At 34.6% G+C, this 72,089-nt stretch overlaps 1 long non-coding RNA gene across 1 annotated transcript; it reads left to right on the top strand.

Moving 5' to 3' along the window:
* The first annotated feature begins 14,888 nt into the window (after positions 1–14,888).
* Positions 14,889–45,178, top strand: LOC139084589 (uncharacterized). The gene is made up of 4 exons (XR_011542089.1): positions 14,889–15,066; positions 21,118–21,281; positions 44,093–44,183; positions 44,671–45,178. It is a non-coding gene; the product is annotated as an uncharacterized lncRNA (long non-coding RNA).
* The last annotated feature ends 26,911 nt before the right edge of the window (positions 45,179–72,089 follow it).

The raw sequence follows: 72,089 nt of genomic DNA, 5'->3' as shown, positions 1-72,089 counted from the left end.
AAAAGACAAGCCACCAACTGGGAGAAAATGTTCACAAATCATATATCTGACAAGGTGTTAGTTCTTCAAAATATATAAAGAACTCACACAAGTTAACAACAAAAAACCAAACAACCTGATCAAAAAATTGGCAGAGGATATGAACAGACATTTTTCCAAAGAAGATATACAGATGACCAATAGGCACATGAAAAGATGTTCAACATCACTATTCATCAGGGAAATGTGAATCAAAGGTACACTAAGATAACATAACACATTGCACTAGTTTGAATAGCCATAATCACTGAATAGAAAAATAACAAATCTTGGAGAGGTTGTGGAGAAAAGAGAACCCTCTTGCACTGCTGGTGGGAAGGCAAACTGGTGTAGCCACTATGGAAAACAGTACGGAGATTTCTCAAAAGATTACAAATGGAAATACAATACAACCCAGCTATCCCACTACTGGGTATTTATCCAAAGAACTTGAAATCAACAATTTAAAGAGACTTATGTTCATTGCACTCCTATGTTCATTGCAGCATTATTCACAAGAACCAAGATGTTGAAGCAACCCAAGTGTCCATTGACTGATGAACGGATAAAGTAGATGTGGTATATTTATACAACGGAATACTACACAGCCATAAAAATGACAAAATCATCCCATTTGCAACAACATGGATGGAACTTGAGGGTATTGTGTTAAGCCAAATAAGCCAGACACAAGAGACAAACACCGTGTGATTTCACTCATATCTAGAAGATATACAAATGCATGGACAAAGAGAACAGTTCAGTGGTTACCAGAGGGGAAGGGAGTTGGGGATGGGCATAAGGGGCACATATATATGGTTACTGACCAATAATAATGTACAACTGAAATTTCACAATGTTATAAACTATTATGACCTCACTAAATTAAAAAAAGATCAATTTAGAACAATCACAGATGTTGGAATTAGTAGTCAAGAAAATTTTAAAAATTATTATCACTTTGTTCCAGATGTCCAAGTATGTAAAGACACAGTAAATATAAAAGTGATACAAAACAAATATCTAGAGATGAAAAATAAAATGTTTGAATGAAAATTTCACCAGATATGATGGATAGAAAGTTTAACATTTTAATGAAGAAATCAAAATAAACATTAGAAATTATTTTAAACTGAAGGAGAATAGAAATATATACCAAATTTTGACATTAGAAAAGAAGAAATATCTTAATTATTTGACCCCATTTTCCCCTTAACAAACTAGAAAAAGAAGAGGAAATTAGACCCAAAATAAAGAAGAGAAAGAAAACAATAAAGCCCAGATCCAAAATCAAGGAATAGAAAATAGAAAAATGCTAGAGAAAAATTGATGAAATCAGAGGTTGGTTCTTTGCTATCAATAAAACTGATTAACTTCTAGCCAGACAAATTAGGAAAAAAGTAAAGATTTTACAAACTACCACTATTAAGAATGAGAGAGATTAAAATCAGTACGGATTCTACAGATATTAAAACGAAAATAAAAAATATTATAAACAACTTTATGCTTATAAATGTAATAACTTAGATGAAATTGAAAAATTTCTTGAAAAACAAAACTACAAGTACTCACTCAACAGCAGATAACCTGAATAGTCCTCTATCTATTGGCAGGGTTTGCATATCTAATTTTTTTCTGTATTTTTGCCCTGTGCCTGACTTTTCAAACCATTAATTTTGACACATATTTAATTTTTCTAACGATATTTTTAGTACAATATCGTCTTTTAAGTTCAAAAAAAGTTATTTGATTTCTTTTGAAATCAATGGGATCTTCTTTTCTTGTTTCTTTTATGTTCCAGTGTTGATATGGTTCCTCTAGTGGTTATTACACTGGCTGTGTTGTCTTCTTATTTATCACACACCCCTTGTCTCTGACCTGGCACCCAAAAGATGAAAGGATAGCTTTCTCTGTTCAGTCACTTGGTCTCATGGCTTGGATAGTGTTTCTGGTTGTAGGATAATTTTTAATATCAAGTATCCTGTAGTGATAAAAAGCGAAGAGGCTAATTTTCCAGTGGTATGTATTTTAAGGCAGGCTGTCATGTTCTATTGTGGCCCTTGTGCCATAAACTCTTTCTTCAGTTCAGTGTCTCAAGGATAGAGATGATTCTATATTTTTGTTTGATTCACTACAGAAATTTTGGAGCTCACATACACATGGCACATCTACAGTTTGGGGTAGCTCTCAAACTGCCTCCTTTCATCAAAAGAATCCTCAAGTCCTGGGCTCCATAATCCCGTGCCCTTGAGTCTGTGCTCCGCTGCTGCTGTGTAGGTGACTGCTCCCTCATGGAGGATGGATTCCAGCCTTCTTCATCTGCGATTTCCTCAACAGAGAGACAAGCTACAGACGCTGCAAATAGAGCTGTTGCCTACACGTTCCCGCAGCCATCTGGCCCAGGAGTGCATACAGTTTGGAGTCTGCAGTGGTGGGAAGGCAGCTGCATTTAGATAAATTACCTCTAATCAATAGTTGTGTCTTTTTGACAAAAGAAATGCGAAACCTGCTTCCTCTCTCATACCTAACAAGATCTAGCATCTTACCACTTACTTGTGAAATCACCATCACTGTTGTTTTTACAGGAATTTTTCTAGATATCCTAGAAATCTGCTATATTAGGTTTTTACTTTATTTCACCCATAAATCAGTTTGTTGTCTTTTCTGAAGCTGATTCAACTTCTTTTCTTTGATTATTTTTGGTTATATCATAGGATAAGTAAATGTATGTGTACCTGTATATGTGTTTCCTATAGATTGCACAGGACTTAAATTTCAAAAGAATTTTTATAATGTATTTTTGTCAATCCTTTATACTTGACTGCTAGCTTGAAAAGTAGTCCTTAGTTAAATTTTTAGGACATTAGAAGCATTATTATCTGTATTTTAACATGTACTTTTATACTTGATAATTCTTATATCCAATCTGATTTATGGTGAGAAGGTAACTTTTTCTACTTATCTATCTATCATCTATCTACCTATATATAATCTATCTATATCTTTGGAATTTAACCATACTTTGATTAATTTCATATTTTTCTATTTTCAGGGAAAATTTTTCTTGCTGGGTTCTTTTTCCACTCATATTTATCTAAAGTCAGTAGTCACACACATTTTTTGGCTTCAGGAAGTCATTCTCTCTTTTGGCTTTGGAAATTTCTTTATATGCTTTTTTCTGTTTTCTTTGTCTTTCCTGGAATTATTAAATGAATGATAGAATACTGATTGATCTTCCACATTTTCATTTATACAACATTTTAAAATGTGTTATATTTTTGTTCTCTGTTTCGAAAATATCCTCAAATTTCTCTTCCAGGATTTCATCTTTTTAAAATTTTTATTTTAGCAATGATATTATGATTATCATGAACTTTGTCTTATTTTCTGATTTTTCCTTTTCATGTCAACTGTTTTTCTTTTTCTAAACTAACATGTTCTTGAATGTCTCAGAAACTATACATTACTAAACTTTAAGTCTCACAAAGCAGGGTGGAAATACCATTCTTCAATCATAGATTAGAGAAAAACTCATCAGGGTCAAACTGACTTGGCCATCTTGTCAAAGGCAGAAAAGCTGCCATATGTTTAGACAATAGAATCAGGTTTTGGCTAGAAAAAGGGAAAAATCTCATGTTCCTGATCAAAGATATAAAAGCAAGCAGTACATAGGAGCTTGGGCCACATATAGTCACCCTTGACCTACTGTTCGACCTGAATGTGTAACAATACCCTGAATGTTAAACTCAACTATTCTCATTGGTCAGGTTGACTAATGACCCTCCCTCTTATCTCCTCTTGCAGGTCTGTAATGAAAACATTACATAGATAAGTGAATGTTAACAAATAATTAAATAATGCAGTTACATTCATTATTTTCTACAATTTGAAATGCTATATTTTGCATCTTAGAAAATAGTATGCTTTGATTGTACTACTGATGTAGGAAGCCACAAGAGAACGCCAATACAGCTATTGATTGTTTCTGCATTGTTAACATTGTTTGTGACACATTTTTGTGCAGAGATATGTATCAGGAAGTTTTTGTATGTTGCAAAAGATTAAGACTTTGCTATTATGAATGAAACATTCCTGAGAGAAAGGACTATGAGAAAATACATTATAGCAGTCTGATAGTTTATATGTGTAACTGCTCAGAATATTTCATGAACATATTTCAAATCTCTGTAGATGTATCATGATAGACAGGTGAATTTCAATTTTGAAGAATGGTCACAAAGGAAAATCTCTATCAAGAAGTGCAGTTCAATCTGTTAAAATAGGGCCAGGGAAATATCTGATTTCTATAGCTAATGCTTGGTGGATTGAAAGTGAAGACAATTTTCAGTCACTATATGATGCTAACATCAGTCGACAGAAGGCATATTTGCAACTGGAGCAGCAACCTGGAAGTCAAATTGGCTTGTGGGAAACAGCACACATGTACTTAGAAGCAAGCATATACCTATGAATGTCTTCATTATTTATTTAATTTTTTTTTTCTCTTCTCCCCAAAGCCCCAGTACATAGCTGTATATCCTGGTTGTAGGTCATTCTGGTTCTTCTATGTGGGATGCTGCCACAGCTTGGCTTGATGAGTGGTGTGCTAGGTCCACACCCAGGATCCAAACTGGTGAACCCCAGGCCACCAAAGCAGAGCATGTGAACTGAACCACCCAGCCATGGGGCCAACCCCTGAATGTCTACATTATTAAAGGAGAAAATTATGCATTGCATAACTGCATAACTGGCTGTTTAAAATTTTCTGATAGCTTGTGTGGTAAGACATGCAGTGATACTTCCTTTAGTATCAAATAGTATTACAAGAATGATAATGAAAGAGCTCTATCTTCTTAGGAGCTACCTAAAGTCAACGGCAATGCAGAATTCAAACATAGGACTTTAGTTTCCCAATACAACATGGGATTGGGGTAATAAAGTATAAATAATCTTTTGAATTACACTTTATGTAACTCTGGTGCATTAACTTGTATGCCATTTGACCCAAGATTTTCCATCTATAAATATGCAACCCTCCTTGAAAGTCAATGAAATGGACTTTTTTTCCAGTTACTCTTCACATAGGCAGGTTCTTGTTCTAACTCTAAACTGGACATGTGTATTTTATTTCTTCATTGGTGATGGTGTAATATTTTATTAGGTTGTTAAGTCTAAACTCACAGATAATAATTTACAATCTACTTTTAACTACACAAATATTATGGGTTTTTTAATCAAATTTATTTTTATCACATTACTAATAAAGACCTGCTTTCTCTTCCAAAAGTTTTCATTACTTTTATACTAAACAAAAGCTATAAAATATTTAAAATATACAGAAAAATCAAGAAATGAATGTACTAGACTCTTGTGCTGCTATTAGCCAAATTAGTGTTAATATTTTATCATGTCTATTTCAACTATTTTTTAAAAATATATATAACATGTGTGAGTGTAGCTATAGCAATCCCAAAATCCTCTTTCTTTCATTCTATCCAACAAAACTAGAAATAATATATATCTTTTGTTATGTGGAATGATTAGGTTCTGGCACTGATAGCTTTTGGAATTTGATTGCATTTTTCTTTGAGACCCTACATTGATTCCTTAATTTATGATACTTCCTTAATTAATAATATGTATAAAGATAGCTCTTTATTTCTCCTTTGTTGAATTAGATTACTTTTTCAATTAAATAGACTCTTAAATCCTACATTTGTGAGAAATATCTGAACAATTTTACAAAAAGTTGCCTTTCCGATACAAATGTTCAAAGCGTCTTCTTGAATTAGCACCACTGTCCTATGTCAAATGTAATAGATTTTTCTCGTTGCCCCTGGTGACTGTTTGGATGAGACAACCCTTCCTTCCAGCTGTTAATCCAACACTGATGAAAACTCGAACCACATTGACAACCTAATAGAAACAGAGATAGATGGTGAAACTCTAGTGATTTCTTCCTCTGAAAAAGTGACTGATAAAAAAATGTAGGCTTCCTTTGGAGTTAGAGGAGAAATGACTTGGTGCTTTATTTCCCAGGGGTCAGTATGTTATGGGCTAGTTTTTTTTTCCCCCTTTGAGGAACTATATCCTATTTATGAATAATACCTTTCGGATCCCAAGCATTCATTTGATATAGGAAATAAAGGCAGCACATTTACAGAAAGGTTAGGAGTGTGTCACAGAAATCTGTTGGCCTATATTCTATCCATTTAAAATCAGCTCTAGTTGAATGAACATCACTCATCCAACTGAGAACTTTATCCCCCGCTACAAATGTGCTTAAGAGCTTATTCTCAATCATAATTCCCAATTCCCAGCTACATTCTGAGCAGTGGAAAAGGCGAAGTCTAGCCAGTGTTAGTAGCTTCATTTCCTCCAAACTTGTGGAATATTAAACCTTGATGATTGTTCTCTTTTCTCCCCAGCAATACATGATACATCATCACCTACTTGATTTCTGCTGTATTTCTATTAAGCCTAGAAAAATGACTTTCTTCAAATTATCAACATCAGAATATTCTGAAACTACAATAACATATTTTAACAAGTGCTTCTTTATCATTTAACATTTCTTTCAAAGATCCTTTAGCAATTGGAGTTACATAAGAAATTATTTCCAAAAGTTAATGTACATTTCTTCCAGTATAAGAAGATTTAACGTGATTATTGGAGCCTCTATGTTTTTCTCAGTCTACACTAAAGTGTATTTTGTCAGTTATAAGAAAGTTCTTTGCTTCTTGAAAAATAAAAGATTGTGACTTTAATATATCATCAGCTCAGGAAAGGGTTAAAAATAAAGTTAATCACATTTAAATTAGGAAGTGATACTCAGTACCCAACTTAGGTTCAGAAGCAAACAACAATGATATATTTAAGCAAAGCTTTACAGGTTTTTATTGTCTGAATTGAACTGACCAAACCTCAGCTCTTATAGGAAAGATCAAGGTAAGGAGCTACTTGTATATAACAAAGATACAAAGTTAATTCAACAGCAGGGAAGAAAAACCTGGCAGAACAAAGGAGGCGGCGGGAGGTGGTGGGACTGGTGGCGAGATGGTAACAAGCCCATCGTTGATTAAAAGGAAGATTTTCACAGAGCTATACATTCTAACAGTCTATTCCAAACAAACATTTTTCTCTACATGTGCCTTCAAACTTTGAATATTTATTTTAACACTCTTCACATTGTATCATGGCTGTTTATGGCTTAATAACATTAATATTTTACTTATTTTCTATTCACAACCAAAGCTTGTGTAAGGAATAGCCAGCTGAGCACCTACCTAAAGCCTCACTTACTCAGGTGTACCAAACGATTTTTGGAATATATTAGAATGACTGTCCAGCTAACTCACCAAACCCATGTGTCACCCCTTCTATGATAGAGAAATGTATATTGGTTCTCTTCTTGTATGATCTTTGTGTGGCCAACACCAACACTAGCTGTTTGGTATTTTGCAACAAAGAAATGCTAATCGAAGGATGTGGTCATAGGCAGGGCCACAAAAATTTAAATCTGTCAGCTCCTTGTACATAATAGGTGAATTCTAAAAGGAATCAGTTCTTTTTGCAAGAATGAAAACAACTATCTGTAGTCAAACAGAATGTGATCAGAGGTGCTACACTGGGCTTCCTTAAAAAGATGCGTTCTGCAGATGCTCACTTCCCCATCAATGTCATTATTCAGAAGAACGGGTCCTTTGTTCAAATCTGAAATTTCTTGAGTGAAAAACATCCACAGGGTTTGGATGAGACCATGTGTTGTCCTTCAGTATCTCAAGCCCCAAAATATGAGTTAATTCTTGAAGGAAACGACATTGAACTTGCATCACATTCAGATGTTTTGATTCAGCAGGCCACAATGGTTAAAAACAAGGATATCAGAACATTTTGGGGTGGTATGTATGTCTCTGAAAAAGTAACAGTTCAGCAGGCTGATGAATAGTATCTAAGAGTGGTCTAGCTATGGAAAAAACAAGATGCCAGATGATTCTTTTTTTTTCCTGAGGATGATTTGCCCTAAGCTAACATCTGTTGCCAATCTTCCTCTTTTTGCCTGAGGAGGACTCACCCTGAGCTACATTCATGCAAATCTTCCTCTGTTTTGCATGTGGGTCACTGCCTGTTTGATGAGTTGTTGATGAGTGGTCTAGGTCCATGTCCAGGAAATGAACCAGGGCTGCTGCACTGGAGTGCGCCAAACTTAGACATTAGGCCACAGGACCAGCACCCAAGATGCCAGATGATTCATAAGACCTATCCATGAAATTTTAAAGATTCAATAAAAGCTCCCTATGGAAAAAACAGGAATTGATGTTTGTTACAATACTACTTATCAAGAATAAATTATTATTTAACTTAAACATGTATATGCTTGTTCCTTCACTTACTCATCAAATATTATTGAACACATATAATATTCTGGATGCTGTTCAACAATCTGGAGATATCAGAAAACAAGATACAGAACATGAAACTAATAGAAAGAAAACATAAGAGGAGCCTATTAAAAATTTGAGAACTTATTAAGTATTTGTATTGTCTTGCAGACATGCTCCATCAGCAATTAAAGAAGTTTCTCTGAGGCCAAGTCTCCTGGTAAATGTGGGAGGGGGAGCCTGCTGAGATGGTGAACTCCAGCCTAGACTCTTGAATACCTCCCTTCAACACACCAGGGTGGGGCTGGGGCCTAGGTTTGGAACATCTCCCACCAAGGATGTACTTTACCAAAATGATAATTGATACCCATTGAAGAGTATAAGCTAAATAGAAGAAAGAAGTTTGACTGAATAATCTACATCACGATAGAATTTCATGACCAAAAATGGGTCAAATATGTCAAGTTAAATAAGTAAATAGTCTTAATGAGATCAGCTAGATTGATCTCAGTTAGATTGAGATCAGGTAGATCTCGATAGATCAGATAGAGATTATATAGATTGATACCAAAGATTTAAGAGATGATAAGTATTCCTCTTATCATACAAAAGTAATAAAATAATAAAGAGCTGTCAAATTAGGCCCAAGTAATAGAAAATAGAAAAGTAATATAAAACACTAGAGATAATTTTGAAGTTATGGGAAAAATTAAAAATTAAAACATCATCTGTATAACAAGAGTTAAAAATATAAACAAGTATTTAAATAAATATACTGAGAGTGTATAAAAATTAAAAGACAAAAGTTTTCCAGGGAATAGGTGTTTTATATAACATAAAATTGAAGAAAGGCAAAGCATTGTAGGAGTCATGACTTTTCAGACTGTTGGATAATTAATGTGCATTGAAATATAAATAAAACATTTTATTCCTTCAGCAAAGTTATATTTCAGAGTGCAAGAAATAAAATTACAGTGGCAGTACACATAGCACTTGCCTGTTCTGATTATCATTTGTATATTATTTTTGAAATATCACGAACATATTCAGCTGCATTTACACTCATTTTATCTAAAATAAATTGATCAGATGTAAGAGGAGAAAACTCATCTTCATTTGAGAAACCATTAGTTTTCTTTCAAACAGGTGCCAACTTGCTTTGAATGAGGAGATTGCACTGACAGACACAGGCAGGAGTTTTCTCTTAGGCCATACTCAGACAGAAGAAAAATGATAGAAGGATTTTTGAAGCCTTCGGAGGATGGAGTCCAACGCTGGTATTGATGGAACCCTCTAAATGGTGGTAAATTACGTTTCATTTTGATACTTACCAGAATTTCCTGGTGATAAATTCCAAGGCAATTTTCGGTGTGTGGTATGAAGTAGGAGTAAAGGTTTTAGTTTTGCTTTGTTTGTTTTTGTTGTAAAGAATGATGCCCAATTGATTTAGTATAGATTTCTTTTATGTCTTTCAAAACCATTTCCTAGTTTTTACCATATGATCCTACACATATATATTTTTTAAGATTTTTGTCTATATTTTTGATGTTATTTTAAATGGTCTTTTTTTTAACTTTCAGTTTGCAGTTGTGTTTTGCTGGTTTATAGAAACACAATAGGTTTTGTATATTGATGTTGTATTCTGTGAGAATGCTCAATTTATTTATTAGATTTAGTAACAATAAATTATTGAGATGTTCTGTGTAGACAATCGTATGGTCTGAGAATAGAGGTAATTTTATTTTTTCCTTTTAAGTCTTCATAAGGCTTTTCTTCCTTATTGCTACGATGAGTTTTCTGAGGAATGGTGTGTCTATGTCTGGGGTCGGGGTAATATTGGCCTCATAAAATTAGCTGGGAAGTGTTCTCTTCTATTTTTGTAAATTTTGTTAACAATGGGTATTATTTCTTGCTTAAATATTTGAGAGTATTCACCAGAGTAACTATCTGGACCTGGGATCTGCTTTGCAGATATGTGGACTTTTTTCTCTTATAATATTCCTTATTAGAGTCCATCTTTCCTCATTTAATGTAGCCACTAAAGCTTACTTTTGATTAATGTTGCATGATGTATATTTTTTCAATAATTTAATTTTCAATCGATATATGTATTTTTATTTAAAATGTGATTCTTGTAGACAGAATATAATCAAGACCTATTTTCTTATGTAATTTAGTGTGAATGTATCACTCACTTTTAATGCAATTTTTAAAATGATTAGATTAAAATTTATCTTGAGAGCTGTATACTATTTTCTCCATATTTTTCTTTTTTCCCTCTTTTCATGGACTTTGGGATTCTCTTTCTGTTCCTTTTCTCTACAGTATTAATATATTTCTGTATTTATCAAAGTACAGATTGAAGTGAGTATTATACTTCTTCACATGTAATATATAAACTACAACAGCATATTCCCAATCTCTCCTTCCCATCTTTTGTGCTATTGCTGTTATACACTTTACTTTTCATACATTTCACACAACGCATGCATACTATTTTTTCTTTAAAGATTCAATTTTCATTTGGAGAGATTAGAAATAAGAAAATGTGTTTTATATCTACCTTTATTTTAACCCTTTCTGTTGCTCATCATTTCCTTTTGGAGATTCACATTTCTGTTTAGCATTTTATAAGTTCTGCCTAATGACTTTCTTCTAATATTTTTGCCATGCAGATCTCTTGGTAATGAATTCCCTCTGCTTTAGTTTGTCTGAAAAAAAAGTCTATTTCTACATTTTTGGTGAAATATACTTTCATTATACATAGAATTCGATGTTGGGAGTGACTTTATTGTTGTTTCAGAATTTTGGAGATATCAATCCATTATCTTACGACTTAAACATTATTCTTTTTTATATATCTTTTCTTCTCAAACCGCTTTCATGATTTTCTCTTTATCTTTAATATGCAGTAGTATGAATATGGTATGTGTGTGCATGTGTGTTGATATTTATCCACTTGAATTCACTTAGCTTTCTAGACCCATGGTTTGATTTCATTCATTATTTTTGGATATATCTCAACCCTATGTCCTCTAATTTTTTTTCCAATACATTTTCTCTTCTGCTTCAAGGACTCCATTTATAGCTATGTTAAATTGTTTGAAATTTTTCCATGTGTCTTAGAGATTCTGATTTTGTTTGCATTTTTCTTTGTTCTTTTTCTCTTGGTGTTTTAGTGTGGGTGATTTCTATTGACCCATCTTCACTGATTCTTTCTTCAGCTGTGTCAAGTCTACCCATCAGCTCATCAAAGGCACTTGTCATCTCTGCTACTATTCTTCTTGCTTTTCCATTTGATTCTTGCTTATAGTTTCTATTTTTCTGTGAAATTCCCCATCTGCTCTTGCATGCTGGACACCTTTTCTACTACAGCTTTAACACATTCATCCTCGTTATTTTATATTTCCTGTCTGTTTCAACATCTAGATCATATCTGACTGTGGAATTTCTTCTTTGTATTTGTAACTGGAAATGTGTATGCATATTCTACTAGTATGTTACTGAGGAGGAGTTGAATTCATCTATTCAAGAATGGAATTGAATGTGGGTTTTGCTGTTGTTTCAGTGTACCATCAGTTTCAAATTCCTCCACTGTTGTCTCATCCTTAGGGTGGTGGCTGGTTTGCTGAAGAATTTTTCTTAATGACCTTTCCCTGCTTTGACCTTCTCTGCACCTGTACCTCAAAATGGGTCTCTATCTAGGCAGATATTTCTCTCTGAGCAGCAGACTGTTGGTGCTTGTTACTACTTTCTTGCTAGCCTGGTCATGGCGAAGGACTTTTCTCTGTTATTCTCTCTCCTAGGCAGCTACTGTGTTTCTGGGCCTCTGGACTGGTCTCAACGATCCACTCCTTCTTTCAGTGAAAGGAAAACTCTAGGGGCCAGCCCAGTGGTGCAGTGGTTAAGTTCGCACGTTCCGCTTCTTGGAGGCCCAGGGTTCACCAGTTCGGATCCTGTGTGCAGACATGGCATCGTTTGGCACGCCACACTGTGCTAGGCGTCCCACATATAAAGTAGAGGAAGATGGGCACAGATGTTAGCTCAGGGCCAGTCTTCCTCAGCAAAAAGAGGAGGATTGGCAATAGTTAGCTCAGGGCTAATCTTCCTTAGGGAAAAAAAAAAAAAGGAAAACTTTATCTATAGAAGACCTTTAGTGTGTTTTTGCCCCTGTGTCAGGGGTAAAGGGCTTTCTCTCCTTTCCACATTTCCAAGCTAACAAATGGCCTTCATGTGTGCCCTGTGGGCAATACAGTTTGCTGTCCATCCCTCAATGGCTTATTGCTTTTTTCTCTCCTACCTAAACTGTATGAAGTAGAGTGCTTTCTCCTGTCTTCAGCACTGTCACTAATATTTCTCATGATCACTGTAGAAAAGTGCCTACGAAAAGGCACGACTCTGCTTGTGTATGCAGCTCCCAGGGCTTCTCTGCTTTCCCTCTGACCCACAATCAGTATTTGCCAATTTGTGAACAAATTTCACCGTCATGTTACTCACTTTATTCACACTGCATGTTTATTGACCACTTACTCCACACCAAACAGGATGTTAGGATCAGGGGATTCAATGTAAGTAAAACAGAGGCCTCTGATTATAATACTGGTTATTCTCAATCCTGTCTGCATATTAGAGCTTTCATGATTCTAGCTGTCTTCAATCAGCACCCCAAGATAAACTAAAGCAGATTCTCTGGGGATGGGACCAATATAACTGTTTTTTGTAAAGCTCCCCAGGTGATTATGTTCTACACCCTGGGCTGAACACTAAGCACTGTGCAGTCCTACCTCCTGCAGCCTCTGTTACTCTCCCTTTAGCACTGAAGGCCTACCAAAATGTGCCTTACTGTGTAATATCACAGCTGCCTCCTAGGGAAAGAGGCTGTGGGGACCTGAGGATGGCCGCCCCAAGATATGTCTCTTTGGCATCAGGATTATTTGAGGCTGATTACTTTTGATAAACTGGGACAGGGAAGGAGGCTCTGAGGAATGGAACTTGCTCTTCCTTAGGACACATTTACGTTTGTAGGGTAAACCTCTATCTGTAAAAACTGCCTCCCTCTCTGTACCAGCAAGAAGAAAGGAGATGACCTTCTCTCTAAAAACTCTTAATCAATACTAAAGGCAAGGACTTAAAATCTGCATTTTATTGTGCTTGTCTGGTAACCTCCTGTAACTGACTTCCCTCCCCCTCCCAACGTTGGCATCTCCTTAAAGATTAAGCATCTTTCTTTAGGCTGGGAACCAATTGAGGCGCTCATCTGTGACCACCCCCCCCCCCCCCAGCCCGAGGCAACACACCTGCCACCCTGTGGCGCTCACTGAGACAGCAGACCTATCTGCCATTTCCATCAAGCGCTGTGCTGACAGAGCAGCCTCGTGACTACTGTAAAAGGGACTTTTCAATCACATGTGAAACACCCCATTTGGGGGCTATATAACCACTCTGTGCACCCCACTTCTTCGGTGCCTTTTCTTCCTTCGGGAAGAAAGGCCCCGGGCCATGGTTCCTCATAAAGCTTTGTTTAATTTTCTCTTGCTAGTCTGTCTCATGTGAATTTAATTCGTTCTCCGGCCAGACGAACCCCCATTTGGGGAGAGGAAATGTCTTTCTCCCCTACAAGGCGTTTACCGAATTAAAAATGAAAGACAAACTTTCACAGATAATTCTTTCTTTCTCTAACTGTGGTTCTATTGTGTTTACTTGATGGATCAATTTTTATTATCTGTTTTCTATTCATTTCAAGTGAGAGAAAACTCGGCTTCATGTGTTGAATCAATGGGGCGATATTTATGGGATGGAGCGTGACAAACAAATTATCATACACTATCCCTGATTTCCCAAGGTGAGCTCTAGACATTTCCAGTGAAACGGCTTTTAAAATGTATTGCATCTAGTTATCTAGAGACAGAAAAGTAGAAGATGGATTCACAGCATTCTCGATACTATAAATCCCGTTCTTGAGCAGCCAAACTATTTCCCTGGAGGTGTTTGGGATAACACAGGTTTAGAAGACAAAAGTAAACAAAGGACTGTTGTTTCTTACACAGAAATTGGCCTAAAAGTTCAAGGTAGAATTCTAGCGAGATACAAGACAACTCTTTTTCACTCTGTCTAGTTGGACCAAATTGATGAGAAATCACAGCGTTCTGAGCCCATTGCTTCATCCACATTAATGTCTCTGGTTTTACTACTCGAAGTGGCAGCAGCTCAGGTCTGAGAAGCAATAGCAGAGGAAGTGGGAGCAAGAGAACTCATTGGCCCCATCCAGGTTCATCATGTATGATCTTTCATCTTCTTATCTTGGCTTTACTGCTTTTTATAATTCAAATGCAGAGGCATTAGCACATTCTATATTCAGTACATTTCAGGAAATTAAAGTTAACTGAGGTTTTATACCTGCTAATATATATGTCTATAGACAGGGTCACAAGGGGTCAGAAAATTCTAATTATTGAGCAAGAATAAAGGGAATTTTGATAGCAAAATTCTAAACGGAAGCCAAAGTATGAACCCAAGTATAGCTGGATGACCAAGGAGCCCTCTTCCATCTGACTGAATCTCATCCAATTTTGAGGGGAGGAGCCTGCATGGAGAGCAAACTCTGGGGTAAAATTACATGATCTCACTGCCTGAAGGATACCAGGCTTAGGTGCAGAGTCACAAAAGTGTAAGACTGGTTTTTAACTCCTACCCCATCCCAATCCCCACATCCCATATTAAGGAAGCTTTACACAGGGAAGGTTATGAAGGTTCCTGAGTGAGACTCATTTATTGAGTTAGAAAGCTGAACGATTAACCCTTATAAATTATATTATCAACATTATGTAAGCAAAATAATCTGATCAATCTTCCCAATTAAAAAAATTAATAAAAGTGCCAAGTAAAATCTTTTTAAAGATAAACATTTTGATTCATTGTTGAACTGGCCCAAAAGAAATCCTCAGAGATCAAAACAAAGAAGAAATCATGTCAAAGTAGGGTTATAAAAAATCACAACTATATTTTGAGATACAACCAAATAGACCTTCTAGAAATAAATACATAATTGTTGAAAATTAAAATTAACTGAATTATTTAATACCTTAAACAAGAATACAACTAAACAAAGAATTAGTAAACTGAAAGTAAATCTAAAGTTTTTTTCTAAAGGCAGAGAAAAAGAGCCACTGAAGCTGTGGATAAGCAATGAAAAGAAATAGTAATTAGAATAATAACTTTTTATCTTATTTGAATCCCAAATAATGAAAAGAGAAAGAAGAGTCAATATTTTAAGGGATAATGAATGAGAATACTCAAGAATTAATTAAAAAAAAAGACATTGACACTCACGTTAACAAAGTTCAAAAAATCACCAGTAGGACATGTTAAAAACAAACAACCACCACCACCAAAAACACCTAGGAAGATCAGAGTGTCACCTCGGAATTCAAAACCCAAAGCGAAGATGTTAATGGCAGCTAGAAATTTAAGAGATATTATCTATTAAAAAAAAATAATATGTATACTAGCAGCAGACTTTTCCACAGGAATAATAAAAGCCAGAAAAAGGGAGAGAAAATATCTCAATGTGCTAACGAAAAAAATATGTCAGACTGACATAAATATAACTTCTCTTGCTCTCTTTTGGTTTCCACTTGCGTGGAATATCTTTTCCCATCCTTTCACTTTGAGTGTATGCATGTCCTTAAAGCTGAAATGCATCTCTTGTACGCAGCATATAGTTGGGTCTTGTTTTTTATCCACTTAACTACTCTATGCCTTTTGATATGAGAGTTTAATCCATTTTCATTTAAAGTAATTATTGGTAGGTAAGGACTTTCAAATGCCATGTTATTAGTTGTTTTCTTGCTGTTTTGCACTTCCTTTGTTACTTTCCTCCTCTCATGCTGTCTTCCTTTGTGAATTGATAATTTTCCATGGTGGCATGCTTTCATTCCCTTCCTCTCTCTTTTGCATATACAGTAAGTTTGTGTACCTGAGATTTGCTAAGAGAGTAAACTGTAAGCATTCTCACTACACACACAGAAAAAATGGTAACCGTGTGAGATGTGCATGGGCTAGCTAACCTGATTGTTGCAATTATTTCACAAAGTAATTGTATGTCAAAACATCACGTTGTATACATTAAATGTATACAATTTTATTTGTCAATTATACTTCAATAAAGCTGAAAAAATTTTTTAAAAACTACACCAAAAATCTTTTAAAAATATGTCAGCCTGGCATGTTTGGAACGTCAAATTATCTTTCAAGGAAAAAAGCAAAATACAAATATTTTTAGGTTAACAAATGCTGAGCTAGCATTTACTACCAATAAGTGACTACCAAGATAGAAGAGGCTCCCTGGGTAGGCCTGAACCCCCCACGATCCTCGTGGCTTCTGAGATTCTGGAAAGATTTGTAGCTTCACTGTGGCTGTGAATGGGGAATAGGAGATTAGCTGAAGTGGGGACGAAGTTGGTATGCTGCCCTGCAAGTCCCTTGGTTAAAAAAGGGGACAGACATTAAGAAGGGTGTACACCGTCTACTGGTAAGGAGTTGAGGAAACAAACAAACAAACAAAAACTACTTTTACTCTGAGAAGCAACTGGGTCAACACTAATTATGAGAGTTGGAAAATGCTGGTGAGCGTAGTGGCTGTGCATGCATTAAGAACGGCATATAAACGCTCTCCACTTTTATCAGACTTATCCAGATAAAGAGCTTAGATACTAATCCTCCCAAATTCCCCAAACCCAGTTGTGGCTACTCCAGTGTTTGAGGCAGCTATAATAGAAAGAAAGGGATTTTCAAATCAGATTGTGATTGAAATAATAATCTTAAATTGCCAGTTAACCAATGCATTACACTGACCACATCAGAAACCACCTTGATTAATTTGTACACCATAAAGCAGTCATTTTTTTAAAGTAATTTTAGCTATAAAGTTTAACTAATGCATTCACAATTCCATGCCTTTAAATTTTACAACTGTTATAACTGTATAAAGATAAAAATTCTATCAGAAAAATGAAGCTATGAGCTTTAGTGATATGATCAAATGGACAGTTTAAGGTATGGGATTGAAGGAAAGCAGACAGGGCCTTCACTTATCAGTTTAGCAGTTTATCAAAGTTAGAATTTGATTCAAACTCCACACAGGGCTTTCTAGTCATAATCAATGTATAGCATAATGCTTTGAACACTGTTGGCAATCAATAAATGTGGAGGGAGCAGTTCAATCTCACAGCTGTGGGGATATATGAACAGTGAAAAACCAAAAAGTATTATTCGATAAAATTTATAGAAACTCTAATTGAAAAAAGGTTTCAGTTATGGTTGGGGCATCCAAAATAATGTGTATCTATTTTTAATTAGCTCTGAATTGCTATATTGTTTAATTCTTCTTCTCCAAAAGGTGAAAGAGAGTGGGAACAAAGTGATCCAGATCAAATTTTAGGAGGGTCATGCAGTAAATGTTTATTTCAAAACTATTTTGCTAAAATTTGGATTGCTATTGACAATTCATGAACTTTTACTCTAATTTAGGATTTGTTATGACAGAATTGACTGTTCTTTTGTTATAATTAGAAAGTATATTAAACAAGTACTGCCTTCTACCTATAAAATTGACCATAATTTAATTTAATAATGATTCAGTACACTTCTCAAAATTCCTATTAGTAGGTTACATTAAATATCCAAAAGTCCTTGTGATATCTCCAAAATTTTGGTCAAGTAAATACACCAAAACAGTAAAATTTTGGTGCTTAACTTCTAAATTCTGCTATTGCACAACATATAAATTTTTTTAAAACCAATTGGGAATCATCAAATGAAAAGCAAAAATAAATAAGATTTTCTAATTATTCCAGGAATTATTTCCAAAAAAACAGTCCTCATTCTGTGATAACCTAACCTTTGAAATCACTTTGCAGGAGAGAATAATAAAACATTTCTGTGTGTTTTTTCAGCTGAACCTGTTGACCCTTTTAGAGAATCATTGCAATTCTACCCATTCAAAATATAGTGAGGGAAATGATTTACTTAAGGATGACAAGTTTCTGCATTTTTGCTTTACTTTGAGCGCATAGCTTTCAAAGAAGTAGTGGTCTTTGAAAAAAAAAATTCAAAAGAAAAACATTCACAATGTCAGCAGATCTAGGTTCCTGATGTATATGTAATTCTTGATGCCCTGTTGCAAAATGGAATACAGCCAATGGGCCAAGTTATATCATCAATAGATGGTCAGGGGAGAGGAAGAGGGAGATGTTCTCTTGTTGAATCAGTGGTTCACATATGAAGAATGCTGTATTGTTCGTGCAGCCGCAGATACCCGATCACAATTAGTAACATCAAGTACATTCGTAAATGAAAAATCACCACACATATTATTTCTCTAAACTAAGCTAACTCTCTTACTCCAGAATTAAATCTCTTTCCAATTTCAGGCCTCTTTTTTCTTTTTTTTCTCTTTATTTCAATGGAAGCAGCTAAAGCTTCAGCATACATTTTTGGTCATGTTGCCATTGACCTTGCATATCTTTTCTGTAATTTCCACTCAATAATGGAATGTTTGCTTCTGTCACTTTCCAAAATTGTCCAAATGCAGAGCTGGATTCACATCATTAGGTCATCAGACTGCTACACGGAATAAATAGTAGTGCTTTAGTTTCAATTGCAACCTAATTTTACAATTTTATTCCAAACCAGCTTGTTCTAGTTGTATCTTGATTGCTTTGTGATATGTTGTATTCATGCTCCATTAGACAGATGCCAACAGTATAATTCATCTAGGAGAGACATGGAGGTGGAGAGTGGCCCCAAAAGGTACTTCCCAGAAGCATAGTATTCAAATGGACTCGCTAATTGCCATGAGGAGGATTCCTGCTGTTCCCTTTGATAGTTTTTATATAAACTGACAAGAGTTATAAAAAAAAGCTTTCGCTCTTGAATAGCATATAAGGGTTTCCTTTTGCTGCCAAATATGGCCAATTGTCAAGGGGGAACATAAAAACAAGCATATAATTTTTTTTTAAATACATTCTAGACCAAGGGAAATAATAAAATAAAAAATTCAGTGGAACAGAAAACATATTTGAAGGGTGATAATTGCACCTTCTAGAAATCTTCCTTTTCTTCCATTTGATTTCTCTGATTATTGTCTACCTTAACACTATAGTGCATTCACTAATATTTATAAGATACATTTTTCCCTGTGGATAGCTAACATTCTGTCTTCTAAAACAAGACACAACTTGATTGTAATGACCCGGTCTAAGTGCGTGAGTTTTGCTTGCATATCACCTTAACTATATCTTATAAGATATCATGTCATGCTTTCTTCTTGTTTTACTATCTTCGAATTTCTCTTCCCAAAGTTCTGTTTTGTTAAGTAACTAACCATTTTCCAGACTCGTAATTGATTTAACAATCTCATATTTCCTTGGGATTTCTCCTTCTATCCAAACCAACCTCACTCTCTCTTTCTCTCCTGTACCCCACTCTCTCATATACTCATTATTTATTGCTAATTTGAAATCATAATGATTCAAGTAAATTTTGACGCAATTAATAAATCTGAACGAAAATACTTATTTAATATTTATAACATATAAATTATTGTATTTCTGAGTGTGGATGTAGGCAAAGTTAATATCCCAATGTATTTCTTAAAATTATATATAATAGGAAAAGCAAGAACAGAATACCTCTAAAGGTGAAATGATAGAAAGTTCCATATGAAAGAAAAATAAAGTACAATAGGAGTTTAAACACAGAGCTCTCACTTTAGATGAGCTTTAAGTGGAGCTTGGCATGATGGATTAGAATGTGACAGTAGACATGCAGGAAGATTATTCCAAGTGAAAACAATAGTATGAGCAAAGGTCCTGAGGCACAAAGCTTAAAGATAGTTACCTAAGTAACTATTAGCAATTTACATGATAGCTACATTATTCAGCATATAGAAGAAAGAGTATTTAAGAGAGGTTTATCAATTGTGTCAAATATTTCATTGATCAAGGAAGATGAAGATCGAAAATGATTGATGATGTGCATTTCAGCTATAGTGCAGTGGATATTTTGTGATTGAGGCTAAGGACATAAGTACATTTATGTTTTCCCTTCATGCACAGTCTGCTTTAATATATATCCAGGGTAATTGTTCAACTGTCCATTTTCCTCTATCATGTAGAACAATTATAAGTGGAAACAGCATGAAAGATTTAAACACAGTTGTAGAAGGCAAAACATACAGCAGGGTTCTTTGAAACAATTGTATCTGGGATCTTAAAACGTGTTCCTCCCATGTCTTAGATATATTTACTTCAGTTTTCAAACAGTAATAGATCTGGTAGTTTTAATAGAAGAGTGGAAATCTCATCTCTAAAGGGAGGCAGGGTTAAATGGGTTTAAGCCAAAGACACCAAGGCCACTTCCACACTTCCTTCTTGGAGGTGAGTTTACTCTTAGTCAAGAAAATCAAATAGTTTTAACACTGCACAAGGTCTTTTGTAGTCAAGTAGGTGACTGCTCTCTTTTCTCCTTGTTGTGCTTGTTGCATTGGCTCTAGGCTGAAATTCAGAAGGAAACTGCTCACATCACTAGATCAAATAAGATCTCCTAATCTTACTAAATTAAATAAGAGCTTCTTCTACTGACGTGTCTTTTAATTCAACCATTTACTCAGTCACTCACTGATTCACTCATTCTTCCTTTTAATTATTCGCTCATTCAGGAAACTGTGCACCTACTACCCGCCAGGAAATGAACCAGGCCATGAGAACACAAAACAGGCAGACACAGACGGCCCTTGAGTTCACGGAAAGCAGATTCTCATGCAGATCACATTAACCTCACAGGACAAACAAGAGATTAAAGTGCTGGGAATAGGGATACCAGGTAATGATGTTATTTATCTCCCCTTTTCTTTACCTCATCACCCTTGACCCTAACGTCACTGTATGAGGGATACCCAGGACTCCCATTATGTTCTCTCTGGATTCATTCATTGACTCTTCTTTCAACTTTTTTATCCTGCCTATTTCTACCTTGGATTTTCCAAAATTTGTGTTTAAAATAAAAAGGTAATATGCATATTCATGGGCATATTAGTGACCATATTTTTATCCAGAACGATTTGGGATTTGCGGATTGTCATAAGCACCTGGAAGACATATACTATTTCTCATACATTAGGGGTGATACATTATATCTTATAGTATATTCCTTGCTAAGATTTAATGATTAAAAAACAACTAATATTTATTGCGTGTATCTTATTAATTTGGCATACTTTTCTTTCATTTAATCTCCATACGTACTCTACATAAATATATAGGTACTCATTTAAAATTGAGGAAACTGAGGTTTTAAGGGTAATACATAGAAAAATAGCACATTTTAATAGTTCATGAAAACTGCCTCTAATTGGTTGTCACATTAATTCTTTTCATTTTCTTTAAAACTACAAAGCATCCCTACGTCACTGAGGTGAGCAGAGATTCTAGAATGCCAGGGCATGTCTATCCCTTGATGTGTACTTTATCTAAGGAGAACTAAACAGACTCAATACAACAAACTCAGTTTTTAAAAGGAAAACATTAACAGTCTTTCCAGCTCTGTAAAATCCCTGGACCTATTTAAGGGTTTGGGTCCTGGCAATTAGTTAGAAAGTGAAAAACATAAGACTTCTTTTAGGCTGAAAGAGTCCAATAGAATGCATTACATCAATAATGCCACATAGTGACTACATGACCTCAAATTCTCTATTCTGCAAGCCCACAAGGGAAGGAGAGTGATTTTCAATAATGCTGCAAAATAATGGACTCAATTCTCCCCTGCATTGCAGGGAATAAGAGTTTCTGAAACACAAAGAAAGAAATCTCAGCCATTTTCATTCCCCTCCTATATCCCACCATTGACTCTTTCCAAAATTAGAGTTAGAAAAACCCCAGTGTTTCACACCAAGCAGAACTAACTACCCATTCGGCTGTATTTTGTGTATCTTTTTCAAATATAGTCCTGGTATTTCAAATCCACATGGAAATGTTGGGCTTAGAAAAAAAAAAAACTATATTGGAATAAATTTCAGGAAGTTTAAAATATTTCATTTTAAAAGTAAAACCATCAAATCATTAAAAAAATATGAGGGAGATGGAGACAAACTTTAAATACGTGACATACAAGTTTCATTTATGACGTACATAACATACAGAGAAAATGGAAAATCAACATTATCAACGGCAAAATTTCATTGATTATTTCACATTTTCTAGTCAATATATTAATTACTTTCTCATCATACCGTTTGATTCTTCCATAACAATGTAGACAATTATTATTATCTTTATTTTACAGATGAGGAAGCCATGCTTGTAGTAATAGATAAAATTAGAAATTACTTTATTGAACCTATATCTGTCTCCAAAGATCTGGGAAATTAAACTACACAATAATGGATTGGTGCATCATGTGTATGTGTGTGCAACATGGATTCACCAAATGACTTCATCAAATTTTATGCATATATACTTAATTTTATATATAGTTATTAAATATAACCATTATATGCAAATTTTATGTATGTAAATTTACTATATGTAAATTTATATACATATAAATTATATATCTATACACACACACACTTAAAAGGAAGTGCTCAAAAACCAAATGATATAAATCAAAATGATGTGAAGGTACTAAGATATGATCTTGCACACATTGCCTTGACAAAAATTATGCAGTTTGACAATATCGAGCATTTGAAAAGAGGTGCGCGAAGCATTCAAAAGAGGGTGAATCAACCGCAATTTATATATGTTGCTAGTGGGAGTGTAAATTGGTATGATAACTTTGGTAAACAAATTGAAATTATCTTGTAAAGTGAGCATACCTAACTCAGAAATATACGTAGGAAATATTCTTGTATTTACATAATAGAAGATATGTATAAAAATATCGAGGGGCCGGCTCCGTGGCCGAGTGGTTAAGTTCTTGCGCTCCACTGCATCGGCCCAGGGTTCGGATCCTAGGCGCAGACATGGCATCGCTCATCAGGCCATGTTGAGGCGGCATCCCACATCCCACAACTAGAAGGACCTGCGACTAGGATATACAGCTGTATACAGGAGGGGTTTGGGGAGATAAAGCAGGAAAAAACAAAAAAAGATTGGCAACAGTTGTTAGTCCAGGTGCCAATCTTTAAAAAAAAAAAAAAAAAGGAAGATTGGCAAGAGTTGTTAGCCCAGGTGCCAATCTTTCAAAAAAAAAAAAAATATCCATAGCTGCACTGTTGATAATAAGGGAAGAAAATTGGAATCAAGTTAAATATTCATTGACTAGAAGATAGTTAATCAAGTATGCTACATTCACACAGTGGAATATTATACAATAGCAAAATTGAACATAAAGCAGGTCCATATTATGACATGAATGGATCTCGGTAAGATAATATTTAGTAAGAAACAAGCCACACAAGACTGCATTGAGTATAACTTTTAAAAATAAATTTAAAAACAAGCACAACTAATTTTTGTTTTGTTAAATACATCCTTTCACACACACATACACATTTTGCAGCTGAGTCACATCAGGGATGAAGTTAGCAGAACTGGTTGCCTGGTTGGAGGAGTATACGTAGGTCCATATAAATTATTCATAATTTTAATTTATTAGGTTGCTTGATAGGCCTTGCGTGTCCATTGTATTAGTAAAATAAATAATAAATAATATAAAATAGAATAAAAGTGGGTAATAGTAGGTCTAGGGCAAAATGTGATAGTGCTTAATGAAACAAGAATTATGATGAATGTTCTTTTGTGCACTTGACCCCGCTCCTAAAAAAAGAAACAGCAGAATTGCCCAAATCTAATGGCTTGGGACTTATTTTCTTCTGGATGGTACATGATGTCTGTGATGGGATGACGTCTGCAGGATGTAAGAGCAACATGGGCTTTGTTCTCAGCACACACTCAGCTTTCCTCTTGCCCGGTCTCCAGTTGCTCAAATATCAGGACGTTGTTTATAAATATCTCAGACTACTTTACGTCAATTTCTCAAGAAACAGATTCTAGGACAGAAGTTTGCATGCAGGAAGTTGATTTGTAGACTCAGGAAAAAAAGAAAAAACTAAGAATGAGGGAAGCAGGGTTTAGCAGAAGGAGTGGTTACCACAGAGGTAAACGTCCAGGAGCTCTGCAAGGGGAAGGCTTTTAGGAATTTTCCAACAGAGGCATGTGCCTTGGTATTTCCCCATGGACCAGTCATTGGATGCTGACTTCCCTGGGGAGGAAGTTGAGAATTTGTGTGAGGTGGCTCCCTTTGATGCCTAGGGCTCAACTGTAAACTGTCAGCGGCAGAACCTCACAGTGGCTGAGGGATGAGCACCTCTATCTTGAAGTGGGACTCTGGGAAGCACATCACACTTCCACGCTAGGACCCCATTGGGTTTCATTTGTGTGCAGAGAGCATGTCTTATCTACCTTTCTATTTGTCACTGTGCCTGGCACTGGGACTGACTCAGAGTGAATAACTAACCAATGGTTGGTTATATTATTATTCTTTACAAAGGTACCCTCTTTGATTTTTAAGATTTTCATACTAAAATGCATTATCGTAATTGTATCACAACTCTCCAAGTTCAATAAATTTATTTTTCCAATTTTTAATGGCACAAATGGAGTCTCTAAATGGCTAAGTAATTTGCCTGTTACAAAAACACTGGTTCAGACAGAACTCTAGCACTTATCATGGTCCTCTATATTTAACTGCAGTGTTCTTTTTAGAAATAAAATAAAATTAACTTAGACGGAGCAAACATAAAGTCAGATTTCTGGGGAGCTCAACAAAAATAAATGGCAAATTATTACCCATAGAATGTGGGACAAACAGTTCAGCACTGGGGACCAGGTAAACTTCTTGCAACCCAGTTAAAACATACTCTCACAGTTGTTGCTGTTAAGAATATATTCAGAGACAATATACCAAAATTCAAGCAGCCTTCTACCCTTCCTTACACGGTGACTCTATCATCACAATATTCATTTAGGAAGTTATAGTCACAGGAAAAAAACACAGTCTGAAAAGTAACTACTGAATAAAAAGTATGGAGTTGAAAAAAACACGATAAACAAAAACGTAGATACAGAGCAAGAAAGACTAAAGGAAGGTAAAGAACAAGCATCCCCAAACGGCTATGCCAGCAGAGAGTGAATCAGAAGAAGATACAAAAATACTATAAAATACATTCCTTTTTAAAATCAAGGCCTCAAAAAAAGAAGAATACAATTTCAAAGGATTAGAGATAAGATAATAGACAGAAATAAAAAGTGAGCTGGCATAACTGAGGATAGAAATAAGGAATAAAAACAAACTCAACTCTGAAATGACTGTAGTATGATAAAACGAGGCACTCTCAAAAATGTAGGACAGAGGACTTGAGAATAATGAGTAGACATAATTGAGAAATAAAAGAAAATTATGTGAAGGAAATGAATGATATTTGTCACAAGCAAAAGCAAAGCTGAAGTAAGACTCCTTGTAATTTCTCAGAAAAAGAATTGAACAAATGGGACAGAAAAATAGTAAAAATATTACTTAAAGCAAAAGTTGCTTGACAAAATGACCTGAATATTTTGATTAAATGAACAAGCAAATGCAACACAGAACATTGATACACTCATCCCATTAAGAATTTTAGACTTTAAGAAATTAGAAATAATTCAAAAGATAGCCAGTGTTCATCCTCCAAGAATAATCTAGCCAGGGAAAATAGCTGATGAATTTGGACATCTGCTTTAGTATGAAATTAATAGTGTTAAAAGATAAGCTGAGGCATGTTGAACTTTTAAGAGTTTATTTGAGCAAAAATTGATTCCTATTGAGCAGCACCAAACTAGAAGTTGTTAGGGGTGCTCCACCCACAGGATCTTGAGAAAGACTTTTATAGAGAAGAGCCAGAAGCAAAGCAAGACAATTCTTTGGCTATAGCTTAAGCAATTGTGTTATTTGAGAAAGCCTGGTCAGCTGTTTGTGACTTTGTCCTTAGCTTTCAATTTCTTAATCTTGAGGCAATACAGCCTTAGATGTGGGTTTGCTTACAGGCTACAAGGCATCAAAGCCATCTCAGTCTAATGGCCTCCTTGTTTAATTAATTTACAATAGGTTTTCTCCAATACGTAACAACACATGCAATAGCTATTTCCTGGGAAATAATAATTGGGAATTCACTAAATCATAAATGGAGTAGCCTGAATAGTAAGAATTGAATTCATATATCTGTTGAATTAGTCTAAGTAGTGGTAGTGATTAGATTATAAATATTACAAACATGACAAAAAGGAAATAATTGCTTTGTTTTTCAAAACCATGCATGTTCATTAAAGCTCTTCACAACTGTACATGACATATCTGAAGAGATATTTTTCTCTCGCCACTCTAAGATCACTGTGGAGAAACAGAGTTGGGAGCAGCAGTAAGTCACTCAGAGCAGCAAGATATTTGGTTAAATCATTAACATATGTCAGCGTGAAACCAGCATACACCCCCCAACCCCAACTTCTGTTACACCTCTGATAAGTAAGGTTAAGGCAGCCCATACTGCCTCTCAGATCTGCCTGTCACCCCAGGACAGACCCTCAAAATTAGTTCTCTACTGGTATTGATCAGAAGTCCACCAGGGGCTCCTGTTCTGTCTTGTTCTGCATATCTGTCCCCAGGATGGCTAGGTCTCTCTCTCTCTCCCCCTCTCCCCCGAGGCTTCCCTGCCCCTCCCACCCTCCCCCTCTCTTCCCTTCCCTTTCCTCTCTCCCCTGCCCCTTTTCCTCCTCCTCCCCTCCTCCTGTCCATAGGCTTGAGTAATAAATGTTTCCATCATACAGATTCAATTGAAGTAAATAACTTCAAGAGCATAGTTGATGGTAAAATATAGGAAAATAATTAGAAGTGATGTTTTGAAAATGTATTGCCTTTGTTTTAAAATAATTTGTTTTATTTTAATCTAATAGAATTTAATTTTTAATAATGGCTGTGTTTAACAACCAGCTGGCACAAATCCTGAAAATTAGCGATTGGCTCTCCTGACCCTGAAGGACCTGGCTCTGGTGTTCTGCTGGGTAAATTGTGGGACGCTGGCAGGTAGGCAGCCCAGAGGACAAGGGCAAGGTGGTTACAGACTACTGGAGAAGATATAATGGGGGTCTTACAGTAGTGATGTCACACACAGAGACAGAGAAAAGGACAGATTTGTGATATATTTTTGGAAGTAAAAACCAATTGACTTGTTGAAAGATTAGATGTAGGAAGTTAAGGAAGAGGTACTATACACAGTATAAATAGGAAGATATAGTTATTAATTCATTCCATAAAATCAGGTCCACAGTCTCTGTTCAAAACCAGCAGGGTCAGATGTCTTCCAATTATTTTAAAAGGTAATCCAGTGCATATAACATATATTAAATAATACCCCCAGAGGGTATGGACAACACATGTAAAAATATAACTATGATCAGAAATGCATGAATATTTACATTAGTTGGGCAAAATAGAACCATAAATAGGCCCCCATCCATGCACCAGGTTTTGTTGCAAAAAAGAAGACACTTGTATACATGGAGACATAATCTATCCTGATATGAAGATTTCACAAATTCATAAAATGCAAAACAAATACTATTGGAGTCCTAACAGGGATCTACTTTTTATGTATAAGGTAATTTTAAAGTTTACATCTAAATACAAATGTAAAAAATATCCAGTTCTTGTGTCAAAGTGAAACCCAAACCAAAATTGTACAGTATCAGTAAAGCGGTGAGGAAGAATCCTATGGCATACCGTTGAAGCAAGACCTCTCAGAATCCAGGTAAATCTGTGCTCAGAGAAATCTGTTTTGGCACTGTGGAATGGTCATCTAGAAAAAATAAGTTTACACAAAAATAAATTGCAGATAAATAAAAAATAAATATTTTTAAAAGGGAAACTGAAATTATTAGAATTTAACACAAAATCAATTTAATCTATAGTAAGATCACCTTTATATAGCAAACATAAAACTTAAAATCTATAGATGAAAAGATTAGTGCATCTTATATATAAACACTAAAAAAATTTATTCAGCAAAACGTCTTATCATTTAGGTCCCAACACAATGTAAAATTTAGGAAATATATTTATAACACATAAATTAAGGACTAATTTCTCCAACATATAAAAAATTTTTGACATCACTAAGTATAACAGAATTACAACCCTTTAAAATTGAAAGGAACCAGAAGGGTTCACAGAAAAATAAATACATAAATGCACAGAGAATGTGCATGATAATTCTATATGTGCATAATAATTCTGCTCTCTTCATTGGACAAAGTCCTTTCTCCTATTTTAGTTTCTTCCTTGGGCACAAAACCTCCTGTAGTTCTAGGTCTCAGTTGGATATACAAAACTTTTAATTATCACCAGATCTGAAGGGTGCCTAGGAAGGTGGGCTTCAGTCCAATGAGAAAGGATGAGCATGAAACATAGAATTCACATTCAACTTTTCTTCAACAAGTGTTACTGGCCCATTGGTTCTTATAATAATGACATTAATTTAAATACATCCTTCAAAGCATACATGATTTTTTTCTCACTGATACCGTTATCTGAAACTGTATAAAAACATCAGTGATTGCCAGAAGTTGTGGTGGAGGAGGAATGATTAGACGGGGCACAGAGGATTTTTAGGGCACTGAAACTACCCTGTATGATACTATAATGGTGGATACATGTCCTTATACGTTCATCCAAACCCATAGATTATGAAACATCAAGAGTGACCTGTAATGTAAACCATGGACTTCGGGTGAAAATGATGTGTCAGTGTGGGTTCAATGATCGTAACAAATGTACCACTCTGGTGGGGGATGTTGACAGTGGGGGAGGCTGTGCATGCGTGGAGGCAGGGTTATATGGAAACTCTCTGTACTCTATGCTCAATTTTGCTGGAACCCGAAATTGCTCTAAAAAAATAGAATGTGTTTTAAAAAATGGTTATTGCTTGGTACATGCTAATCCCTTATCAAATGGTAGTGATTATCCTTTCCAATGCAATGTTTTTCCTACCAGATACAGACTGACTAAAATGCAGACAGCATCATGTTATATCTTTATACTTTCTCCCCAATTAATCCTCTGCACATTGAAAAGTTATCCAGTCGACTATATGGGTAATATTCATAAATTACCCTTCATATTTGCAAAAATCTCTAATGTTTAAGAATATTATCATTATTCCAAATATTGTAAATCAGGTGGCCTTTGCACAATATGTATATATATACACACATATATACATATAAATATAATCCCCAAATTCGTGGAGAAAAATTTTAGAAATTCTGGTTGCTGACATTCTTCAGTAACACAGCAACTTGTATGTTCTATGGAATCAGAGCTTTGACTGGCCGTGATTCTAAATGTAAACTCTTACCTGAATGTTCCTCTCCTTACTGACGTTTATATTGTAAAATAAGAAACAAGAACAGTCTATGTAGGAAGGAATATGAATAGCAGTCCCTACTCAATATATCTTATAAAGGACAAGTGTATTTAAGAGAGACGTATGTTTGTTTATTCTTTTTTCCACTTGATTAGATAGCACTGCTCTTCTTAAAAATGAGACAAAATACAGCACAGCAAAATTTTTTTTAATTCTACATTGTCAACAGGCTAAATTCCAAACTGATAGCATGGCACCAGAACTACCTCACAATTTCAGTTTCATCCCGCCTTGTCAAGTTCATTTCGCACAATGATCCAGTGACCTGTGTGGGCCAAATGATTTGACAGCTCTGAACTTCCATTTTCTCTAAAACAGAGATGATCATGTATGGGCTATTGTCAGAAAAAAAAACCCATAAGATTTTTAAGAAATGGCAGCTGCTATCCACCTGATAACTTTTTACTCCACTTAAGGTGCTAAAAAATATCATATATAAAGGAATCTTGCACACATAACTTTTTACTTCAAAGTTTGTTTCTTAGGACTGGCCTGGTGGCATAGTGGTTAAGTTCACACACTCCGCTTTGGTGGCCTGGGATTTGTGGGTTCAAATCCTGGGCCCAGACTTATATACCACTCATCAAGCTGTAGTGTGGCAGTCTCCCACATATAAAAGAGAGAAAGATTGGCACAGATGTTAGCTCAGTGATAATCTTTATCAAGCAAAAAAAAGAGGAAGATTGGCAACAGACGTTAGCTCAGGGCCGAGCTTCCTCACCAAAACCAAAAAAAATTGTTTCTTATATATGTATATGTTTTCCAGTAACACTTAAGAGGCATGGCACAGAGGAAAGAACTAACTTTTAGAATCAAAAAAGTCATTTGAATTTTGTTTCTCCACTAACAACTAAATCATTTCAAGTCAGTTACTCAAAATATATGAGCACTGGTTCCTTCATGTTTTGATCTGGGATAATCCAGTCTCCTTCAATCTTTCCTTGACGTTCACTACATGTTAGCTGAGTAAGCAACTGAAATATTAAAGCATTACCCCTCTGAAAGTTGTTGCATCTTCTTAAATTAAAATTAATTTGGTGGAAGGAAATGTAAAGCATACTTACGTATATTGATTACAAAAGAAGAAAACAACAATGGCAAAAAAATATGTAAACCATAGGAAAGGAAATGAAAACATGCAGTTATCTATTTATCAAGGGGTAATAATGCTTGTTTATGCTTTGGTAACTATTCTTTCATTTTTTCTGTTAAATGAACATATATTTAAAACATATGCCCCATATAATGTGGTTGTAAAACCACGGAAAATGACTTTGAAACCAAGTCTTACTCTGTGGCATGCTCTTTTTTCCTCACATAGTATTGAATAAACATGTTTATGTAGTTTATTCATCCAGGTTAGCAAATATATGCCAAGTGCCCACTATATGCCAGATACTCTTCTAGTTATTTGGGATAAATAAGTAAACAAGACGATGACAGCTCTGCCCATGAATTGTATAGTAGGTAAGAGAGTGCCAAATTCTTCCAAAAATTAGATCAGGGAAAAGTGTCTATTTTTAGAAGTCTTTACTGACTAGAGATGAATCAATTATGTAAACACACATAATGCATCCAATATATTTCTATTATCCATATATTTTGCTTTGATTCTTTTTAAATGTTTCTCTGGTAGAGAGATTCATAAACCTAAATCTTCACATTGACTCAATATTATTTCATTAGGCTGATGTTTTTAGGGATTTGATGGCTGTGCACATAATATGCAAAACAAAATTTTCCTTCAGAGAGTTTTTGCCTCTTTTTCTACTCAACTGCAGACTGTGAATGGCCCATGTTATAAGCCCCTCAAAAAAAATGGCTGTCTATGAGCATTTCTGAGGAGCAAAGCAGAGGACAGAATATTCTATTCAGTTTTAAAAGACTCCCTATCACAGTTCATGGGGCTTTGTCAATGCTCCATGAATGATGGTTTCCGTCCAAATGCCTCCTTAACAAGAGTGAATAAGTTCCCATGTAAATATCACCAGAAAATCAGACAACTCTAGCTTTAAGTTACTGAAGGGAGGAAATGAGCACTTCTGTCCTCACGAGATGACCAAACTACATAACCAAATGAAAGCGACAAATGTTTTCCAGCATCTGAAGAAAACCACTTTTGATTCTAATATTTATTTTGACATATATATTATGCATAATATTAGATAATTGCTTTTTAAAAATATTCTGTTGGCCTGAATAAACATGCCTTCATGTTAGTGGTATATAGATCACAGAATACTTTTAAACAATTAGTGTAGGAACTTTCTCTTACTTGAATTACTATAATATTTTTCTACACGGACTTTGAATATCATCATTTCTGTTGCATGGATACAATTTTTACCATTCAGTTTCGAGAGTGTTTAATTAATAGAAGAAACTTTTCCTTGCTTGCATTACTATATATTTTCATGGTTTCATGGAAGCTTTTGAATAGCAATAATATTTTTACTGAATGGATAACATTCTTTACCATTGAATTTTAAAAGAATGTTCAAGATGAAATCACTCACAAACTGGTGCATCAACTCTTCTTCCATCTGAGGTGTATATATAATATGTACACACTATATAGTATATATGTGCCAACCTTACAGGTGTTGGTTGAGCCAATAGTATGTTTAAATGCACTTCTCCATTGATGAGAAGTTAACAATTTGGATCATTTGGTGGGAATTAGACAAAGGTGCTTTCAGAAAGTTTCTAAGTTATGATATTTTAAAATATAATTCTCTTTTATTGCATTTTCTTTTGGTTATACTACTTCTAAAATATTACATTAAATTCTGTTCTCTCTGTGTGTGTTTAGGTAAATACTGTTTCCAAAACCAGCCAAGGATGAATCAGAAATGACTGAGAATTGAGTGAAAAGAACAAAATGAAAAACATACAATACTAAAAACAGAAAAAAGTAGGAAAATAAAATAGTGAATGACTATCAAATCCAGAGCTTTCTTTAAGTTTCTTTTTGTATAAAAGTCATTCTTTAAGGTGACCTGTGGACTAAACTTATCTTGTTGCTCAGGCTTAAATTAAAAGAGGAACATCCCCAGATTTCTATTTTTATTGATATTGCATTTTAAGTATTACTTTGACATTTTAATGAACTAACACAAATACTTCCCTATTTCATTACATATTTAAAATTTTCTACATGGGGTCACTGCATAGATTTTCCACAAAGAGAAAATTAAAACATTAAACAATTTCAGAGAAGAAATTTTCTGTAGTGATTGGTGGCACTTTATTCAAAACTATTGCTCCTTTAAAAAGGAAGGTAACAGATTAATTTAAAATATTATCTTGGAAAAAATTTAGTTTTCTAATTTTTATGTGTTGTTATGCTTCCCAACCCACAACATCATTATTGATTTAGTAATTTCATGAAGATTGAAGGAACAGAATTCCAACAAAAATGTAGATAAAATGTATATGTATCTATTAGGTATATAACTAAAGGAAAATTTGAATCTGATCTTTTCTCTGACTCTGTAAGTTTTTAGCATTAGTACACATTCAGTATCATTGATACATTTGTAGTCCTTTGATAATGTCTAAAACAACTGGAAACTCTTATTGGTCAATATGACTTAATTGGAATAAACATAGCTTTATGAAGAGCTAGTAATGCAGAAATAAAGTATCCAATTGACAGAGCACTCTATAGAAAGAAAAATCACCTAGAAATGACCACGTTTTCTCATTAGTTTATTTTATCTCAATGAAAAGTGACATTTTAAAATGAAATAAGTCCTGACTATATCAAGGGGTCTGCTATTGTATGCCTCCTGTGAGGACTGAGTTGTTAAGCTTCTCTCAGGTACTAAACTAATTGTGCAGGTCCGCAGACAGGTCATTTTTACACAGTTGCATCAGGAAGTACAATAAGGCATGCTTTACTTATTATCATAGTTTTATGAGTTGTAAAATACTTTTTTTAAGGAGAACAGATATTGGACTCATGTGACAACTTACTGAAAGATGTGTGAGAGATCAGAACTGGCCACCCCAAAATCTTTGGCTTGATTATTTTTAAGAACAAAAGACTCTGAAAGAAACTTTGACCTCCCCCTCAACTGCCTAAAAGAATTTAAAATAGAAGGGCCTCTTCCAGGAAGGAGCTAAAACCATAAGGCAACTGTAACGTAATGTAAAATGCACTTCTCAGGTCACATTGTCTCTAGTTGGCCCATTTATATTTCCATCTCCATGTAAATTGACTTTCACCTCCTTGAAGTCCCAAACCACTACCCCCAACATCCTCCTTTGTCTTTAATTGAAGATGATATTTAAGACAAGAGCCTCTTCCATTTGGGCAAGTTGCTCAGTTTTCTTGAGTGTGTCCCATGTATACACATTATAAAGCTTAGTTTGATTTTCTCCTGTTATTCTGTCTCACGTGGATTTAATTTGTAGACCAGCCAGAAGGACCCAGAGGGTTGAGGATATGTCTTCCTCCACTATAGATGTTTCTGTAACCATAAACATAATTACACTGGAGTTTAAAGGAGATTCTGTCTCGGGGCCAGTCCCATGGTGTAGAGGTTAAGTTCACCTGCTCCGCTACAGTGGTGCAGATTTCGCAGGTTCAGATCCCAGGCATGCACCTATGCATCGCTTATCAAGCCACGCTGTGGCAGGCATCCCACACATAAAATAGAGGACAATGGGCACAGATGTTAGCTCAGATCCAATCTTCCTCAGCAGAAAGAGGAGGATTGGCAGCAGATGTTAGCTCAGGGCTAATCTTCTTCTTCTTCAAAAAATTACTATAGCACCAAAAATAATTGAAAACTTATATATAAATCTAACAAAATAGTACAGGCTCTGTATGCAGAAAAGTACAAAACTGATGAAATAAGCAATCATGATCTAATTAAATGGAGAGATATCATGTATTCATGGATTGAAGGACTTGCTATTGTTAAGATGTCAATTCTTCCCACCTTCATCTTAATCATCACAGTGGTTCACTTAAATCGGATGTTGAGACTGATACTTGGCCATTTTGAAGTTCTCCTGCTCCTGAACCAACAGGCAGAAAAAGGCATCATTCTAAGAGCCTACAGCAGTCATATTATTTACTGATATTGTGTTGCTGGCACACAATTAAAGGGCTATCTAGAGACTCATTGGGGTGGCTCTTACTAATTCCACATCTAATAGCATATGTCAGAGGAGGATTAGACCGATATAACGGAGACAGAATCCCTGAGAACTTAGACCTCTCAGAAAAATTCTCTCTCCTCAAAACTCATGTAAAATATTCCATTGCATTTTGGATAAAACATACAATCTGTAGCCAAGTCTGTAACTCCTTCCATGTTCGGAGCGAAGCCTATCACAGCCCGCTTTTCTACCTGCTTATTTCATATCAGCAAATTGACGTTCTTTCCATCCTCCAAGTCTTCTAGTCTATTGCTGTTCTCTTTGTCCATACCCTCCACTCGGATTCTCTCCACCTCCTCTCCTATTTAAACCCCTACTTACCATAAAAATATGATCTTCCATTGTTTATTCTCTGTGAAGAATTGCCTAACTTTTGAAGTTAAACGTTTAAAAAAATGTTTTTACAGTAGCTGGTACTTCTTTTCTTGTTAAGAGTAATTAATAATAAATAGCATACTTAAGATATTATAATTATAAAATTATTAATAATTATAGCAAATAATTATTTGCCATAATCAACTGATGGGCTGGCGTTCATACTCCTATTCATACCCATTCATATTTTAATCTTTCATTAAATTAAGAATTATTTGCTGATCATCTCCTGTCTTAATTCATTATGATGTCAATATACATATAACCTTGATCCTCAATTCTTTTAATCCTGTTCCTAGATGATCTTGGAAGTCACCATATGTTCACCTCTTATTCCCAGGATAATTCCTAGACCATGTCACTAATAATTATATCAACCTCTCCATAAATTCATCTTCTGGTATCCCACATTTTGGTGATCAACTCTTATTTCCAACCAGTCCCCATAGCATCTCAACTGTAAAACCTCATAATCCCTTTGTATGTACAATGTTTTTATCCTATCTCTTATCATATATATTATTCTCTGTTTAGCCAACTTAAATCCCACAGCCAGTCATCATATTCATTCTTCTGCAAACTCTGAACTCTCTTTCTTCACTGACTAGATTGGTAAATTAAATTAAACGATCTCCCTAATCAGCACGGCACATGCAGCTAAGCATGTCTAGAGAGAAATACATAACCGCAACGACTGGTCTCGCTTGAAAATCATGACCCTGAGCACAGGTAAGCCCTCATTTCTTCATTTTCTGTTTTTTAAGATCTCTCATCTCCCAGATGGCTGTTTCCTGCCTAATCTCTACTCACAACTTTATTATGGGAGACTCTTCATCCTTATTCTCCACTGATGTTGTTTACTATTTTCCTGAGAAACGAGAATTTATACACATTTCCGCTATCTTTTCTATCATTTTAAGGTATATACTCTGCATCCCCTCCTCTGCTGAGAAATACACCTTTCTTCCTTCAGTCTAAGGCCAACACTTCGATTTGTTCATGAGATTCAATACCCTGTGAAATATCTCAGAATATTGTGATGGCAGTTCTACTTTGTAAATCTTATATTACCATCTTTTTCCTCCAATGAATCATTTCCAGCAGCATAAAAATATGCTGCTACTAACATGTTTCTCTCTTCCTCTTTGTTGTAAGGATTGTTGAATTGATTTATTTGATGGCTCAAATTCCTCTCCTCCCATTTTCTCCTATATACATTTCATATCCACTCTAATGGCCAAGTTTTATGTGTCAACTTGACTAAACTGTAGTCTCTAATTAATCGGTCAAACACTAATTTAGGTCTTGCTGTGCAGGTATTTTGTAGATGTGATTAATGTTGACTTTAGGTAAAGGAGATAATCCTAGATAATCAGCATGTCCTTGATTTCAGTTGAAAGGCCTCAAGAGCAGAACTGAGACTTCTCAGAAAAGGAAGAAATTCTGTCTGAGGACTGCAGCTTCAGTTCCGGCAGGAAAGTTTCAGCACTCTTCCTAATAGCCTACCCTGTGGATTTCAGAGATGCCTAGTGAGCCCCCTCAATTGCATAAGCAAATTCCTTGCAATGAATCCCTTACTATATATCCCACTGGTTCTGTTTCTCTGGTTGTACCATGCCTACTTACCTACTATTCTACCACAACGACTTTGAGTAGATCAACAAAGAGTTCAATGCCATAAAATCCAGCATTCCATTTTGGTCCTCATCATGATTGATCTCTTATTAGTCTCACTTGTCATAGTCAATCAATCTTGTTCTTTGATACAATTTATTCACTCGACTTCACCCTTCCACACTCTCCTGATTTTCTTTCTTCCTGGCTGGACATTTCTCTCAGTTAGCTTTGCCTGCTGTCCCTCATTTGCCTGGCCAGATTGATGTTATCACTTTCTTTTAGCTGTTCTGATGGGTGTGGAGTGATTTCTCATTGTAGTTTTAATTTTATTTTCCTACCGGCAAATGATTTTTAACGTCTTTTTATGTGTTTTTTTACCATCTGTAAATATTTGTTAAAAGGTCTCTTCATCTATTTTTCCTATTTTCTAATCAAATTTCTTTTTATTTACTGTTGAGTTTTAAGAGTTCTTTATATATTCTAGATACTAGTACTTTGTTAGCTAGGTGGTTTGCAAATGTTTTTTCCCACTCTGAATGGGTGTTGAACTTTGTCCAATGATTTTGTTTCTACGTTAATTAATCAGATCATGTGATTGTTCTTTTGGATTACATTGATTGGTTTTGAAATATTGATCTAACTTTGTGTGTTTGGAATAAACTCTACTTGGTCATATATAATTCCTGTATAATTCTTTATATATATTGCAGAATTTTCTTTGCTAATATTTTGTTAAGGACTTTTACATCTATATTCATAAGGATATGGCCTGTCTTCTTTACACCTTTCAGCACTTTCTTATTTTTTTAATACATAAAGGCCAATGTTGTAAGTTGCGCTGAGTGGATGGAATAGGGAAAGGTACATCTAGTCCATCTCCCAGAAGCAGAAGTCCTGTCACAGCATTTTGAAATTTAAAATAAAAGAAAGGTAGGAATGTATCTTCAATTTTTATAAGTATATATTTGCAATAAAAATATTCCATTTATCTTGTATTCATTATGCGATTTACTCCAACCAATATATTCTAAGGGATATTGTTATTACTACTTTGCATATTAAGACAATGATGCTTATAAACATTATATCAGGTCAGTAGTAACTAGAGGAGGCAAGATTTGAATCTAGACTAATTGACCTCAAAACCTGTTTTTTAACCAGCACCATGCTACCTTTCTTATTTAAACGATGACTACATTTTAATCATAACACTTATATTTTAATCAGAATGTTGAGCAAAAAGGATCAGTGTTATTTTTTAACATATATAAGAAAATAATATAAGTATAGACGTTCTATAAAAACATCTCGTTGGAGATAAAACATTTTAATAAACATATTAGTGTAATATAGTTGTATTACGGCCACATTAACTAATATAAGTAAGCCTATCTTGTTCTCCTAGATATCTATATGTATCTATCTAATGCATTTAAATATAAATGAAGTGATATGACCCAGAATAAAGCAAGCTTCAATTTAATGAATAAAATTTGCAATTAAGCTGCATCTTATATTGATTTTTACAAAACACATTTATATTCTAACTAAAACATATTGTAACCTCCAATCATACTATGTATTCTAATATTAGAATTTCATCTTTCAAAGTATAGCACTTTTCAATTACTCATATAATTATGTTTACTAAAAATGTCAGTGACCTGTTCTATCAATAAATTTTTTTAAATTCATTTAGGTGATGAGGGTTAATCTTTTCAATTTATAGGGTAAAATTATTTCTCAGTATAAGCAAAATTAAATGACATAAAACACTAGAGTACAATTCTTTAAAAATTAACAAAAAACTGTGATAGTTTCTCTTTTTCATATTTCTGATTCTTCTAAAAAGTCACTAACTTCAGTAATTCATAACAATGATTAAAGTATTCTTTCACATATTCTTAAGAGCCATTTTGACTTTTAATTTTCCTTTTACTTTCTCCCTCTACATTTTCCTTCTTTTCTTTCACTGTACATACTTATCATTTTATTAAGCAGCTTTTTTAACTATAGGATATTTAAAATATATATCTCATGTTTTTGACATACGTATGCAATTTTAAACTAAAACCTGATCATCCTAATTTATGAGGAACCTATGATTCTAAATATGGTGTATTATAGAGCTATTTTTAGAAAAGTAAAGGAGAAATCTCATCTGAACAATAATCCTATTAATGTTATGATAAGCATGTCCAATGATAGCTTAATATATTTGCATTTATTCACTCATTTACCAAACATTGATTAAGGTCAGAAATAAGGCTAGTCACTGGGGACATAATTATGAGCAGTGAATATTTCCATCTCTCAGCCTACAGAAGACTTTTAGTCAAAGGTCTCAATGTATCCCAAAATAACATTTAAAATAATTTTTAAAAGAAGTGTGAATATATGTTAAATAGAGCCTAAAGTGTTTGCTTGTTTGTATAATCAGGAGTAAAAAAAAAGCATGCCATCATATTTCCTTTTGTCTCTCTCAGAGCTTGGAATCGTTCTTATAGACATGGATTCTCCATATGGCAGGAAAAATAGCAGCCAGAAGCCTATTAACTAAACACTCTCTTATATTAACAATTCTGCTTTCTCCCCACTCCGCTTCTTCCTGAAAAAGAGATTATCTCTCTACCAGTGTCCTTCTTTCAGTTTTTGGTCTTGGCTTCATCTTTTTAACCAATGATGCAGAAAGACGTTATACATGAGGCTCGAGTCACGTACCACTTCCTCCCAGGATTCACTAACAATCAGATGAATTAGGCAAGAGCAGTTAACAGTCTCTTCATAATGATATTATGGGAGCCAGAGGTTTTCCACTGTATATAAAAGAGATACTAAGAAGATAATGTTTCTACTCTATTTGCTACTATACAAAAAATATAGATAGACGTGTATTTCCGTACATAAAACTCCATTACTATATCACACTGCATTTGCCTCATGTAACTACCAGAATTACAACACAAATGCTCTTACCTTCTGCCAAAAAAAGGGAAATTTCTTGAAACGCAAAGCCTCACTCACTTACTACTTCCAGCTTCAAGTGTGGGAGCTCTGCGTGATATATACTGTTCTCGAATCTCCTGCACCTTGGTCATTATGTGTATCTCCATTATCCAGAAACCCATGCCAAAATGTTTTGTAACTCCCTGACCCAAACTTTAGCTTCACTGGAAAGTCCCCAGGACATTTGATTATCAGATCTCCAGTCCAACCTGGGATAGCTGGGGGCAGATACAATGAGGTCTCTTCATAAAGACACCAATAGCTGTCAGAAGGGCCAACCTGGACTGAAGTCTGTCCTTTTCATCCAAAACCTATTGAAGCCTGCATAAAGAAATTAACATATTCGTACCCTTCACATTTTCTATAAAGTCTCCTAAATACATATACTTCGGAGGATGTGGCCTGAACTATAAAATAAAGCACAGTATAATTTTACAAACTTTTAATTATCATGCTAATCCATTTGTAAACTTGCATGCCACCGCAGTAATGGTTCTTGCTACGTTTTGTTCCATGTCCATTTATTTCACTTCACTCTGGTTAATTGTTTCTGTTTGTCAGGGCACACAATTTGTTGAAAACCATAGAAATCCAACTCTAGTTAACCTGATTGAAAAGGAAACATTGTATTTTACAAAATTGTGAAGTCCAAAGAAGAGTATAGATTCAAGAATGGCTGGATGTGGCAGTACAGACAATGGCAATTAGGCTTTATCATCTGGCTCTTCTTACCGTCACTTGGCTTTATTTTCCTGTAGATTCTCACCAGCCAGAAGGCAAGACTGACAACAGAGCAAAATGACATTATTCCTCATCCAGCTATTCCAGAAAGAGAAAATTACTCTTTCCTAGCATCCAGATATCAATATCAGGGCAATCAAACAGTGAGTTCAAACACTCCAGGCTGCACAGAGCATGATTCCCCACTCTTGGTTCATATACTGCATGATGCAACAAAAAAAAAGATGGGATGATGAAACTGACGGGCCCAAAATAACTAGTTAGGATGGAAAAGAGTGGGTAAATAGTAGAAAAACAAGATATTGGGAGGGAAAAAGGCATAAATAGAAACAAAGAAGCATAATTTAATATTCACCTTGAAATAAACCAAATTTATGATAGAGGTATAATCCTATGTATATTATAAAGTCATAACTAATACAGTATATAAAATTAATCTTAAAGATAAATATGATTTTGCCAGAAAAAGAAGAAAGGTGAGTGAGGCAGAGATTTAATTCCTAAGGAAAATGTGTATATGAAACACAAAAGAATGAATGAGTGCAGTTTATCAGGGAATATGGAGTAGCTTTGTGAGGCAGCGGTAGGATGAAGAGAGAGAATGTAGTGGTGGCAGCTTTACTTAAGCCTGGAAAGTTCTTCAATGCACTGTGATTTAAGAATCTGAGATTTCATGATGAATAACGACTGATTTCTCCTGCTACCTAGGTGTTCAAATTTTAGTTGAAGATGAGCATGCTCGACTATATAATTATGGTGTTTTCTAAGCGCTATATTGGAGATATATAAAACGACATTTATGAGTCATAGTTGAAGATATAGAGCTCCAAAAAAATTTCAAATTTAGAAAGCAATCACAGAAAACAAAAGTTATAGGAAATTATTCCATGTGTAGTTTCATAATTTCATTAAAAACATCTGCTAAATGACCAATATTCTATCAAAAGTTTCTATTAGAAAATAACTTAACAATCTGCACGTGAAAGTGAAGTTTATTCTTCACCTTACTCTTTCTGAGTTTCTTTTTTATTTTATATTTAACTTTTGGTAACTGAGCTTGGTTTCACGCAGTTAATTTTAGGCCATGCAATGAAGACATGACTCTCTGATCAGAAATAGAATTTAATAAAGATGTGTGAGGAAAAAAATTATAAGCTTGACTGAACTCACATTGTTGAAAGCCTTTTGCTAATGGAATTTCAGACATGCTTGTTTGCTTATTTGTTTGAATCAATCTTTCCATGGTAAAATATAAGGGTACTTAACATAGGTATTTCTCTCCAGCAAGAGTAGAAGGAGGGCTAATCCTTTAAAAAACAGAAACAGAGTACAAACATTTCACTGCTACTTTCTATAAAATTTGAATATGATTTTCAATATTTGTATGACAAAATGTTTCTTGAAATAAAAAAGGGAAAGCTTAAGGAAATGGAGATCTAAAAATCAATAAAGCCAATTATACATTTTTTGAGATTTTTTTAATTGATGTTTTAAGCTTTGAAGTCAGAGAAATCTTTTTGACCCCGAACCCTTACACTGTCTACTGTGCTATAATGAGCAAAATACTTCACCTCTGTGGGTCTCAAGCTCCTCACGTGTAAAATTTAGAAAATAGCAACTCTCTTCCAGGTCATTGTGAAAACAAAATAACTCATACGTTGGATCAACATTATTTTTCAGTTGTTTTTCAAATTGAACGAAAGATAAATGTCTCCTATAAAACACTCATGTTTTTATCATAATATATAGTTTCTTCCCAGAAACAGTCACAGTTAAAAATTATTAAAAATAAAACCCAGAAATGTTTAACTAGTTAATAGATTTATTTGTATTAGGAGGATAGAAAAGAATAAGACCATTCCTTGCTTTTAAGTGACAAAATTCAGTGAGGAAAACAGAACACAAAAACAGGCACAAAAAGTAACAACAGGACATAGAAAAAGAAAAGTCATGGGGACAATGCAAATTATTACATAATTACAAGGTAGCTTTAATGATGGGTAGTGGTATAGGACTTCAGAAAGTCTCTTTGATTGTTAGAGGAATGATGAGTGCTATCACATAGGAGGGACGCCTATAAAAGAGGCATTTGAATATTTATAGTGTTTATTTGGGATATGTTTATAAATATAAAAATGTCAGTATTCAATAGCAGACACTGTTTTTGTTTACATTTGAAATAACATTGAAAAATGATACTTTGCTTACATTTAATAATAAAATTAAAATATCTGACATTTAGTGATATACACACCAGGAATTATTCTAAGTGCTTTACATAAATTACTTTATTTAATGTTCACAACTACCCTTTGATTTGGATTGTCTTATTATCCCTATTTCACAAAAAAATACTAAACCCAGAAAGTTAAATAAACAAGCTCACAGAGCTAGGAAACAGTAAAGGCACTCATAAATACTATCAAGGGGAGGGATGTACCATGACTAGCGAATCGTCTGTACATGTAATTACCGAGATGAGAGTACAGATGTACTATTTATGCCCCCATTTTTTCCGTGGAGTTATGAACACTCACGCATGAGTGAGTTAAGGGAGAATTATTGAAGAAAATTGATGTCAGTTCTTTAGTTCTTTTTTTTTTTTTCACCACAAAACACATCCAGCAAGTTCCCTTGGGAGAGAGACTTTCTCTACATTTGTCAATATTTGTCAATATTCCAGTTATAACATAATGCCTGGCATCTAGGACTGTGCAAGAAGTGTTTGTTAATTGAATAAAGAGCTTTCTTCAGGGGCCGGCCCGGTGGCACAGCGGTTAAGTTCGCACGTTCCGCTTCTCGGTGGCCTGGGGTTCGCCGGTTCAGATCCCGGGTAGGGACATGGCGCACCGCTTGGCAAAAGCCATAATGTGGTAGGCGTCCCACATACAAAGTAGAGGAAGATGGGCACGATGTTAGCTCAGGGCCAGGCTTCCTCAGCAAAAAGAGGAGGACTGGCAGTAGTTAGCTCAGGGCTAACCTTCCTCGGGGCCGGGGGGAGTAAAGAGCTTTCTTCAAGGCAACACTACCAAGAAGTCCATAAGGGCTAAACACATTAGCATTTGCTGATTACCTAGTTGATAGATACACCAAAAATACACACACAGACACACACATACATGCACACAGAGATGGATAAACTACTGCTTTGAGTAAAGTGAAAAAGAAAAAAAATATTTCAGGTTTTTTGTATAAAACATGAATTGTAATCTTAAATATACTAATTAGAAAAAATATTAATAGCCTATTTTATCATGATTTCTATCAGACTTGAGAGCTGGAGAGCTTGCCCCTGACCTCTGTCTATCATCATAAAGAATACACCATAAGAAGACGTAGTTCAGGAAACGAAACTAGAGGCAAGTCATTGCAAGAAGTTTATTCTATTCTGTGGATTGGGTTTCCTGGCTTTATCAATCATTTGAAAGTAGTTACAAAATTTAAAGAAAACGTTAATAACAGATTAAAATTGTTGTGTATAGCTCGTTCTTAATTTTGACATTGATCTATCTATATATCTATCTATGGTTTTAAAAATAATATAAAACATTTCCACCCTAAGATGTTGTTGATATCTTAACATAGTTTAAAAGGTATTACAAGTTTATTTGTCTCCAGCCCCGCATTTTTCAAATACATTTTGAAAGAAAGGTAAGGAATCATTTTTCCCACATGACATTGCCTTTAAGGCTTATGATTAAATAGTCAGCACCATTTCTTTATTGAAGGTTTTCAGGTAAGGTAAAAGAAAAAACTTAAATCCTTCAAGGGTCTAAAAATCGATGCTGCTCACCATCCGAAATGGTGACTCATTCTGGTAATTACTTGTAAAATATCTTTTTTCAGGGCTGCCACACTTTTCAACTTTCTGTCTATTAAGCATTACTTCAGAAAGATTCGGTCATGTCAGTGAAAAACAATTCTGAAATCACGCAATTACCGAACAGCTCAAGGCATATCATCAACGTACTTGAAAACAAAGGATTTTCTACTGGCAGTGTGCTTTGCTGTGGCATCGATGTATCTTCTAAGTTGCAGTCACCCTCCATAGGGCTATTCACGAATATGATACATCTTAAACTCTGTAAGTCTTAAATAGGGATGTGGGCTTCTCCAAACTTGATTAATCACAGGGATGTAAAATACTAGATATTCAAAAACATCTCGAATAACTTAAGAACGTGGTCCTCCAGCCTTGTTTCAGGACACTCATATCTTCCAGTCCCTGCTCTGTTCAATAGCAATCCCTGAGTTATGTGATGAAAGAAAGCATGTCTGTCACGCTTTGCAACATTTACGCCACATGTTACTTGGCAATATGGACATTCAATAAATATTTGATTAATTAAATGAATTTGTTTTTGTTATTGAAATCTGACATATTGTCCTTCGCCTGGTGCTTTTCAAGTGCTTCCTGAAGCAGGGCTGATGGAGAAAATATTAAGCATATGTAACTGCAAGGACACTGACCAATCAAATAGAGTACTGGCCTACTCAGAAGCACGTAGTCCAATACAGCAAACTGTTACCGCCTATAAACATAGGTTCTTTACCAGCACACAAGAGGGACGAGATAAAAATTAGAAGGCCAGTCTTATGGCAAGAAAAGGTTGTTATTTTGGATAACATCAGCCGAGAGATGAGAGTGAGCCCTAAATTTGTTTCATTTCCTCTGTCTCCCCAAAAGAGGGCAGGCGAAGAGTTTTAAAGGTTTGTGAGGAATGTGGCTCCTTGTAGAGAGGCAGGGGGTCAGTGGCCTTGCTGGTCAGAGCTTTCCCACCAGCCTGCATTCAGCCCTGGGAGGAGGAGATGATGAGGAATCCAGGTGGCTGTTCTTGTCTGTGTCTGTCTCCATGGTGGATAGTGGATTCCAGAGCCAGGGAGCCAGGGAGTAAGCAGGGAAAGAGTGCTTTGGTTTTAACCTCGTATATGCTGGGTTTAATGTAGGAGAACGAATACCAGGACCGGCATCAAAACCGGTCCACATCAGCTGACTCTCAGACAACTTCGTTTACTACTTTTGCATGTTAACTTCACCCTACTTTGCTTGTCTATCCTATATTCATGTTTTATGTCTAAGTTTAGCTCTGTCTTTGCATTTACTTCTAATATATTCCTTGTCCTCTGATCATGTGAGATGTTACTTATTTTGTTCACGTATCATTTTCAACTGTTCTATTGAGGTATAAATGACATGCAGTAAACTACACATATTTAAAATGAAAAATTGGATAAGTTTTGACACAATATATGTACAACCAGAAACCATCACCACAAACAAGATGAAAAGACATTTCTTTCACCTTCCAAAGTTTCCTGGAACCCATTTATCCTGCTTTCTTCTCAGCTATCCTGAACCCCCACAAGGCACCCTCTGAGCTGCTTTTGTGACTATAGGTTACACTGAATTTTCTAGTAGTTTAAATAATTGAATTCTATACCTTGTACACGTTTTGTCTGGCATCTTTCACTCTGTATACTTATTTTGAAATTTATTCATGTTGTGTACATTCATTTTTATAGCTGAATAATATTTCATTGTATAGATATACCTCAGTTTTAATCCATTTATCTGTCCATGAATATCTGGATTTGATTTGTTTGTTTATAACAGATATAGCTGCTATGAACATTCCTGTATGTTTTCTTTTCTCTTGGATAAGTACCTAGGAATGGAATGGTTCCTATACATGGTAAGCGCATGTTTAACTTTTTAAGAAGCTGACAAACTGTTTTCCCAAGTGGTTCTACCATTTTACATTTCCGCTGGCAGTGGATGAGACATCTAGACCATCTACTATCTCAACAACACTTTTTATGATTTAGTTTAATTTTAGCCACTCTAATAGGCAAATAATGGTGTCTCCTTGTGGTTGTAATTTGTATTTCCTCAAGGACTAATGATATTGCATATCTCTTCATTTACTTATCACTTGTATATTTTCTTTTGTGAAATAGTTGTTCAAATATTTTGCCCATTTTATATCGGGCTGTTTAGTTTTCTTATTATTGATTGCTGAGTTTCATTACGTATTCTGAATACAACCTCCCTCTCAGATATATGAATTGCAATCAGATATATGAATTGCAATCAGATATATGAATGTACTCCAGTCTGCGGTTTGTCTTTTTATCTTCCTAATAGTGTCTTTCAGAGAACAGAAGTTTGTTATTTTTACTTTCATAAATTCCAATTTAGAATTTTTCTTTTATAACTTATGTTTTTGTTATATCTAAAAATTATTTGTCTAACTCAATGTCACAAAGATTGTCTTCTATGCTTACTTCTGAAATTTTCCTTTATTTTACTTTGCTTTCTTTTGTTTTAAGTCTATAAGACATTTTGAATTAATTTTTTGTAAATGGTTCAAGGTATGGATACAAGTTTATTTTTTATATATGGAAATCCAATTGTTTCAGCAACACTTGTTCGAAAGACTATTCTTTCTTCACTGAATTGCCTTTGGCTACTTTTCAAACATCCATTGTCCATATACATGCATTTATATTCACAGACCCATGCTGTAGACTGAATGTTTGTGTCTTCTAAAGTCATATTTTGAAACCCAATCTCCGCTGTGATGGTATTTGGAAGTGAGGCTTTGAGGAGTTGATTTGTTCTTGAGAGTGGAAACTTTATTACTGGGATTGTAAAAGAGACCCCAGAGATCCCACAACTCTTCCACCATGTCAGGTTATAGGAACAAGACTGCCTTCTATGAACCAGGAAGCAAGCTCTCAGCAAACACCTAATCTGCCAGCACCTTGATCTTGTACTTCGCAGCCTCCTGAACCAGAAGAAATAAATTTCTGTTGTTTATATGCTACCTAGTTTACGGTATTTTTGTTATAGCAGCCTGAATAGACTAAGACAACTCTATTGTGATTTGTAATAAGAAATATGTATTTGGTCATTGTCCTTGTGTCTGGCACAGAGCTCCAAAACCTTTGGATGAAAGCTGCAAAGATGTTATGTTAATGAGGTGAATTTTGACCCACACTGAAGGATGGGGGCTGGTTGCCAGAGGAACTAACCATGTGATTAGAAGGTTGAAACTTTTAGACCCATGCCCCCAGACTTCCAGGAAAGGGAGAGGGGCTGGAGGTTGAATTAATTACCAATGGCAGATGATTTAATCAATCATGCCTATGTAATAAAGCCTCTGTAAAAACACAAAAGGGTTGGTGAACACGTGGAGATCTCTCTGGGAGAGAGCATGGAAGCTCTGCCCCCTTTCCATATATCTTACCCTAGGCATCTCGTCCATCTGGCTGTTCTTGAGTTATATCCTTTTATAAGAAACTGATAATCTAGTAAGTGAATATAGGTGATAGCCCGGGCTTGTGAGTGGCATCTAAACTGTGTGTGGAGTGTGCAGCCTTGTGGGACTGAGCACTTTAACCTGTGGAATCTGATGCCATCTCCAGGTAGATAGCGTGAGAATTGAGCTGAATTGTAGGGCACTCACCTGGTGTTGAAAACTGCTTGTTGGTATGTGGAAAAATCTCCCACCCACACATTGAAATTGGTGGCCAGAACCTTTTACCTCTTTTCGGTTCCGTTTTTCTATTTGTCTACCATGATTGACTGAGTTTTGTAAGGAGCTTGATTACTAAAGTTTCATTACACGTCTTGAAATGAAGTAGTAATAGATCGTCATCTTTGTGGCTTTTCAGAGTTGTTTTGGCTCTTCTGGGTTCTTTGAATTTCCAAATTAATTTTAGAATTAGCTTGTCAATTTCATCAACAATGCCTGCTGAAAGTTTAATTTGTATTTTGTTGAATCTGTGGATCAACAAACTACAGCCCTCTAGCCAAACTATCTCAGTTGCCTGTTTTTGTAAGTAAAGTTTCATTGAAGTACTGCCATGACAATCACTTACATGTTGTCTGTGACTATTTCATTGCTACTGAGGCAGAGACGAATTATGATAGAGATTCTATAATTGGCAAAACCCGAAATATTTACTCTTTGAACTTATACAGAAAAGTTTACTGACCTCTGCTAAAGCATAATTTGGAGGGAAGTGGTGTCTTTACAACATTGTCTTCCAACACATGAACAAGGCATATCTCTCCATTTATTTACGTCTTTCATTTTTCTCAGTAATATTTTGTACTTTTCAGGTTGCACATATTAAATAAAATTTGTTCATAATGTTTGCATCTATTTTCTGTCAGTTACTAATCTGTAGTTTTCTTTTCCTGTAAAATCTTTGTCTGATTTTGGTGTCAGAGTGATGCTGGCCTCATAGAACATTCTATAAATGTCAATTCGGTACTGTTGGTTCATGATGCTCAGTACTTCTGTCTCCTTGCTAATTTTCTGTCTACCAGTTTTGTTCACTAATACTAGAAATTTCACTATTTCTTAGAGAAGTGTGTAAAAGATTCTAACTATAATTACTGGAGGCTTCGCTATCAATTACTGAAAGAACGGTACTGAAACCTTCATCTACAAATGTGGATTTGTCGGTTTCTCATTGAAGACCTGTTTTTGCTTCATGTATTTTGAAGCAGTATATTTAGGTGCAAGAATATTAGGGTTTATTATTTTCTCTTGATGCATTTGACCCCTTAATCATTATGAAATTGTCTTCTTTATCTCTAACAACAGTCTTTGCTCTGGAAACTACTTTGCCTGATAGTAATACCACTCAGCTTTGTTTTATGAGTATTGGTATAGAATATCTTTCCCATTCTTTTAATTCAAACTATCTGTGTCTTTATATTTAAAGTGAGTTTCCATAAGCAGCATATAGTTAAGTCTAATCCTCCTCACCTCTATACCCCATCTAACCTTCTCTGTTCTTTAAATTAGGACGTTGAGACCATTTATATTTAATGTGATTATTCATATAGTTAGGTTTAAGTGCATCATTTTGCTGTTTTTTATCTGTTCCATCTGTTCTTTGCTCCTTTTATTACTATTTTCTGCCTTCTGTTGAATTATTTGAATGTATTTAACAATTACATTTTGTTTATTTGACTATCAAATATAACTATTCTGTCATTTTAGTGATTGCTTTAGTGTTTAATATATTTTTTTAACTTATCATGGTCTACCATCAAGTGATATTATAACACTTCACATATGGTATAAGAATTTTGAAATATTTGACTTTTGTTTTTTCCCTAACATACTTAATGGTGCGATGGTTATATAGTTTACTTATAAGTATATTATAATCTTGACAATATATTGTTATTATTGTGCTTGGTCAATTATCTTTTTAAAATATTTACCTAGGAAAGAAATGTTTTATCTTCAACCATGCATTTACTTTTTCCAACACTCTTTATATTGATCCCTACTGATATATCATGTCAGGTTCCTTCTGCCTAAAGGACTGCATGCAACATTTCTTATGATGTGGGTTTGTTGAGGATGAATGCTATCAGTCTTATATGTCTTTATTGCACCTTCAATTTTAAATGATAGTTTCGTTGGACATAGAATTCTCGGCTGACAGAGGCTTTTTTCCTTCTGATATATAACTCTTTCATTCAGATACAGAATTCTAGGATGATAGATTTTTCTTTTTTACTTTGAAGATATTGCTCCACTCTCTTCTCACTTGTGTTCTTTCCAATAATAAATCTATACTTTTTTCTTTGTTCTGTAAGTGGCATGTCTTTTGTCTGTGCTGCAAAGATTTTCTCTTTTTCACAGCTTTTGAGCAACTTGATTTGATATGAGTCTGTTTAAATTTCTTCAGGCTTTTTGTGATTGGAGAGTGTGGAACTTCGTGGATCTGTAAGTTTAGAGTTTGCATCAAATCAGAAAAATGTCTGGCCACTATTTTCTCAAATATTTTTTTGCTGTCCTCTCCATACTCTCCTCTCCTTCAGGGACTCTATTTGCACACATATTGCAGCTCTTGAAGTTTTCCCACAGCTTACTGATACTCTTTGCATTTTGTAAGTTACTTTTTCTTTGTCTTTTTTTCATTCCTATGCCTTCGAATTCACTTATCTTTTTGTCTACAAAATCAGTTCTGCTGTTAATTCCAACCAGTGTATTATTAATCTCAAATATTGTAGTTTTTATCTCTGGAATTTCACTTTGACTCTGTTTTATATGTTGCATGTGTTTGTTTATGTTTTGAACATCAGGAATACTGCTATGATAGTTGTTTTCATTTACTATACTATTTGAACATCTGTGAAGGTTTTGTTTCAATTTTGATTAGTTGATTTTTTTTTTTTTTGAGGAAGATTAGCCCTGAGCTAACTACTGCCAATCCTCCTCTTTTTTCTGAGGAAGACTGGCCCTGAGCTAACATCCGTGCCCATCTTCCTCTACTTTATATGTGGGACACCTGCCACAGCATGGCTTGCCAAGCCGTGCCATGTCAGCACCTGGGATCTGAACTGGTGAACCCCGGCCGCCAAGAAACGCAAGGCATGCACTTAACTGCTGTGCCACCGGGCCGGTCCCTGATTGGTTGATTTTTTCCCCTAACTATAGGTTGTATTTTTCTGGTCTTCACATGCCTAGTAATCTTTGGATGATACATTGTGAATTTTACTTTAGATACAATTAGATCTTTTTGTATTCTTACCTATTTATCTATCTTTTTGAGCCTTTTTCTGGGATACAGTCCATCAATAAAAGGAGTTTGATCCTCTTAGATCTTGCTTTAGGATATTTTAAGTTGGACCAGTGCACTATTTGTCTTAAGGCCAAATTACTCCCCACTACTGACGCAAGACTCTTCTGAGTACTAGAGCCAATGTCTGAATTCTGCGAATATCTTGTCTGCCTGGTGGGAACAGGTTCTAGTCCATGCCTGGTGTGAGACTGAGCACTTTTAACGCCCTCAGATGATTCTTTCCCAACTTGAGGTATTTTCTGCATGAACACACCAGTCAGTACTCTGCTGCATACTTGTGGAGGACCCTACACGGTTCTCAGAATTTTTCCTTCTTTTCAGCTCTCTCCTCTCTAGTACTCCATTTTCATCTGTCTTTCAGCTCATTCTCCTCACCCCAAGCAGTTTCACATCCCCTCCATAGACCAGGAACTCTGTGAAGGCTGTGGGTTTGAGTCATAATAGGACTCACCATATTTGTTTCCCATCTCCAAGGGATTATTACTGTCTGTCATTCCCTGTTTTCCAATATATTGAAAAAAATTTCTTATTTTAGTTTGTTCAGACAGAAGGATAAACTGATCCACTTTACTCCATTTTCCCAGAAGCATAAGTATCGAATATCATTTTGTACTTCTCAATTAGTGGGGGGAATTACAAATAGAGGATTTTCAGTTTACAGAGTGGCCACCTTCATTTGAGTCAACATTTGTGGGATCAGGGATTATCTACTTTGCTCATATTATATCCATAGGATTTAGTACAATATCTTGTATATAGAAGATATAAACATTTATTATTTATTTATTCCTTCATCTATTTATGGGATAAGCCTAAAAGGAACTTTGGATAAAGCTTGTTAAATAAGATAAAACTTATGCCTTCATATTTTTTTGGTGTTATAGAAAATAAGTAAATATTAAATATATTCATCCATGTATCCATGCCTATATTAATATGATAGATGCTATAAAAATAACCAGAGGTATAAATTTTAAACAAAATAATTGATATAATTAATAATATGCATGCTGCATTATGGGTCAATAATAGTGGAACACTAGAATTTTATTTTATTTGGCTTCACTTTGAAGCTGGGTAAGTGGTTAACTTGAAAGCACTGCCAGAATTTTTTTGAGGAAGATTAGCTCTGAGCTAACATCTGCTGCCAATATTCCTCTTTTTGCTGAGGAAGACTGGCCCTGAGCTAACATCTGTGCCCATCTTCCTCCACTTTATATGTGGGACACCTGTCACAGCAAGGCTTGACAAGCAGTGTGTAGATCCCCACCTGGGATCCCAAATGGCAAACCCCAAGCCACTGAAGCGGAATGTGCAAACGTACCCACTGTGCCACTGGGCTGGCCCCAGACTGCCAGAATTTTTTAAGATATATTACTCACTTGTCTAATATTCAAGATTTGAAAGAAAACACAATATGTTAATTCAGTTTTTAAAAGGAAGCTATTTTTTTTAAAATCACATTAGACCATTAGAGATATCAGGTGTACTCACGTTACTGCTCAAAACATAAAATCTAGGATCTATCCCAATCATTGACCATTCTCTTCTAATCCACACTGCTATTCTTTATCTTCTTTCTTTAATACGTGAGTTCTACTATCCAATTTCATTGATATATATTGACTAGAAAAAGTACAGTGGGTCTTATACATCAAACTTCTGGTGTTTGTCAGTGGTATGCTATTTGGGAACGCCTACAGAAATTAAGCAGTAGATATAATTTGTAAAGAAATTTAAACCCAGAATTCTAGAATTACATAGTTTGAAGTGGAAGGTGGAGGAAGCCCTGGAAGTTATTTAAAAGATGACAGTCACAGGACTAGCCTGGTGGTTCAGTGGTTAAGTTTGCACATTCCACTTCCACGGCCCAGGATTTGCTGGTTGGGATCCCAGGTGCAGACCTATGCACCGCTTGTCATGCCATGTGGTGGCAGGCATCCCACATATAAAATAGAGGAAGATGGCCACAGGTGTTAGCTCAGGGCCAGTCTTCCTCAGCAAAAAAAGAGGAGGATTGGCAGTGGATGTTAGCTCAGGGCTAATCTTCCTCAAAAAAAAACAAAGATGACAGTCATGTTACTAGGCAGTAAGATATATAACAAGATATATAAAGACTATATTATAGCAAAATTTTGAATATCATCTTTCTAGGCCTGGTTAAGTATAGGAGTGAGAAGAATTGAATGCTCTTAAATAGTAATTTCCAGTATACCTGATATGTGATTTAAGAGTGAAACATGAATGCGTTTCAAAGCATGGAGACTCGAGTATCGGGTAGTACTAGAGAACAATTCCACACTTGGGATTTAAAACTGATAATCTGATGGACAAATTTTATTGTATATTTTCTTTCCTTTTAGAACTCAAATATTTCTCAAATATAATTTTCTAAATCTATTACTATTTAGATTATATACTTATTTACAAATTAATAAAGTTTTATATAGATACTGTGTAACAAAAAGGATCAATATTAGATGACTAGACAGACATTTGGAATTAGAATTTTGATTTTTTCTAAGCATTATGATATAATTAATAAGTGATATGTGGTTAAAATACATTTGCTGTCTAGCATTTTCCCCTGAAGACATTGTAAGTGCAATTCAAAAGATTACTTATTTGCTATTCTTCATTTGTGAAGATTTCTTCCTGCTGGTAAGCATATAAAAATACCTACATTTGTAATATGAAATATTTTGACTGGGAAATAAAGACCACTAAAATTGATCCTTACATAAAAGTTTAAATAAAAAATGCTTTCCAAGAGAAAAAAACATTAATTTTCTATGTCAATGTAATCTTTAAGCTATGAACTCTAAAGATAGTTTATTTTTGCATTTCGCATTTTCATTAAGGGATAGTTAAATTAATAGTTTACAATTAGATACTGTTAATCTGAATCCAATAGAGGAAATAAAAACTCTGCTAGGTGACTCAGTCAGAAAGAAATGTAATACAGAGTATGGAGCTTATAAAAGTTGGAAAATCATGCTCTAGTCCATGTACCTTAGAATTATTCCTAGAACTCCATAGTGCTGTCTCTCAGATCTTACGCCAATGTAATCTCAACACTACCAGGCTGGGAAACATACACCCAAAGCTACAATCCCAAGCATCATAAGTTATAAGAAGAGGTTATCTCTGTAGCGACTGTCTCATCAAATCCAGGATATGATCTTTATCCAGAATGAACATTAGAAACTGCTGACGGAAATGCATGAGTTTAGTAGACAATGACAACTGCCATGAGTCCCAGAACGATCACCTCTGCTCTTCAGTTCTGTCTTCTAAATCTCTGCAAATGCATCTAATTGGTAGACCTCAATTCATATCCAGAACCTTATTAGTAAGGGAATTGATAAAATAGAGTCTAAATTTTTTTCAGCTTCTATAAAGAGGTTGAGTAAAACAATCCCAGTACCTTGCACATTATTACTCTCATTTGCATAATATACACAAAACGATGAGGCATCCTTTGAGAGAACTGAGCTATCCTTTACAATTTAGAAGTAATATAAAATAATTTTTGGTTGATTGAAATTCTTGATAGTTATTATTAAGTAATTCAAGTAAGTAAATTGTGGCACTGCATTTAAAATTTATGGGTAGTTCTAAGTGCAAACGTCATTTAAAGATTGAAAACTGGAAGCAGTGCTTTTCTTAGTATGCATCCTTTGCCTAATCATTGTAGTACGGATTTCTAGAGAACATGAGTGAAGAACGTCCCCCCAGTCACAGCGCCAGGGAAATTTGAATTGTAATTGCTGTACAGACACAAGATCCTACAACTACTCTGTAGATAAAGTAACTTCCAGCAGACTTTATTGTATATTTTATTATTTGTTACTGACGCTACAGCAAAACAAACCTAGATTTCTCGATATATAAAGAAACATATGTTTTTGTCACTTTGAAGTCTGTGTTTCACAAGTTGCTGGCCCACAATTTAGACAGTTCTACTGAACAAGGTAAATGCTAGGGTTTCCATGGTGACACCATTCACATGACAGTAGCCAGATTTTTCTTGCTTTTAAGACGACATTTAAGTAATTCTGAAAGTATTAACACTAGAGTCACAGGGCCTATGTGGTTTGAAGTGGATTTGGGCATATATAGCAATAAAGCCTACAGAAACCAAACTGACTGGATGTCTTCATCCCACATGGTGAATATATATTAGTTTGTCTGTTACGCTACCTGAAATGTATCACAGATAACTATATTTATTTTCCAGTATCAAAATATAAGCATTATTAACAATAATTCTTAAATTATAAAAATATATTTATTAAAGATAAATTTCTATATACATAGACATACAGACACAAACATTTACATACAAACATAGAAATACCCTTCAAAAAGGAGTGCTTTGCTATAGATAGTAACTGAAACTACGATTGATTTTTTTGATTCATTTAAAGTTTTTTACTTAAAAAATTATTCAAATAAATAATCAATGTTAACATCATTTGACTTAGAAATGTTAAAAAATAAAAATTTAAACAAAGAAATTTTCTGTAGCATATCCTGATATTTTATTATTGCAAGCCTTACAAATCAGATTTTAGTAAAATTTTCACAAAGAAATGTGAAAGGTTATAGTAGTCAGGTATTCTTTAGTAAATTACTTATTTATTTTTTTTTATTTTAAATGTTTAAGAATTAATGTTTTCATTTTTAGAAAAAAACTCTGAAAGGGAATTTGAGTATCATGGAAACTCATGATGGTTCATTTAATTATCTGTATATACTGGAAAATTTGATCTATCTCTGAGTTTTAGTTTACTTATTTATAAAATATCAAGATAAAAAATGGTTATTAACATCATCTCTAAAAGTCATTGAAGAACAAAAATTTTATTCCCGATTCATTGTTATGTATTTGACATATTTCCATCACAAATAAGATTCAAGTGTCTTATCAAAGAGCAAATGTTAACTCTGATCAAGGAATAAACAATATCCAAATGTTCCCATTGTCATCTAAAAGTCACACTCTTTATGCCAAGGGCATCACTATATCCTACATTTCTGAAACTTAAAAAAGATAGCAATATGTGAAAGAGCAATATATGCACATATACACATATCACTTTGATACTGGTGTCTGGCACATATAAGTAATAAATAGATGTTTGCAAAAACAATGAGGGAATTCATTTATTGAGAAGGAAAGATGTCCGAAAATTCTCTTTCCCAAAACGAACGTAAAAGTTGACAAAATTACCAAAGAAAAATTATAGTGCTTTGGAAAACAAATTGGGAAGATTTATTCATGAAAAAAATCTCTATTTTTGGTTAAGAAAAGCAAGTATCTAGGGGCTGGTTCCATGACTGAGTGGTTAAGTTTGCGCACCTGGCTTCAGTGGCCCAGGGTTTCACCGGTTCGGATCCTGGGCGGGGACATGGTACTGCTCACAAGCCATGCTGAGGCAGCGTCCCATATAGCACAACCATAAGGACCTACCACTAGAATATACGATTATGTACTGGGAGGATTTGGGAAGAATAATAAGAAGAAGAAAACAAAGAAGATTGGCAACAGATGTTAGCTCAGGTGCCAATCTAAAAAAAAAGCAAGTATCTTAAGCTTTCTTGCTAAGGCCTGCTCCCACCTTTCCAACCCCTACCTAAGTAGCAAAAATGATAGTTTTTAGCAGAGGGGGATGGTCATGAAAATCAGAGACTTGGTTGACAGAGAGGTTGTTAGCGTAAAATAGAGGGTGAAAATTTTCCCCAACAGCATTGTCAATAATAGCAATATGGTAGTAAACTATGGGGAGCACTTACAACCCTAGCCTGAGATGAAGGTCCTGACTGAGTTAAGTAACAGACAACCTAGAAATTTGTTAGGGAGATCTTACAAATGAGAGCTTCTTAGGAGGGTTAGACAAGGTCTCCACATGTTCCTGGCTAACTGGTAAAGTATACACTTGCAAAGGGAGGACACAATAAGGCCAAGCCACATTGGAAAACTGGTTGCACTTTAAATGCACTTCTCAATCCACTTCCAAATGAATTGAGAGAGGGTGGAAGCCTTACAAACTCAGTTCTAATCATTGACTGTTTGCTAAATGTACAGACATGGAGACAATCCCTAGCAAGCCAGGATGAAGATGAAACAAAACAAACAAAAGCACAACAATAACCACTACAATGAAAATCAGAGATAGCAGCAGCTCCAGGACATGAGGGAGAGAGATCTCAGAGTTTTAGTCCAGGAAAACTATTAAAAATGAATAAAGAAAATTTTTAAAAACCTCAGAGGGAAAGTAGAATATAAGATTCTGGACTATATATTCTAAAACTCCAGTTTCCAACAAATATTAGGAGACATATGAATATGTAGGAAAGAGTGATCCATACTCAGGAATAATAAAAAGTAAATGTAAGCTCACTCTAAATGGGACCAGATGTTGAATTTAGCAGGAAAAAAACTACAAAAGAGTTATTAATATATTCAAAGAATTAAATAAAACTCTAACTAAAGATGTAAGTAAACATTGAATCCAACATTTCAACAAGTGGAGAATATTCATAGAGAAATATAAATTATAAAAAGAGAAAAATGTAAATTCTAGAATTAAAAATTATGAAAACTAGGGCCAGACCTGATGGCCCAGTGCTTAAAGGTCAGTGCATTCCACTTCAGCTTCTCAGATTTGGTTCCCAGGCCTGGAACCACACCACTCGCCTTTCAGCAGCCATGCTGTGGTGGAGGCTCACATAGAAGAACTAGAAGGATTTAAAACTAGAATATACAACATTGTACTGGGCCTTTGGAGAGGGGGGAAAAAAAGAGGAAGATTGGCAACAGATATGAGCTCAAGGCAAATCTTTCCCAGAAAAAATAAATGTGAAAACTAAAATAAAAAATTCACTAAAATTTAAGAAACTTACTTTCTATAGAAGATTTGAAATGAAAGAAGAAAGAACAGTGAATTTAAAGATAATACAATAAAAATTATCCAATCTGAATAACAGAGGGGAGGGGAAAAAAGATTGAAGAAAAATTAACAGAGTATGAGAGATCTTTGAGACAATATCAAGGCTACGCCCACCCAAGTAATGAAAGTATCAGTTGGAGAGGAGATAAAGAAAGGAACAAAAACTGTATTTAAAAAGTAATGGTCAGGGGGCTGGCCCCGTGGCCAAGTGGTTAAGTTCGCGCGCTCCGCTGCAGGCAGCCCAGTGTTTCGTTAGTTCGAATCCTGGGCGCGGACATGGCGCTGCTCATCGGACCACGCTGAGGCAGCGTCCCACATGCCACAACTAGAAGAACCCACAACGAAGAATACACAACTATGTACCAGGGGGCTTTGGGGAGAAAAAGGAAAAAATAAAATCTTTAAAAAAAAAAAAAGTAATGGTCAAAGCTTCTTAGATTTGATGAAAAATGTTTAATCTTACATCTAATACATTCAAAAAATAACCCAAATAGGATAAAAACTGAGAGATCCACATTTCAACATATCATAAATTGCTGAAGTCAAAAGATAAATTTTGAAAACAGAAAGAAAAAACAAAAGAATCATCAATCCAGTTCAGTTAATTGGAAACAAGACATTTAACTACTTCTTAACAGAAACATTGGATACCAGTAGACAATAGAATAACATACCCAAAATCCTGAAAGGAACAAGCCATCTACCAAGAATTCTATGTCCATTGAAGATATCTTTCAAAAATGAAAGTGGACTAGGACCTTTTCAGATAAAGAAAAACTGATAATTAATTATTAGGATATCTGCTTTACAAGAAATACAACAAGAAGTCCTTCAGTTTTAAACTAAATAATACCTGAGAGTAATTCAAATCCATAGAAAGAACCAAACAGCAGCAGAAATAATAATACGAAAAGACTGCATAAATATATGTTCTCTTTTCTTGTATTGATTTCTTTAAAAAATAAAATTACATAAAACAACAATTGAAACACAGCACTGTATGTTTTATTATAGCGTGAGAGAGAGAGAGAGGTAACATATCTGATAATAACACAAAGGAGGGGGAGGGAATGGAGCTATATTGGAACAAACTGCTGTATCTTATGCTAGAATTAAGTGGGTATTTTATAGTCATAGAATTTTATACTATGTGCAGGCACTAACTTTGCAATGAATATTAATATAAAAATAAGATAAGAATATTTCAATATTAACTTTTGTGATTTTTCTTCTCATTTTAGATATTTCCAAAAATGAAATGGGAGGGCCAAATCTGCTCTTTAAGATATAAAAAATGTAAGACTGACACTTCACTCGTAACAATGAGAACAAGTTGGTTAAAGACACACAGAAAGCTAAGTAAACTAAATTCTCAAAATAAATGAGCTCTTCCTAGTAGAAAAGAGCTCTCAGGGCTGATTTCATTGCTGGAGGAAGGATGACCAGAGAAGGAAATCTCCACAGGTGGAGTAAAAGAAACCAGCTGATTTTCTTCATAAACATATCCAGCCCCTGTGAGCTGAGATGATGATCCTGAGTTCCAGGTAGGATCCTGCTGAAGGCTGGGCAGAAGGCAGCAAAGAAGAGCGAAAGTTACATCTGGGCTGTAAAGCAGAGAGAGAAGCTATTATTTGAAAACTGGTGACACACTGTGAAGCACAAACAGCTCTTTGGCTATTTGTTAGCACTGTGTTGATGAAAAGTCCTGATCCTGCCTTCAAAACATTTGAAGCTGCGGTAAACTGAAGCTAACTTGATGCACAACAGAGCCCAGACCTAACTCAGTGAGAGAAACAATTGCCTCTGATCCCTATGGTAGCCTCCTGACAGAGGGCAAATAATATTTATTTCAAACTCTGCTCTGCCTCTATAACCAATGTCCAAAATATAATTTAAAAAATATGAAACACAAACAGAAGCCAGAAATGTGACTCATACTGAAGAGAATCACAGGCATCAGAAGCAGATGCCCAGATAGCCCACATATTGGAATCAGTAGACACGAGTTTCAAAGCAACTATGAAAAGCATACACGTGATACATCTTCTCCACACTTTTACTTATAAATTCTGTGTGTTTTTAGCTTTGAAGTGTGATGTTTCTTATAATGCCTGTAAAACTGTTTACTGTTTGGCAGGATATTGTTGTAATTCAAAGATGCATATGGTAAATTTGAGTTAAAAATTTAACACACAGAAAAATATCTAAAAAGTCAATTGTGGGAATGATATATAACAGTAAAAAGCATACTCAATTTACCCAAAAGAAGGGAGGAAGGAAGAATAAAGGTATAAGGAATACATGGGAAAAATAGAAAATAAATAGCAAAACGGTCAACTTTAACCTAAACCTATCAATATTTAGATAAAATATAAATGCACTAAACAGTCTAAAAAATGTTTCAAAATCCAGAATTGTAAGACTAAATAAGAGAGAAAAGCCAGCCTCATGCTGTTTCTAAGGCTCCTCAGACTCATAAAACCACTTTTGTCTAACTAGGTGTTCTGGGCACCACCTTCAGTCATTCAGAGATCTCATGTAAAGGTCGTACACCTGCCCAAGGGGTCTGTCATATCTCACTGCATTCTCTCCAATGGTTATTTGTTATTCAGAGTTTTGTGACAGAAGAACCATTCAAAGTTACCTAACATTTCTGTGTACTAGAATTTGCGCGTGTTTGGCTATTTAAATCTTACCACAAAAAATAAAATAAAAATATGATTCCAATTTTATGTAAGGGACATTGAGGTTATTTAAAAATTATAAGTTTATAAATAATAACAGATTTCTCCAAGAGCTTTCCCTTAGAAGACATGGGAGCTGGGACATAATCTTTAGACTTTTTACCTCCCAATTCTGTATTCTTCTGAACACTACTCCTTCTCAAAATAAGCATATTGCACTTGAACTGTGAGAATTAGACAAGGCATCTGCATAACATTACTTGTAGTTACTGAATTTCTAAACTTATAATATCAATAAATGCCTCATTCCTGATTAAGAGCTGAAAGGAGCCCTAATAATCAAAAATTACAAAGCATCGATTTGAGGACTATAAATAACAAAGAAAATTGTTTTCAAATTCCCCCATCTATTCATTAGGAAAGTTTTAAAATGAGATTAGATTTAGAGGGATGATTATAATCAAGGTCAATTATGTAAGTGTTCCAACTACACACCACATATTTCTGTATATTAAGCTATGACCCTAACATTTGCTTCGGGCCACATTCAAAACTGTGCTGAATAATCATTTCTACCTGTAATGCATTTACTAATTGGTAAAATATGTCTTTGTCAATTGGACTCATTCTAAACTATTTTCATTTCATTAACTGAAAATATTGAGTTGATTTTCTTCAAATTGCCATAGATTTACCTTGACTCATTGACATTTAAACTTATACATTTCTTTCTAAAAAAAATAAATCCCATCACAAACCAATAGACATCCTCATTTGCAAATCTTACTGAGGGTACTTTCAATCTTATTTATCTGATGGTTTTTGGATGAAAGTAATACATTGAATGTAAACAAATAATCCAATTTTCAATAAAAGTTGCCATTTATCAGTGAAGTACATATTTTTTAAACTGCACACATTATTAATTTTTAATGAGATTGTTTTCCATACTAATGAGAAATTTAACCTGTGTAGGGAAGAACCAATTAGTCAAGTAACATAAAAACTTATTAGCAGAGAGTTCACAAATAATCAAAAGTTGCTTTCTATGCATGGATTAAGAACATTTTTTCCTGTTATTAAATATTAGCTGTTGTCTTCTTCCTTTAGTCTTAATGTTGTTTCTAAAAATTTGATTTCTCTAATAATAGTTCACAATTAATGAGTACTAATTAGGTATGATGCACTGTCTGAAACGCTTAATGCATTATCTCATTTTATCCTCATAATAATAGTTTACTTTCCTAATTTATACTCATTTTTATGGTGACCAAGTTATAAAGAAAGCAAACAATTTTTCCAAAGTGACATAATCATTAATTTATGGAGCCAGGACTTGTATTCCATCTACTGGAATTTTAAACAGTAAGCTACATAACATCGATGCTGCCATTGAAATTCATCCATTCATCAGTGTAGTCACCACATACAGATTGAGCACATTTTACAGACCAGGCCCAAAACTCGAACTGTAAACACAATTGATTATGACATAAAGAGAAATCATTTTTTTCTAGAAAAATAAATAGAAGACTCAATAAATGAATTAAGCATTTTAATAGCTGAGATATATTTGTAGAGACTTATATAGTATTATAGTAATTAATTTCAAAATGATTTCCACACACTTACTCTATGCCAGGCAATGAAAGAGGCAGGGAAGATACAATGCCAAACAAAATACTGGGTTTAAATTTTTATGAAATGTACGTCAAGTTAGAGATGCAAAGAAGTAAAAAAATAATTAAAACATTAAAACATTGCATGTAAAAGTTGTAGAAACAGGGGGAAAGTCAGCCTAACCTAGATGATCAGATAAAACTCAGGAAAAATAGTTGTGCAGAAAATAAAACAAATATTGGGGTAAGAGTGACAGCCAGAATGTTCCAGGCAGGGTTAAGAGCATGTGCAAGAAAACTTAACACAAGCAATAGTTTTGCATTGAAAGTAGTTTAACATGGCTGACATGTAGCATTAGGGTAAAACGGTTAGTTCAGAAATCTCTCAAAAGGGGCATTAGCCTGGTGGCATACCAGACATGAGGCTACACTTTCATAATGATGTTATAAATGGGAATGCTTTCTTAACTTCATTTACAGATTGTTACTTGCAAGTGTACAGAAATACAATCGATTTTTGTCTATTAATCTTATACCCTGCAACCTTGCTAAACTTGATTATTAATTCCAATATTTTTAAAATTATATTCCTTAGGATTTTCTATATAGAAGACTGTCATCTGAGAAAAGAGACAATTTACCTCCTTTCCAATCTAGATGCCTTTTATTTCTTCTTCTTCTCTGGGTGCCTTGACTAGAACCTCCAGTACACTGCGGAATAAAAGTGGCCACAGCAGTAGATACACCTGTCTTGCTCCTGATCTTAGAGGGAGGGCGTCTAGTCTTTCATCACTAAGTATGATGTTAGCATCTACGAAAAACTTTCCTTTCCAATTTGGATGCCATTTCTCTCTCTCTCTCTCTCTCTCTCTGTCTGTCTCTCTCCTAAACATTCTGGGTGAGACTTCCAGTACTATGTTGAATTGAAGTAGTTAAGTGGGCATCCTTGCTTTTTTCCTGATCTTAGAGGAAAAGCTTTCAGTCTTTCACCATTGACTATGATGTTAGCTGTACGTTTTTCATAGACGGGCTTTATTACTGTTAAAATTAAATACAAAAATGGAGACCAAACTTGAAAATTCGCCGAGCAGACAAAAACATTTGAGCCACATAAGCAAAACTAAATCTAGCTTATTTCACGAAAGTAAGTGAAAGTGAAAAGAAAGAAAATGGTTGAATAAGGTATAAAACTATATTTTGTAGACCCAACTTGATTGTTAACTTGCTACTGAGTTTTGGTAATTTATTTAACTAGGCTATCTTTTCCATTCTGAGTGTATAACAATTGTTTGCAAACTCTTATATAAATAAAATGGAAGAAACAGGTTATTTCTTCTAAATGTCTCTGACATTCATAAAAGAAACTTAAGTCATCTTCTTAAAAATGGCATGAGATAACCACTTTTAACCAATTCCCTGCCACCTGGAACCCCTCAATGTAATAACAAATTGTTGTAACAACTTCATTTGCACTTTATAAGCCATCCTGTAACTTCATACTCCTGAGCTTCATATCAGTTTTTATTTCTGAAAGCTCTGAGTTGAACTGTTCTTTTATGCACAGTAAACTCTTACTAAACACTATTTGTTGATTTGGTGGCTTTAATTCTACTATTTCTGGATTTTTGACATTATGTTGAAGTAATTTTCTTCTAATTCTAATATGTCGAGTGTTTTTATGTTGAAAAGGTGTTGGATGTTTGTCAAATGCTTTGTCCATATATACTCAGATGATGATGTGATTTTTGCTTTTTTTTAATTGATGTATCTTCCTTAATGATGTGTCGACATTCAGCTCATTCTAACATTTATTTTGTGATATGATTTTTTCAGTTAAAATTAGCTTCCACGCTTCCCAAAGTCCAAAAGCATAACATTATTTCTATTTGGATTATAGTTCTCCTAATAAAGAAAACTTTTGAAATGTCTCGAATAAGAAAATTGTGTAAATTGTTATATGAAGTTTAGCTGATTTAGAAAGGATGTTTGCTCTTTTTCTTTTGTCCTACAAGTTTATGATTCTAGATTCACATATAATAATGTTGACACATCATTAGGGAAGATGAAATAGCTGTTCTGAAGTAAAAAGGGCAAATCCTTATAGATCATGGTGAACACTGTCAACGTACTTCAATTCTCACAAAAGGTAAATGCGTTGTTAAATTTTAAAAGAGACAATGAAAAATTATTTATTTTCTTTTGAAGTATATTGATGAGCTAATTTAATATTAAATGTATGTAAAATAATTAAGAAACTCAGACCATTGGGTGGAAGAGTATAGACAGATATGAAAGCAGATGAACTTAGAAAATGTAAAGGTCAGAAGAGTTACAAAATGGCAATTTGGATGAGCAATATGTATATTATGAAATAGAATCAGGATGGTATGCTAAAAGCTTAAAAACATAGGTATCGGCAATAAACAAGTGGAATTTGAAATTAAAAACACAACACCATTTACGTTAGAATCTAAAAATGAAGTATTTAGGTATAAATCAAACAAAATATGTACAAGATCTACATGAGGAAAATTCTGATGAATTAAATCAAAGAAGAACACCAGCACTCCAGTGAAAGGACGTCCACTATACTTTTACTACATTTCCACATATTTGACAAATTTTCCTTTGTGATCATAGTCCCCAAGGATTACTAATAATCACAGAATGACAAGTCTCGTTAGGTTTGGTCTCATTACTTCCATAGGTGCAGCAAAAGTTGAATAACTTTATGTGTCTCCTTGGTTTACTTTTCAAGTCAATAGCTGCGCAATATTGAGTAACTACTAAGGCCTGAGAATGAAGCTATATACAGAAGTTTTCATAAGGAATTTCAGACTTTTAAAAGTCTCTATTATTTGCTATCCTGTGGCTAAGAAATTAAGACAATGAAACTCTCCTCGTTGAATTTTATTTGCACTATATATAAATGTGGGTAAGTTCTTAATTCTTGAGACTCTCAACATTTCCTAAGGTCCGTGGCCTGACAGGATGTGACCTTCCTTACTATTCTGTGAGACTGTAGTCCTGTAAGTTAGGTTCCACGCCTGCTTTCCCAGGAATGCTTTATAAGCATCGGCCACACCTATAAAGTCAACATTTTTTTCTTAATAGCTTGACACACTTATTTAAATAAGAATCATCCACAAATGTGGCACTGCAGCTGTGGCCTTGACTGCACCACCAATTTATCTAATTACATTCTGGCAGAAAGAACAAATTTCTTATTGACCCTATGCAAATAATTACATTGCTACAAAAGTAAAATAGACTTATACACATTTCCAAATTGAGGTGGGGAGATCAGTGAAAATCAAATACCATTTTTCAAACGTTTTATTTCAATTTACAGAAGCAGACTCTCCTAAATTAAGGATGAGAGCTAGATTAAGAAGACATAAAAAAGGGTTTCCTCACTTATCTATTAAAAATAAAGCATAAAAGCACCATTAATCATATTCCGCTGGTATGGTCTGAAATTTTCTCAATGATGTCAACACAGGAATCAGAAACTTGTACCAAAAATGCTATTCTTTAACCTATAAGTCATTTAAAATACTTAGTACAGTCCTTTTCATGAGGCTCCAAAATTCTCTTTGTTGAAGACATAAATAGTGCAAAGGCTTCCAGGAAGCATCAGAATAAAATAGAATTATTTATAAATGACAAAGGCTTAATGACTGTGCTGGATTTATTACAATAACCAATAATATGAGAATGTAATAAAGCAAAATCATCTATTGAGTACAGCATATAACTATTTCGTAAAAGTTTAATAGATGTTTACCCTAGGATAAAAACATATTTTGGGCAGTAGGATTGTAGACAAATCTGCAGAGCCTTTTACACAGTCTTTAATTTCTGAAAAACTTACATTAAACACTTACATTAAAATCACTTTAGTTATTTTACCTGTGCAAACTTAACCTAAGGAAGGCTGAGTATACTTTCTCATTTGACAACTCTTCCCATGCAATTCCTAAAATAGTATTGAGCTTTGGATGAACTATGGGGTACATCAATCAAATCTCATTATTTGTGGCACCACTCCTTTTACAAGATCAAAAATAAAATTTTATGATTTTTTTCCATGGGACTTCTGGTAAAATTTAAAAATAACTCTGGATGTAAAACATATTCTAAATATTTTATATGTATGTTTTATAAATTTAAGATTTAATTTTTGTGAGGCAAGATCAAAAGAATTTTTAGAGGAATTTGGTCACTTGATTAAGATGGAATCAGGGGACCTGAAAACATATATATTTACACTTTTGATCAAAGTGATACTAAACAGGTTTAAAATAAATACAGAAGGTAACATGTTTTTAGGGAAACTTAGAACTTTTACAAGTAGAGAATTTTTGTTGGGGTTTTGATATAAAGGCAATGATAAAGTCAACATGAAGTACAAAATACTATCCTAGTTAGACTTAAAAATTTTCCTTTTATGCAAATTACTTAAATCTTTCACATTACAGGTAAAGGCACTAATAAGAAAACAAGAAAATAAGAAAACTAAGCAAAATTTGTCAAAACTTTTATATCTTTTACATTTTTTCTTAGACCTAGATACTGTAAAACAAGAGAAATAAACGACTTTCCTCAAGTTTTAAACTTATCTAAAAAAAATATGTTTTTATCTGTTTTGGAACGAGCTGGTACTCAACTTTGGGACAAAACTAATCGCTGTATTTCTTTTGTCGATATTTTCCTTTTTTTATTTGTTACCAGTACAGTCTCAGCCATCTATATCATTATAACTTTTATGTTATAACTTCTATGATAACTTTTATCCAAAGTAACTATTTTGTATTTCAGAGAAAACTGGGAGTAGGTAATTGAGAACTATCTGCCATATACAAGCATTTTAACTGACTAACAAAGCTCCTGAATGCACATAACTCATCTTCTATACTACTCACATTCATTATACTCTTTCATAAGGAGGTAAAAATAAACATACTAATTAAGATTACTCAAATATATAGCAGCTCTGGAATAAATGTATACTTAAAATTATGCTTCATAATCAATGTTTCAGTAGTATTTTTTTTTTTTGAGGAAGATTAGCCCTGAGCTAACTACTGCCAATCCTCTTCTTTTTGCTGAGGAAGACTGGCCCTGAGCTAAAATCCATGCCCATCTTCCTCTACTTTATACATGGGATGCCTGCCACAGCATGGCCTTTGCCAAGCGATGCCATGTCCGCACGTGGGACCCGAGCCGGCGAACCCAGGGCTGCTGAGAAGCAGAATGTGCAAACTTAACTGCTGTGTCACTGGGCCGGTCCCTCAGCAGTATATCTTACCTAGAAATTTCTTAAGCAACCACGAATTATTCACTAGTAAGTTCAATTCAATATTGTACAAAGTTTTATATTACCCAAATATATTGGAGATTATGTTAAAGTGACACACTACAATCAAAGATAATGTTCCTATTAAAACTTTCAGAATAATGTTACAATTTAGTTGAATACAAATTTACATAGACATAATCTTAAGTATTATGTGGAAGTAATGTTAGTTACAAAACCTGCATAATTTAGAATGTTCTGAGCAAGTAATACTTTAATGAAAAATAAGCCCAAATATACACTTATATTATAGTTAATAATTATATATCAGAAAAAGACATAACTTTTTATTAATACAAATATATTAAACTATTTGTATTTGCCCAAAATTTACATCAATTATGTAAATTTAGAATTTCATTTGTGAATGAACTAACAATTTATGTAAATAGGATTTTTTAGCAAAAGTCTAGCATATCTAAAATACTAGAAGTTCTATTTCCTTATATTCAGTGAATTTTAGAAAGAGTAGATTTAAGTATGCACTTATAGATCTCTTTAATCCAATCAAAACAGAGCTGTTTTACATTTAAGAGATGCTGTAATCTAATTTAATATATAACTGGGGAAATGGAAATATGTTATACTTACTCACCAGGAGGTCAAGACCATATAAATTACAGACATGATACATTGACATATAAACAGGGGGACCTTGTAGCTTTGGTTCTATAACTTTAGTCACTAATTAAAAATAAACATAAAAACTGGCACAGAATTCAAAGATCTGTTTTCCTACCACATAGGAACAAAATTAATAATTTAATCAAGCATTAATAAATAAAAAGACAAAAAAGACTACAAAACCTGATTGTCTATTGTCTCTCACTCAACTGAGAATAAATTATTAGTATTCATCTACAGAGATTGTCAAATAGATCATAAAATCAAATTCTCAAGAAAAGTCCAGGCCCAAATAGCTTCACGAGTGAATTTTAACAAGTATTTTAAAAAGTACTAATACTGAGTGACATCAGCATCATGGTGGAGTGAGCTCTTAGTGATTACCCCCAAGATACAATGAAAATAGCATTCATAAACCAACAGAGGACATCCACACAGCACAAAAGACATCTGAGAGATGCACACAGCCATACATCTGAAGGTGGAGGTGCTAGATCCACTGGGATGCAGTGGAAGGATGTAAGAGGATATCTTCTCCCTCCTCAAGTGGTAACCATATAGGACATGGTACTATTCATGGTGGCCAGTGTGAAACTCTGAGGTGAGAGGGGGGAAGAGCAGCCCCCTATGGTAACACATCTGCTCTCAGAATTGCCTCTCAGCCTCTGAGAATACTCCACACCAAGGAGGCTAAGCAATTTCAGGGTTGTCTTCACCAAGCCAAGCAACCCAGGAGGGCAGGCAGCAAGTGCAGAGTGGGATAACCTGCAGAATCATGTGTGCAAAATCAAGAGTTCCCCCAACCTCTGCTGGATGCACCAGCTTGGCCAGTCAGCCAGAACAGGGGACTTCTGCCAAAGTGCCTATGTGTGTAAAGCAGCAAGGGCCAGAGGCAAATACAGACAGGTCCTGGTCAGCAGAGCTTCCAAACGACAGGCACAGCTGCTAGGGATTGTGGCAGGCTCAGAATATACAACTCCTGCCCCCCTCAGTGGCAGTAGGTGGAATCTGTGACCAAATACTACTACTATGTGACAAAGCAAGTCAACCCCTTAAAATAGCATGAAGAAGAATATTAACACTCCAGACCAGAAAGAAAATGACAAGTAGCCAGAAATCAATCCTGAAGTCACAGAAATTTACAACCTAAATGACAGAAAATTCAAAATTGTTATCATAAAGAGACTTAATGAGTTAGAAGAGAACTCAGAAAGACAATTCAATGAAATCAGGAATAAAGTTAATGAACAGAAGAAATTCTTCACAAAAGAGATTAAAACTATAAAAAAATCAGAAATGTTGCAGATGAAAAACAATGAATGAGATTTAAAAAATCTAGAATCTTTAAATAATAAGGCTGATATTATGGAAGACAAAATTAGGAAGATACGGGAGAGAAATATAGACATACTTCAGATGGAGGAGGAGAGAGAACTAAGACTAAAAAGAAATGAAGAAATTCTCTGAGAAATATCCTACTCAGTTAGGAAACAGAACATAAAGCTTATAGGTATTCCAGAGGGAGAAGTGAGGGAGAAAGGAGTAGAGAGCTTGTTCAAAGAAATAATAGCTGAGAACTTCTCAAACCTGGGGAAGGAGCTAGAATTACATGTAAATGAAGCTAATATAACACCTAATTACATTAATGTAAAAAGACCTTCTCCAAGGCATATATTAGTAATACTGGCAAAAGTAAATGACAAAGAAAAAATATGAAGGGCAAAAAGGCAGAAGAAAATAGCCTACAAAGGAACCCCTATCAGGCTTTCAGCAGATTCCTCAGCAGAAAACATACAGGTTAGGAGGCATTGGAATGATATATTCAAAATTCTGAAAGACAAAAACTTTCAGCCAAGAATACTCTATCCAGTGAAAACATCCTTCAGATATGATGGAGAAATAAATACTTACCCAGATAAGCAAAAGTTGAGGTAGTTCATTGCCAGAAGAGTCCCCCTACAAGAAATTATCAAGAAGGCCATCACACCTGAAAAAAACAGAAAGAGTTTACAAAGATTTGTGCAAGGACATAAAAAGACAGACAAAATCAGAAAATTGCTGCTTTCTATCAGAACAGGCTAGCAAACAGTTAATTATAACATTAAAAACAAAAGAAAGGAAAACATCAAAAATAACTATAATTACTTCATTTTAAGCACAAACTCACAACACAAATTGGAATAACTTGTGATAACAATAACTTAGATGGGGGAGAGGAAAGGGATGGAACTTGCTTAGACGAAGGAAACAAGAGGCTATCGAAAAGTGGACTATCTACATGATCTTTTATACAAACATCACAGTAACCACTAAACAAAAAATCAGAACAGAGACACAAATGATAAAGAGAAAACTGAGAAAACCATCATAGAGAACTACCAAACAGAATTGGCAGTTGGAAATACACAGGATGAGAAACAAGGGAAATACAGAACAACAGAAAAACTAGTGATAACAAGTGACAAAATGGCAGTATTAAGTCCTCATATATCAACTATCACTCTACATGTAAACGGATTAAATTCTCTAATTTAATACATCCAGAGTGGCTGGATGGATTAAAAAACAAGACCCAAGAATATGCTGCATCCAGAAAATACATCTCAGCTCTAAAGACAAAAACAGACTCAGAGTGAAGGCACAGAAGAGAATACTCCAAGCTAATGGCAAACAGAAGAAAGCAGGTGTGGCCATACTTCTATCAGACAAAGCAGACCTCAAGACAAAAAAGGCAATGAGAGACAAAGGGACACTCCACCAAGAGGATATAAAACTTATAAATATATATGAACCTAACACAGGAGCACCAAAGTACAGAAAGCAACTATTAACAAACCTAAAAGGAGAAATTAACAGCAACGTAATAATAGTAGAGCATCTCATCATCCCACTTACGTCAATGGATAGATCATCCAAACAGAACGTCAAAAAGGAAATAGTGGAATTAAAAGAAAAACTGGACCTGATGGACTTAATAGATGTATATAGAACAGTCCATCCAAAAACAGCAGAATACACATTCTTCACAAGTGCCCATGGAATATTATGAAAGATAGACCATATGTTTGGAAACAAAGCAAGGCTCTAAAAACTTAAAACTATTGAAATCGTATCAAGTACCTTTTCCAACCATGATGCTATGAAACTAAAAATTAACAAGAAAAAAGTAGGTTTATCAATAAATATGTGGACACCAAACAACATGATACTGAACAACCAATAGATCAATGAAGAAATTAAAGGAGAAATAAAAAAATATCTGGAGGCAAATAAAAATGAAAACACACCATACCAACTCATATGAGATGCAGGATAAAGAGACCTAGGAGGTGAATTCATAGCAATATAAGCTCACCTTAACAAACAAGTAAAACCTCAAATAAAAAATCTTAAACTACACCTAACA

This window comes from Equus przewalskii, chromosome 7 (assembly GCF_037783145.1).
Source record: "Equus przewalskii isolate Varuska chromosome 7, EquPr2, whole genome shotgun sequence".
NCBI lineage: Eukaryota > Metazoa > Chordata > Mammalia > Perissodactyla > Equidae > Equus > Equus przewalskii.
Note: the sequence above shows the minus strand (reverse complement) of the source record. Positions and strands in the feature narration are given on the sequence as shown.